Below are 61,391 nucleotides of genomic sequence, written 5' to 3'. Positions count from 1 at the left end.
TTTGAACAAAGTCAAAATAAAGTGAAATTGTTTTTTTAAGTTATTACTTCTGACACAAAGGACAAACAGTTAACAAAAACTCATTCATGGGTGAACTAGGCTTTCCATTTAATTTAATAAATATTTTATTAAATAGTGCTTTATATTAGTTAAGCTAGTGGTTTTTGCAGGGGTATCGAATTGAGAAATTGTGAAAATTCATAGGTATCTAAAAGTTTAGTGTCATGACAAAACATACAAAGTTGCACGGGTCACGGTAAAAATAAATTAATAAATGTGTTTACTCCAGTTTGAGGCCAGTGGATATTTTGTAAAGCAAATAAAAATGTGAACCACTGGGACAACTTTTATTTTTTTCTATAGTGTTAAACCTCAAATGTGAACAATACATTGGTTTGTTTTCTTCTTTAAATAAAAAAGTACAAATATACAAAAAGACATGGTATTATAATTTTATACTAAAACTAAAATTAAAACAATGGAAAAACCTTTAAGATAACCTGTAGAAAAAAAGAAAAAAACACATCTTAAGGATCGCAGATTTACATAAGTGGACTTTGAACGATTAATTGCGACTTTGAACGATTACAGAATTGTGGCATCTATAATTGTAATCGTGATTAGAAATTTTATTAATTGTGCAGCCGTACACAGAGCTATTGTTTGACTTCAAAATACCTGGAATATGGACTACTTTGACTGTGCTTTTTTCTAACTGGACAGGTAATATGGCGTGATTACGAAGGAAAGAATAAAAGATGGAAAATAATGCAGGTTTTGAAATGACTTTTTAAACTATCCCTTTAATATTTCCTTCTTTCAACATCTGAAGTTGTTGTGTAAATGTGCGTTTCGTGGGTTATATAAAAGGTCTCTACCAGCAGGACTAAGAGTCTGCCACCTTAAATTGTTTTTTTTTTATGTAAACATTGAAGAGGGAGATGAATATCAATACACGCTTCAATGTAGATTCAAGAATGTTAAGCAATAAACATTCCTCCATGTTCTTCTGTTTGAGGACTAAGTTGTCATTCGGTATGCGTGAGGAATGACTATGTGATGTGATCTGAGTGTGAGCATTTTAGAAGGACACTACAGGCTAGTTGTGAAGTGTTAGGGGACACCAGTGTGGTCTCGTGGCGTGCTCTTCATTTCAGCGGGGCTCGGATAAGCTCAATTGTTTTTTTCTACAAGGGTTTCTTGCGGTCAGAGTATTGCTCAATCTTGCCCAACTGGGTTTAGGAGAAAGGAAATCTGATACAGCCCTTGTGTGTTAGCCAGGCGCTGCGTGGGACACTGAAGGGAAGTTCTGCAGAAAACGTCAGCTAGCTTGCTTGAACAAAACTCGTCTGCTGTCTGCAAATATTGGGTTAGAGACTAGGACATGGAAGCTGTTTCGATATAATAACCTCTTCCTGTTTTTGGCCTTGTTTTTCTTCCAGATTTTTCTGTTTTGTACATACATTGTTTTGTATATACTGTATATGATGACCTCAGTGGGCGTCGAACGAGCCCAGGGCACTCGGGACAAAGCGCTGCCCACTACCACACAGACCACACAACCACAGAAACAGCTTCAGGTGAGTAAACAACATATGGAAACATATGCCATGTTAAGAATAACAACAGGCAACCAAATTATTTCTGCAGTGCACAGTATGACCATAATCTGCTGGGTACTGTATCCCAGAATATGCGTGATTTAGGGGGAGTTTACATAACAGAGCAGATTGCTGTTAAGCCTCACTTTTAAGTTGAGCTGTTTGTGGCATCTTTAAGGACTAGTCCACCCAACAATGAACATTTTCATCATTTATTTCCCCCTTATGCCATTCCAAACCTTTATGAATTTTGGAACAGAAAAGAATGTTGGTGACTAAACAGTTTTGTGCCCCATTGACTTCCATAGTTTTTTTTTTTTTGGTCCATACTGTGGAAGTGAGTGATATTCAAAATTTTCATTCAGGTTTGGAATAGCATGAGCGTGAGTAAATCATGACAGGATTAGATATTGGTCTGGCTATCCCTGTAATGCAATACTTGTGATCGGATGCTCGAAAACCGAGAGAGATGAACGTGTTTGGCTTTTAAGAAGAAGAATTGAACACCGCTTCTCCAGGAGAAAATGCTGCCAGTGCTCAAATTAAAACCACTAAAATAAAAACATAAAATGTACTGCAGGCATATATGAAAATCTAGATTGACTACTAAATTGTTATTATTAGATTAACACGTTTCACAAACTTATAACAAGTAATTTAATAAATGCATACTTTTGTTTAACAAAGTGGAAGGAATTATACAGTATATACTGTGAAGTAGGCTTGTAGCCAAACACACTCTGTGGACCATGTCTGCTTCCACTTGTGTGTGATATGTCTTGGCCATGAATCTGACAATTCAATTCTTTTTTTAAAATATTTTTTTATATTGATTCTTAGTCACTCATTCTGATGTTCATAACTTATATTCTTATGCTTCCAATTACAGGCTACAGCCGAACAGATCCGACTGGCTCAGATGATCTATGACAAGAACGATGCAGATTTTGAGGATAAAGTGAAACAGGTATGAGAATCTCTTTTGATTCAGAGTAAATTATGTTTTAACTCCTCTATTAATCCTAATGATGTCCATATTTGCTCACAGCTCATGGAGGTTACAGGGAAGAACCAAGACGATTGCATGGTTGCTCTTCATGACTGCAACGAGGATGTCAACAGAGCCATCAACTTCCTGCTCGAAGGAACTTCTGATGCGGTAAGAATCCCATCCAACAGCTGCACATTATGGGGTGTGCAATATAAATTTGTCTACAATAATATCGAATTGTTGTTTAAACAATATGCAATTTGACATTATAGAGTATGTAGAAAAAAATAATAATTCGAGCCAGCAAAAATATGAGTCAGCATCATGATTTCCCCCCTCCCCCCACATTCTGCTGCATCCAATATCGTGTTCGGAAAGAAAATGATGTGTACTACAGAACCCCTAAAGGGAATAAAAATAAGATGGGAGGAACTTTTACTCGCAGTTTTATCATTGGGTAATTATTATGGCTGGAAATTGTTAGACATTTTCTTGTTCCGGTTCCACCTAACAGTTCTGTTTCCGATTCTGGTTACATTAAAATCATTAAACAACTATTAAAAAATAGTGGTAAGGAAAAATGCACAATACTCAACTACTCAATGCTCAATACTGTTTATTACTTACTGTCAAATTAATTTAAAGGTTGGCAATGTCAAAATTTAACATATATTACAGTATACAATTTTCAGGTTCCGATTCTACTATTATGAACTATTATGTTATTTTTTTATTATTTTACCTTCATTGAATGTAGTGTTGCTGGAAGGTAGGAAGTAATGTTGAGTAATGCTAATCCATCAATCAGCATGTGCTTTAAATGTTTTTTACACTATCAATAATATTTAGCTTTTCAAGCAGGAATAAGCTGGTTGGCCAAAAAGTCCCTTGAGGTTTAAGACACTTGTTCATTTTAAACTTATTTTATACACACTCTCCATAAAACCCCTATTTTACAAATAAATATTTTCTATCACTTTATCACTCTTGAAATTACCTATACATGAAGAATTTGGTTCAAAAGACGATGCATACATTTATAGGTTAGAAAAACAAATTGGTCTTATAAAGGTAAAAATGCCCATAAAAGGTAAAAATCAATTTAAACTTAAAAGTTAATTTCTGTTACTCCTGCAAACTAGCCACCTCACAGAATATGAAGAATTCCAGAAAATATTGAGATATAATTTTCTTGTTATTATCGCACATCCTTAATGCACATGGCTAGACCACTTACTAGGCACTAAAACATATGATGAGATAAAAAAAAAAAAAGGGAAACTGGTTAAACTGAAAACTTTGCTATTGTCAGCTGTTTTGTGGCAGACCTGTAAAGGCAGAGCAATGATTTGTGTAGCTGAAATTATTTATAATTATTCTGCATGTTTTTTGTTTCTTTTCTTTTTTTAAAGCTTAATGATGAACATACTACATTCAGTTATTAATATCCAGGTTCTTGTGTGATTGATGCTAATGTACTTTACAGATCATCAGTGACTATTGTTGGGGTGAAATTTGAGAGGCCTCTGCTTATAGACTAGGATTTGTTTGAATAATTTCTGGGAATGAAACTCTAAAATAGAAAGTGGGTCACTTCTGTAGTGTTGATCAGAAAGTAATCCTGTGTCATAACAGACCTCTGCGTCATATAAAACAAGATCCTAAATGTCCTTCACCAGCAATAATCATTCTACAGTAATGATTAGCAAACTTCTAAATCAGTTATGTAAAATGACGCTGCATTAATACCTGACACCTCCTGTGCTATTATCTTCTTTTTGTTTTTTGGTACATTCTGACTGCTGCTAATTCATCTATCTCTCCATCATGTTACAGACCAGTTGGGAAACAGTTGGGAAAAAGAAAAGTATTGGAAAGGATTCCACCTCCACAGTGAGTAAGGAAAACAAGGAGAACAGAGAGAAGAAAGAGAGGGAAAGCAGTAAGGGTCGTGGAGGACCGAGCCGTCGCGGCAGAGGAACCAGTCGCAACAGGCCAGGTGAGTGTGTTGATGAGATTTCCTTCTGTTTACATAGCTGTTTGGTTTGGATTCAGTAGCAATATTTACACATTCATTTCTTTCCATGTGATTTTGTGTAAGTAGTGTTTACATTTTAAATGTTTATCTGTGATGTTTCGTTATTATCTATATAGCAAGGACTGAGGAGAATGGTGTGGACCCTGCTGCTGTTGAGAGAGGTGCTGACCGTGGCCGCAGGGGAAGAGGGAGAGGTGAGCTCGCACATACTACATCTACTCTGTCATATGCATCAGTTGTACTCCCTGCATGAGTTTTCAGTTTTAGGGAAATATTAAACTCATGTCTTCCATATTGCTCATAGCAATTGATTTAAAAGATTGTAAGCGGTGCTTTGATTTCTGTAACAGTGGTGCATTAAAGGGGATGAATTTCACAGAATTAAATTAACAGAAAGTACATTAAGTGCATTAAAATCTTTTGTGAGAAGCTGCATCTCCCTTTTTAAAGTGGAATCTAGCTGTTGGACATTTAGGATGTTTGACCATCCTGACTCCTCCCCTAGTGTTTATGAGTTGTTGTTTTTTCACAGTGTCTGGAGGAAGAGGCAGAGGTCGGGCTCCAGTTATCAGCAGGTTTACCGCACAGGGGATGGGGTGACTATCACCGCTGATGATATTTTAACCTAAAATAATACTCATTATCATACTGCAGCCACCCGAGACCCTGTCTCACTCTCCGTGTATCCTTCTGCAGGATCTTTAACCCTGCAGACTACACCACAGACAGTGGGAAGTCAAATTCACACGCTGATGTCTGGGAAACGGGGGCCAACGATACTACAGATGGGACAGGTAAGAGACCTCTATTGCACAGAACACATTTCTAAATCTTTAGCCCCACTCTCATCTCTCTTTCTCTCTGACATGTTCTGTTCAGTGGCATGGCAGAACACTTTGGACGAGTGGGCAGCTGAAGACTGGAGTGAAGATGTGAGTGTGAGTCAGGCTCTATAATTAACTTCCTGTGCACCATGGGATTTCCAGAGCTTGAAATTCATAAGCCTTAGTATTTTAAGTATACAAATTACAGCTATTACAATAGAAATGTTATAATATAATTTAAATTATTGTTATATATTGCTATTTCTATATAATATTAATGTATCGCTTATATCATTTTATAATATCTCTTTCATAACATCTCATCTTATATTTGTAGACTGTAGTCATATATAATATTAAAGTTTTTTTTGCTACAAAAATAAAAGTACTAACCATCCCTTTTTATTCTCCAAAGCTCTCTGAGACCAAAGTGTTCACTTCCTCTTGTGCACCTCCAACTGAGAACCACATCACACCTGGCCAAAGGTAATAAAGTCAAAACTGGGGTTTTTAACAGTTACAGCAATTGCAAATTGCTTATGTGTTTTGTGTAATTCATTGTAGTCTGGACCTATCGACTCTGCTGCAGAAGCCTGTGGATCGAGAGGAGGTGGGGGGTCTTAAGGCTGTGGGCTCCTCTCAGGGGCTTGGCCACAGTCTGGTTTTTACAAACTCCCACCACCAGCCTGCTCGCAACGGAGGCACTTCTGCCAGTTCCAACAGCTACACGCACGCCACCCTAGTGAGACAATCCATAGGCCTCATTTATTGCATTTAAAAAACTGTTTTCCTAGAGGATGAATGGCAGTAACTAGTGTACCTATGTTAAGGGTGCTTCAATCACATATTCTACAACTTTTATCTTTTTTTAACAGTTTTGCTTCTAGTTATTTTACGACTAGGTGTATTGTGGTATATTGTACAAAAGCACTAGAGCTGGCTAGGTGAAATCTGAATGGGCGTCCTCATGGCACTTGTCCTTCGTGTCTTTTTCCAGTCCTCTGTTTTGGGTTCTGGTTTTGGAGAGCTGGGTGGTCCAAAACTCGGGCAGACGGCCGGGCAGCAAATACTGGAACAGCTGAAGGGGCCTGGTCTTGGGCAGCTTACCTCTCAGCCCTCCAGCACAGGGACCAACTGCACCCCTGTAGGGGGGCTGGTGGGGACGGGGATGTCTGTCCCCTCCTCCTCCTGGGATATCAAACCTCCTGGAACACAGAGCTCCACTTCACTCCCCTCCCAATTCAGTCGTGAGTGTTACAGTTGCTTTACTGACCCGGAAAAACAAACACGTGGCTTTGCATGTTTCTACACAAATAACATATTCAAGCATCTTTTAAAACAATTGATAAAGTTAATTTCTTTGAACTTCTTCATACTGCATCCATTTATTAATTTAGTCAAACACGACTTGATGTCAATATGACTTTCCTTAATTTTCTGCACTGTAGGGGAGTTTCAGATGCAGCCAGAGCCATCTTTGGTGCTAAGCCAACTCGCCCAGCGACAGCAGGGCTCCCTGACTCACACGGGGCCCTTAGGCAGGCAACCCAGCCCTCCCTCCCTGAGCACCTCTTCACCCGCCCCGGGCACACTGGAAGCCTTTCCGAAAGCACCTGAATCTTCTCAGCATCGTGATGGGCCCTTGATGGCCCCCTCACAGGCAGCCGAATCTCAGGGCAGCAGCACTCAGCAGCAGCGGCAGATAAAAACTCAAAAGCGACGGATGCCTCCTACTTCCAAGGTGACTAGAGAATACAAAAATAACTGAGAAGGTCATGAACGCTCTATTACTAACTACAGTTTGTAGATAAACATAAATGAAATGGCCTTCGCAACCCAATTTTGAATAGTGAGGAGAGCATATTAAAAAAATGCATGAATGAATTGCTCTGGAGTCCATTTATGTTTTATTGTCATTATGTTTTCTGCTTGCATTAATGTTAATTAAAGTCAGGAGCACAAAATATTTAAATCATCTTATATGAAACTAACTGACTCCAACTTTAGAGTGATAGTGTGTAAACCCTGTAATTGTTACAGAAATACGCTTTTATTGTTTCCATTGATGTTTTGTCAGTATATGCTGCTGCCTTTTTAATGCGTGTATTTGTACACATCCAGATTCCCGCATCTGCTGTAGAGATGCCTGGCTCAGCGGATGTGTCCGGTCTAAATGTGCAGTTTGGAGCCCTGGACTTCGGTTCAGAATCTGCCCTGCCGGACTTTGGCCAGTCGGAGAACTGCAGCAGTGAACCTTTAAGGGAGGCTGTGGTGGTTCCTCAGTCACAGAGCAGCCTCTACTCTAAACCAATCAGGTTGAGGACAAAATGTCTAAATTGTATTTAAGTGCTTTTTCCTTGAGCAGCGTTCTTCATGTATTGATAATTTTTCTAAATCAAATGTTCTCTCTTCAGCTATAAAGTAATCTCCAGTCTGCATGCTAATACATTTCCCATGATCTCCCCTGCAGTGAATCTCTGACTAGTCCGGTCCCTTTGCTGCTGCCTCTGGCCTCTTCTGACAGCATCTACCCCTCTCCTTCAGTACCTCTCCCCAGTCTCGCCCCCTCCCACACCACTCCCAGCTTGGCCGTGGGCCCCTCGTCCTCTTCATCCTCCTCTTCCTCCTCTGCTGCATCATCAGCGGGTAACAGCTTTGACTGCGGTGTGGCTCCTCACTCAAGACTGACCTTCTCTCAGAGCAAGGAGCCTTCTGGGCCTGTGACTGTGAGTACTGGACAGAGAAACTGTAGATTTAGATGTTTTATAACTACAGAGCCATGAAAATGTAAAGTTGAATTCTCAGTTAAAGGGTTACATCAACCAAGAATTTCCTAATTTACACTGTTGAGGAAAGGTTTGGGGTTCTAAACGATTTTTTTAACTAAATTAATACATTCATTCAGAAAGGATGCATTCAATTATGATAGTAAAGACATTTATAATATTACAGAAGATTTCTGTTTCAAATAAATCCTGTTCTTTTCACATTTTCTACAAAAACATTATGCAAAAAAATAATCCGCACAACTGTTTTCAACATTGTTAATAAGAAATACATTTTTTGAGAACCAAGTCAGCATATCACAATGATTTTTGAAGGATCATGTGACACAGAAGACTGGAGTAATGACTTCTGAAAACTAGGGATGTCAAATTTCGATTATTTCCATGATCGATCGTCATTTAAATTAACGATCAATTAATCGATTAATCGTTAACCATAATACTGCAAAATGCGTCTATTGCAGGCACGCAGTCAGCGGTATGACAGGATGTGCAAAAGCCACACACACACACACACACACAAAACGCTTTCTCACTTGAATTAAAGAGGTTTTAGTCTGAATAAAATGCTAGTAGCAGGATTATAAAATGAATAGATGCGATTATGATCATTTGATAAAATGAAGAGAGCGCGCCATACTTTTGAGGTCATTTTACTTTGTTGACAGTTTCCAATCCCGCACGGAGAATGCTGAACGCGCCTCTTTAAATGGTTTTGTGGTGCTCGTTGTTGTATTTTAAATCACAATTGCAATGTTTTCAACTGACATTATTGTATAAAATTATCCGAAATGTGGAGCGCGTGTGACTGCGCTGCACATTAAGTGAACTACATCGGCGCTGCTGCACCAAAACACAGTTGCTCACATTAATTTGATCCTGCTGGATTCTGTCCTAGAAAATGTCAGATTTTTAAAAATCCGGCATACAGCGCATTAGATCGTGACAGTGCATGCGTGCAGACGAGGATGAGCGAGCGCGGCTTTGGCTAGATTTATTTGGAGGTTATTGCTCATGTCTCATTCGGCACAAATCGAAATGTTTCCATATTCGCAATGTATTTGAATGTTAAACTATTATTTATAATGTAAACTAGGCTTGTACTTAACACGCATTCGCATATAGACGGAAAAGATGATCCTCTGAGCAAAAACGTCCTTGGCATAACAGCAGAGTGGACCGGTATACCACGGTCTATTTAAACTGACCAATGTAACCTTTTAATGTTTAGTTGACTATTTTATTTTGATAATGAACAGACTGCGATGTAAGTTTGAATCGCTAGAATATACGTGTGCAGCAGGCTCCGGGGCGATCGAAACAGCTGAAAAAATATATATTTTCCGCAAAAGTGTTTACTTTCATTTGTGCACACTCACAATAAAAACAGAAGATTTGTGCTCTTGTAAAATAAAGCAAACAAACAGAATGCGTTGTCATCCTTTTTTTTTTTTGTGAACTTATGGAGCGCCCACACTTCTGTTTTAAATCCGTTAATCTTAATTAGCCTATTTAAGTCGGATATATTTCGCATAGCCTATTTAAAAAAAAAAAAAAAAAAAAAAAAAAAAAACATGAAAACAAATTGTTATTTTTATGTTGGGCCTATTACTTAGTAGGTTATAAATTTTCCTTAAAGCATCCCATTTTGTCCCAGGGCTTAGAACCTGTGCCCTAGTCAGGTCCATGCAGAAACTTGTGAACGATGCTCGGCGTCACCGTTTAGTGACAGCAGTGAATGCTCCAGGAATGTGTCGGTCACAGCGCCTATTAATCGCTGTTTTGAATCCAGCAATTATTTATTTAGAAATGATAAGATCTGATTATGACAAGTGTGGTATAAAAGCTTTGTTTATTAGAGGAATAATAGGTTAACTGAAAAATGTTAGATCGCGACCATGCTTTTGGACCCCATAGTCTTCATTTACGCGGCTTTGTTCTGGTTTGCCGGTTGGTCACGAATTTCCACAAATTCAGTATATTTAGGCATTGTTTCTTTTCCTAAATCTTCATAGTCTAACCCTCTAATTTCCCAGGTTTATTTTATTATCTTTCGCTTTTAATAACTGTTTTCGCATCTCTTACTGTGGTAAACATGGGAAGGGAAATTAAAGATTTCATGAATTAAGAATTCGTTCGATTTATTAATTTGTTCCCTTATTTCACTTAAATCATGGGTTATTTAGGGAACAAAATTAATGAAACATGGACAATTGCCACATTAATAATTCGTAGGAATGAATTAACAAGTTGTAGGAATGAATAGACTACCTGTCCTGTCACTGTGTCCCGCAGCCCTGCAAAGCGCACGATATAAAACAGTTATCTGATGAAATGATTAGTAACTACATTTCTATTGCATTTAATGTTGAAGAACTTTTATGTTGTTTCTATTTTAATGTACTTTAAAGTTTAAATCACATTAAAAGCTTAATTTGTACATTGTGAATGAATGATGATGCTTTTATATATCGTCACCGTCACTCACAGCCGCTCGCACGTGTTGAGTGCGCATGAGCCGCACACAGCCCAACATTGAATCGGTTAACCGACCATCGACAGCCTTAATCGATTGCATCTCTTATCGACAATTAATCGATCATCGATTAATCGTTGACATCCCTACTGAAAACTCAGATTTGTACATTCTAAAATATATTAAAATAGAAATCAGTTCTAAATTTGTCAAAATGTCACAATATTACTGTATATTTGATCAAGTAAATGCAGTCTTTGTGAGCTCAAGTCTTTTTTTATAAAACAATTTTTGAGCAGTTGTGTAGGTGCTCTCTAGTTGTTCCATGGATTGATTTCGTTAGTGCACAATAAAGGAGTTTATGCTGCCTATATTGATTCAGTAAACTTTGTTTCCATTTCTGACAGAACGGTTTCAATGGTGTAAGGACCTCTGCTGCTTTAGACAGTAAGTCAAACTCCTCAGTTCTACCTTTCTTTCTGTGAGGTATACTGTACATTTAAAGATGTATTTTTTGCTCTTTATTTTTGTAACCTATGACATTTATGCCTTCTTCATCAGCCACATCGAGTTCCTCCACTCCAAAACAGGAGTCTCCCTCTCTGGGCAGCAGCACAAATGTTGCCTCGTCTGCCCCATCCTCACTGTTGCCCCCTTCTGTTACATCACACAGCTCTGCGTTGCCCAGCCTGGCATCTGAGCTGTCCTCGGCCAGCTTACCTCCCCTCAGCAGGTGAGCGAGATGCTTATTTGTAACTTTTCTTTGAACAGTTCTTTCCTCAAAAACGTTATGTGGGCTACTTGTATCTGTGACTCTGCCTGTTTTTCCTGTAGTCATGTGAGCAGTGGCCATTCCTCTGTGTCAGCACTTTGTACCACATCTTCACTTACAGTGAGTTCTGTAGGATACACACACACACACGGACACAAACACATGCACACACTTGTATTCACCACTTCCATTTGTATTTGTCCTCAGTATACCAGTGTGGACAGCGTGAACTCTCTCGCCCCCTCATCAATGGCATTTTCCTCGCCGCCTGTGTCCGTTTTGCCCAGCAGCAGTGTTAACAGCTCTGCGAGTGGCAGCAACAGTCTTCACGGGTCTGGAGTTTTGGGTCACATCATCAACGGTAGCACACCTTCCGGTGTCCGGACTGCCCAGCTACTGTCTTCCTCCAGCGGTGAGAGAGGCCACGCATCAGTGTCGTCACATCATTTTAATCATAAACGAATATCAAGTTACCATGAAGTATTCTGAAACCCTTCATATCATTTAGATATGTTTCCTTATGGTTAGTACGGTTAGAGTGTGGGTGTTCGGCTATGATTTTAATTCCTAATTCATTCGTTTTTTTAAAGCTTGCGAAAATCAAATTTAAATAATGCTTTATGATTTATATATACATATGCTAGGGCTGTCACTTTTGAAAAAATCTAATTCGAACGGATATTGAATAGCATGCAGTATTTTTCAAATATATTCGAATATCTACGTGACCGTCGATGGATACTTAATGTTTGAAACAGCAGGTTATCAACTTCAAATATCAATTTATATGAAGAAGTGCCACTATGCATATCCCACAACAATAGGCTAAATGAAAAAAGAAAAGAAAAACGATTCAGAACAGGCACAAACAGTAATGTGACAATTTAAACAGCAGCAGGAGTAATTCATTTCTTAATATTGTTTGCAAGAAACACCAGTCTATCAACTTATCTGGATTAAGTGCAGGTCTCTTTTTTATTTACAATGTTCCTCGCAGTGGAGAACACATGTTCAGAGTGCACAGAAGTGCCTGGCTACTAGCTATTATTCGCTTGATTTGGTCAGGGGCGTACGCTACAATACGTCTAGAGTGCCCTCTACTGGATAAGATGGCAAAGAATAAAATAAAAAAAACTGTTTAATCATAGACTGTAAAAAATGCGCTACACATGGCATTTTAAAAACCGGATATTTTATTTATAGTTCGATTACGGATATTTCACGTCATGTTCGAATGCATATTCGAATATTGAATAAAAAGGGACAGCCCTAATATATACACAACTATTAAAATGTTAGGAGTCTTATGCTCAACAAGGCTGCATTTGTTTTTAAATCAAAAATGCTGTAAACAAGTTACATTGTGTAATTTTCTAATTTGAAAATGTAATTTATTTCTGTGCTGAGTGCTTATGAAACGTTTAATATTAATGTTGGAAATGGCTGCTTTTTTTTTGTAAACTGATATATTTTTTTTACTTTTTCTTTTTAGTAAATAGAGCAGCATTAAAAACATTACTGTGACTTTTGATCAATTTAATACATCTATAACGTAACGTAATGTAAAAATATTCATAGTCATGGCGAGGAGGAGGCGGGAACCGGCGAACATTTAAATCAAACTTTAATAATTAAATAAACACAAAACAGCGCGACAGCTCCTCACGGACGACTGCCTCGCACAAACAAAAACAAAAACACAAAATAAAACCCAGGCCTGGTCTTCTCTCGTCCTTCACTGTCATAACTCCTCCCTTTATCCTTCCGGAGCTCCTCCGTGGGACTCGAGAGCGGTGAGTGGCGCAGGTGTTGCTCATTTGCAATTACTCCTCCGGCCCTTGCCCAACACTTCAAAGTTTTTTGCATACATATGATTTGAAGTAAAGCTTTGATGTAATAGTGACTAGCTAAAGTACTTTTACATTACGTGTATTTTAATTTTGTGTAAAACCGTAGTATTAGTACAACAGTTTAAAAAATATTGTGGGTCACTAGTATTTTGAGGCTTGGTTACCAGGATGCTAAAATGGTACTGTGATTGTATTCCGCAAACATATAGACCTTTGCAAACAAATGTGCATAATTCTGTAATGATTCTGTCACAGTGACTTCATGGTGCAAGCATGTACTGTATTTAAAAAACAGTAGTTTTCATATTTGCTTCAATTCTAATCATCAGCTCCAGCATCCATTGGAGTTGGGTGATCTGCTATTCTTCATTCTCCAAAATCTCTTTGCTGTCTGTGTGCAGGTAAAGCTCCTCCTAATCTCTCTCAGGGGGTTCCTCCACTGCTGCCTAACCAGTACATCATGGGACCTGGAGGTCTGCTGCCTGCCTATCCGGTAAGAACCGTCCTCCTCTTAAATCAGTTTTCAGTCCTCTTCTGTAGTGGTGTGTTATTGTGTGTGTGTGTGTGTGTGAGAGAGACTTTCATTCTGTGACCCAGTACAAGCATTAAATCTGTGAATATTGAAATACTTCATTGATTTCCGTAAAATTTATAGTCTGTAAAATGCTGAAAGTTCTTGTTTGTGTCATACAGCAGATTTATGGCTATGAAGACCTCCACATGCTCCAATCCAGACTACCAATGGTGAGTCTGAGCCCATCGAATTCCCTCTAGTGCTGCTACTGAGCTTCATGTTTTCTTTTCAAACTGCTTTATTTTCTTTACTATTAGAATGGCAGATGTAGGTCTATGATAAAAGATATGAACATAACTGCTGATATTCACACATTTATAAGGCTGCTGATAGGAATCATTTTGAAAGAATTGGAGAGCTAACATCTGTTAATGGGCCACGCATGTGCCGTTATCAGCTCAAAAAGCCCAAAGACTAATCAGCCTGACCCAGGCTTGTTGTTGTCTTTACATAATCGCATGATTATGATTATTTTATGTAATCATGAGTATTTGAGATAATGTTATCATTGTACACTGTAGATTCCTGGCAAATTACATTTACATTTATTCATTTAGCAGACGCTTTTATCCAAAGCCACTTACAGATGAGGACAGTGGAAGCAATCAAAAACAACAGAAAGAGCAATGATATATGAGCTATAACAAGTTTCAGTTAGGTTAACACCATACACGTAGCATGGGATTTTAAATGATATAAAGAAAACAGATAGTATAGAAAAAAGAATAGAGCAAGCTAGTGTTAGAGGTCTTTACACATACACACAAATTAAAATTGGAAAGTGGACTTGTGACATTTAAAGTGGGCAAAAAATATTTAAAATATTCATTAAAATGACAGTATTTGTGCACATGATCTTAAAAGTTCAGTTCATCTCAAGTTCAGTGTCAATAAATGGTTTTGGATGCATAATAAATGTACTGTAAATAATTGACAGCCCTAGTCTGGCCAAATGTTCACTCTGTAGTCTTTGCTTTTTCTGATCCCTGTAGGATTACTATGGGATCACATTCCCAGGGCCCACTGCTATGCTGTCTGGCAGAGATGGGAGCCTCGCCAGTAACCCTTACTCAGGTACTACATTTGCTTTTTAATGGTCTGTAACATTTGATTCCTAATGATGCAACAAATTGCATTTTTCATCATTTAGGTGATGTCACAAAGTTCAGCAGAGGTGATTCCAACTCACCAGCTCCCTCTACCAGCCTGTCTGCTGCTCATGCCCCACAGACAGCGCAGCCTCCGCAGGCTCAGAGCCAAGGACAGAACCAGCCCCAGCCGCAGGGCCATCACAACACACAACAAACCTTCCTAAACCCAGCCCTGCCCCCTGGATACAGCTACACAGGCCTTCCCTACTACCCCGGTGTGCCTGGCGTGCCCAGCGCATTCCAGTACGGCCCCACTATGTTCATGCCCCCTGCTTCGGCCAAGCAGCATGGCATGGGATTGAGCAACCCAACAACGCCATTCCAGCAGCCCAGCGGCTACGGCCAACATGCCTTTAGCTCAGGTATGTGCAGATTAAATATATACACAAATTCTCATGCATGCCTTATGCTGTTGAGTATTAAAGCATTGTTGTTGTTTTTTATATATATTTTAAGGGTACGATGACTTGACGCAAGGCCCAGCAGGGACTGAGTACAGCAAAGGTTACAGTAACTCTTCCCAAACACAGGCCAAATCTGCTGCCTCCGGCCCAGGGAAAGGTACAAACATACTTGCACTTCACATGGTGGTTTTTTATTATTATGTATAGTCATGGCCAAAGGTTTTGGCAGTGACATACATTTTGTGTTTTGGAAAGTTTGCAGCTTAAGCTGTTGTGGTGTTCATTCGCATTGTTTCTAGATTAATAGATGCATTTTAAAGAATTGCTAAAAGCTTCATTGGCCAAAAAAAAAACTAAAAAAACAAATTTCAATGTTTTTGATCCTGACACAAAATTACCAGCTAACGTTATTTGACTAATCATATCAGCAACACATGTGAACGTGTGAATGAGTACTAGTCAGGTAAAATCAATATCATAATAAATAGATTATAAGAGCAGGCTGATGGAGGTAAGAAATGCTTCCAAACATTGTGTTCTCGTTAGCAATGGTTACCTCCAAAGCAACATGTGCAGCCATCATCGCTTTGCATCAAAATGGCCTCATGTTGCACACTGAAAATTGCTACAGAGTATATTGCATCTAAAAGAACCATTTGCCAGATCATCAAGAACTTCAAGGAGAGGTTCGACTGCAGTGAAAAAGTCTTCATGACGTCCCAGAGTGTCCAGCAAGCACCAGAACGGTCTCTTCCCGAGGAGTCGGCTACAGAATCGTGTCACCAGCAGTGTAGAGCTTGCTAGGAATTGGCAGTAGAATGGTGTGAAAGCCTCTTCTCTCCAAGAAAAATGTCAAGGACAGACTGAAATTCTGCAGGAAGAACAAGGATTGGACAGCAGAAGACTGGTGCAAATGAATTATCTCTGATGAAGCTCCCTTCCGACTGTTTGGGACATCTGCAGAATCGATTGTTCGGAGAAGAAAGGGTAAATGCTACCATTTTGAAAAAATTGAAGCATCCTAAGACCATCCATGTGTGGGATTCCTTTTTAAACCAAGGGAGTGCGCACTCTCATAAATCTGCCCAAAAACACAGCCATGAATAAAGAATGGTATCAAAACATCCTGCAAGAGCGACTTCCTCCAGTGATCCGAGAGCAATTTGGTGATGATCCGTGCATTTTCAAGCTTGATGGAGCAGCATGTCACAAAGCAAGAGTGATAAAGTGTATCCCAGATCATTATATTGAAATTTTGGATCTGTGGCCAGACAACTCCCCGGATCTCAATCCCTGGGAAAACCTTTGGTCAGACCTCAAAAGGCAGGTGGACAAGCAGCAGCCCACAAATTTTGAACTGACAACTCAAGAAAGACAAGAATGGATTGCCATCAGTCCGGAAATTGGCCCAGAAGCTAATATCCAGCATGCCAGAGTGAATTACAGAGGTTCTGAAGAACAAGTGTTAACACTGTAAATATTGACTCATTATTATATATATTTTTTGGAAATAAAAGCCTTTAAAATGTATGATATGCTTATTGTATTTCAGTATACCATAGAAACATGGAAAAATTATCTACAAATACTGAAGCAGCAAACTTTGCAAAACACAAAATTTATGCCATTGCCAAAACGTTTGCAATCGCATACAATAAATGATTCCTGATGAATCACTGTGTCCCAGGTGTCTCTGTGAACTCTAGCAATTCCGGGGTGCCAGACATCAGTGGAACTGTTTACAATAAAACGCAGGTACTTGCGTCTATTTATTTAATTGTTTTAAACATTTAATATTTTACATTTATGTTTGTATGCGTGTATTGCATAATATATAATATGTAATAATCATTTTGTTGATGTATCTAATGAAATAGTTTTTTCTTCCCTACAGCCGTTCGATAAGCAGGGTTTCCATGCTGGCACACCTCCTCCTTTCAACCTCCCCTCGGCTCTGGGCGGCACGGGACCTTTAACCCCTGGTGCTGCCACTGGATATGCTCCTCAATTCCTTCACATTCTGCCGGCCCACCAGCAGCCCCATTCACAGCTGCTCCATCATCACCTCACCCAGGATGGACAGGTCAGTCCCTGTCTATTTTAAATGCCTTTTCACACTGAATCTAAATGTTGAAATAAAAGAAAGCAGCTCAAACTATTCTTTGATACCATAGCTGAGATATTATTGAAATGTATGTGTGAACAAAAAAGCAACAAACTGTGAATACATGTTAAATATTTAATTCTTTTAATGTCATTTCAGTCACACTGAACATAACTACACTGTCTCTTAGTATTTTAATGCTATTGATATGAATGCAAATACAAAAGTTGCCTAAATGGCAAGATTCCAGTCTCTCTGGTGTGTTTTGTTCACTTAGGGTGGGCCAAGCCAGAGAAGCCAGTCCAGCACCATGCAGCAGAAGACCCAGGTCAACAAGTCCAACTATGGCAGCTCCCCTTACTGGGGCAACTGAGTGCACCAGTCCAGAGCGCAGGTGCCGTCCCGTACCCAATGACACGCCGATCAGATCAGAGGGACGCACGCCCGTACACACTACCATCATCCTCATCCTCCTCCCACATTCTCATCTTCCTTATTCAAAATTTTGGCTGTTGTATGTAAAGTATATTTATGTATGTATTTATACAGTATATATATGTATTGGTAGGATATGAAATGTGGTTTTTCTGCATTTTGATTTTGAAGGATGTTTGTTTTTTCATTGCTAACTGGCTAAGAGGAAATGATGTGATGAGAACATAACAGAAGGGTGAACATACTTGAAGCAGAGCAGTTATCATGATTCAACCATGGGAGTTTTTATTTGTATACATAACCCTGATAATGTACTGCTAAGCTTGATCACATGATGGTGAAGCCTTTTTTAACTTTTGTATTTTGCTCCTCTCCCACCCCCTTCACCTGTGAATTTTTTTTCTATTGAGGGGGATTTTAATTTCAGTGTTTAATTTTGTTCCCTCTGCCCTTCATTTGTGACCCCGTCTCCACCACCAAATTGGCTAAACAGTAGCATTTTAGATCAGATTTTATTTTAACATTGGTTTTACCCTTGTCAAAATAAAACTGTCCAGTTTACTGGGTTGAGTCTGGTTATTCACACACAAGCAGTTACACTGTCACTGTTCTTTTGAACTTTCTGTTTCTCTAAGAATCTTGAGAAGAAAAAAAAACTGTTTTCAATGTTGATGTTTTTCTTGAGCAGCAAGTCAGCATATTGGAAAGATTTCTGAAAGATCATGTCACATCGAAGACTGGAGCATTCACAGGAATAAATTACATTTTAAAATCTATTAAAATGGAAAACATATTTTAATTTGTAATTTCAAAATAACTGGCAGGTGCACAGATAAACCTCAATCATTGAGATTTTAATGTATTTAAATTTGGCCAATGTCGTCACATTTTCATTGTGCTCGATAACTTCTTTTAATTATGCATGACTAAAAGAGCCCCTCCCCCCCTTCGACATCGCTTGTCAATCACAGGCGCCACATGACGTAAATCCAACGGCATCCACGTATTGGCTTCATTGTTGACAGCCAGCAGGTAACAATAATGTTTCTAAGCTTCGACATTGTCACTACTGTGAAATTAAAACATCTTAAAAACATTGCAAGAAAACGTTCTTGAGATTGATTGTGTGCCAATCTGCAATGAGATCATTGGAGGGGATGAAAATGCATAGGAGAGAGCAGAGGTAGGAGAGTGTGAAGCCCGTGGCTGTTCTGTAGGAAAGCACCAATGTCTTGAACTTTGATGCGGGCCGCTACTGGAAGCCAGTACAGAGAGATGAGAAGCGGTGTGAATCGGGCTCTCAGAAAACAAGATTTGCTGCTGCATTCTGAATCATTTGCAGAGACCTGATTGCACATACTGTTAGTCCAGCTAGAAGAGCACTGCAATCCAGCATAGAAATGACAAGAGCTTGGATGAGGAGCTGTGTTGCAAGCTTTGTTAGGAAGGGTCGGATCATCCTGATGTTGTGTAGTGCAAACATGCTTGATCACGATGGGCAGTCATGGCCTAATGGTAAGAGGGTAGGTTTAGAAACTTAATCTTCTGTAAGAGGAGAGGAGCCACACTAATGCACAACAGTATTGTAACCTGTATAATAATTATTAGCTCTACATGTGTAAATAGTACATGCAGAATGGTTAGATTTCAAATGAAATGTTATAAACTGCAAATTAATTTAAAAGTTGAATATGGACTGACTGATCATGCAGAATATACTAATAGTAATAAGCATTAAGAGATCAAGTAGATTTTTATATATATAAAAAAAAAAAAAAAGCCTAATTGTTTATGCACTTTCTAGTATGAATTAGAATAGCTGGAAAACTTTGGAAAAACAGCTTGAAGTAGACACCACATGCATGATTTCATTTCACATTTACCATCATGGCAAGAGTTTAAGTACAGTCTTTACAAGTTAAAACATATGCATAACTCCAAACAGCTCAGACATTACTATGAATAACCAAACAAGCACTTATCAGGTGAAACAATTTAATCAATTAGAAGCATCTGAAGTGAATTTAGAAGACAAGCTTTAGTCTTTTTATTGATGCAACAAGGCCATCATTTTCTTAGAGTAAGGCACCTAAATAAACCATCCGTTTCAGAAAGGTGCATTGGGAATGTTGGGAAACAAATTGAGACTCAATGCATAGCTTTTTGGCTCAACATATTTAAACGCTAAACCATGAGTCCAACCCTTATTGAAACTAAATATAAAGCCGTACAATGCTGAAAAAGTTCATTGAAGGAATGAATTTATTCATCCTCTGCCTTTTTCTTCTCCGTCACATCAGCCTCCTGTCACCACTTTCTCTTGTTCTTCTTGGCAGGCACCTAATTTACACCGTTTGTCAAGACCTCCTCTACCTCTGGTTCCTTCTCAGCCACCTGCTTTTTCTTTCTTATGCCATCTCAGTTTTCCTGAAGGACAGAAAACATCAACATCATGTATGAAACAAAAAAAGAACCTGCTGTGAGACGAGCATGTCCTGCTCACTTCAGTGATCAAGCCCACTGAGTTGGGTCTGTCAATGGTCGGAGGAGCTTTGCTTTAGCATGCCAGATATGAGACAGGTCCACGAGAAGGTCCAGCCTCCAGTATAGTCATGCTACTTGTGCTAAACACCACGGATGTACTGTTATTCACACGTACCTCAGCCTCACCATTGGCATCTCGTCATCTCCGTCTGCTGTGGAAAGAGCTTCCAATTTCCTCTTCACGCTACTTTTCTCGAGCTTGCGCTTTATTTCAGCAGCCACCTCACTAGCCTGTGAGACAGAAATAGGTTAATGTATTTGCATTTGTACAAGCTCATTATAAAATGAGTTTTATAATGCTGTGTCAGGCTCATTAAATCAGTTTTCACCTCCATGTAGGAGTCAGGAGACAAGAGTCATCACTCACAGCACTTCCTTGAGTTACTCATTTAACAGGTCAAATTTGGAATATTATACCATTAGATTAATTTAACATCAGCTAACATGCTAACTTTGTGAGTTACTTTAACATTTCCTAGTCAAAGGTTTCATTTTAATTAACTAGCATGCTAGCTACTGATCACTTCTCACCTGTACAACAGCTTTCATGATGTCCAGGTTCTTATGTGGTGCCTCTCCGGTCTCATAGAACGGCAGATAATCTTCTACCAGGTCACCAAACACACAGGTGAGAACCTCTGTGTGAACAAAAAAAAAAAAAAAAAAAAAAAAAAAAAAAAAAAAAAAGTCAAGGACAAACAAGCACCACTCAACAACACCAAAGTGTTTGATCCAAAGTTCTACTCAGAAATGTCATCTCAACAACCACTGTGGTGGATTACTGTTGACGAAAAATAAAAGCATCATAGCAAGAACCAAACAGCAGTAACTAAAGAAATGAGGGGAAAAGGGATACTCACAAGAAAAGCAGTCAATGCATGATGCAACTGTAGTTTGTGAGGGACACAACACAACTGGAGAAAGTCTCAACGTTCACCAAGTCAATAGGAGATGTGTCCATACCTTCATTAAAAAAATAAATAAGTGCATAAATGTCTCCCTTAAATCACTGGAGCACTAAACCTAGTTGAGCTTAAACGACTTCGTGAGTTATGCTTGTTCAGTTAGGTATGCTGTCATCACATGGTTTCAGGGGATTGACAGATTATAATAACATCATAACGTCCAAGACAAACCCACATTAAGCATAATAATGGCAAAGATGAGCGCATCTTACCCATAGAGCTGCGGGACGCTTCTAGGATGGAATGAGCTTTGCCACTGGCCATTGTGATTTCCTCTATAGCTTCCAGCATCTCCTCGGTCAGCTCCTTCCCATTCCCAATCAGCTTGGCCCAGCTTACAATACGTACTATTATCATTCACTAGCTTTAGCAGTTCTGGAAAGTGGTAGCCGTAGCATTTACTGCACAGAAAAAAAAAAGAGCGAGTTCTAATTATGAAAAAAGTTCCAATAAGGGCCATTGACACAGAATGAGTCCACAGAATAACAGCCATGCATGTCCATCAAGCACGTTTACCAGTCCCTCCAGAAAAATTCACTTTTTTTATGATTATTGCGGGCAACAATCCTTGATTTTGCGGCACGTTTTCTTAAATGCGATGGAATATGCGGGATACAAAAACTGCGGTTTGATGAAAAAGAGAGAGAAAAAAAAAAAAAGGTGATTCCGCCAACACCTTTTTCTCACTAGGCTACTACCTTAAATGTAAAGAGTAGTTTCTTATTACTTCCTATGATAAGCGAGCATACTAAACCACAGAATATTTAAGTTGCAATCTCTTACTGCAACGTAAAATATTTTACATACTACTAATATAATTACAACTGTAAATTTGTGGTACTGTTCTGTAACAAAAAGTGCAATCTTACAACTGTAAAGTTGCATCAACTTCTGAATGAAACTACAACAGTGTTAGTAGCCTAGTGATAAGGGGGTGTTGGGGGAAATCACCTTTTTTTCTCTATTTCATCAAGCCGCAGTTTTCGCAAGTTCTCGCAATATAATTTGGCTCCACTGTCATGTAACAAATCGGGAAACTGCTTTGTGCGTTCTTTTGCGCTTATTTTTGTTGGCAAATAAGAATGATTTGCGCGCTTCAAGTTTCACCGCGGAGTTTGCAGATGATGTTCACGTCACGTAATTACGTCACTTCATAAGGCAATTTATGAGGCAAAAGAGCGGTGTATTTGAAAAAATGCGACCCCTCATAAATATGCGGCCTTTGGCTGATTATGCATTAAATCAGGCGATCTCATAATCGCGTTTTTCTGAAGGGACTGGTTTACATGGAAAAATGATTGAAAAGTAGTGCATTGGAATGGAAAAACCCTAAGGCTGCATTTATTTATTTTTTTGAATAATCATGCATCTCTAAGTCACGTTTACTAGGTGAAAAAGAACTTCCCACTCAAGGTCTGTCTCCTCCTCAGGTTGTGTTCACTCCAGTCTGATGGACCAAACACTCCTGAGGAAGGACGTTACTGTCCCTCCACTTTCTGTACAGCCAGAGCAATAGGGGTCTCTGTCTGTGGTAAGCATTAGGAGGTTGCTCTACATGTTTCCTGTAGTTTGATCAATCTTACCGTACACGCATGGAGAACGTGTCTTTGTCCAACTGATCATGGAGGGCGATGGACTGGATGATCATGTTGTTCGCCCTGTTGACATTAAACTTGACTTTGGCTCAGGAGAAGCTGTGACCCAAACCCAGCTGAGCTTTGGACGCAGCCTGAGCAGTCCCTTAACCAGGGAATGAAAGTGCAAACACACACCTGTCAATCACAAGCAGATGCATTAGAAAAAGTTAATGCATGACATAGAAACAGTTAAAAACACTTTTTTTGCCTGTCTGTTCAGATTTTCAGTATAAAGCATCAGAAATCAGGTCGTCTAGGTACATCATTACAGCAGGCTTTAGAAAATGTTTGGAAATGTGAATCTGCATATTAATCATTTAAATCGGGATTTCAAAACTTTTCTAGGGGTCCACAAGGGAGTGATAGTGCATTCAGGGAGATGGAGAATGGAATAAAAAAAATTAGCGTATCCAAATAATAAGTCCACACATTTATATTACAAATGTTCAACAGTAAAAATTGTCTTTCATACATCAAAATGTATAACTACCTTAGGGGTCCTTTATACAAGGACGATTATATTTGGGGTCCATGTCATCTAAAATATGGAAGGTTAGTCTCCAAGAACAACCTTAGACTCTCATGAACATCTCCTGTCAGAATCAGATTAGAAACTGGGTGAGTAAATGTAGGTCACAATATGCAAGTTTACATGACAACATCAGATGATCAGTTAATATGTCGTCATCACAGTCATTCAGGGGATTGACAGATTATAGGTACATCATTTCAATCAAGGAGCAGTTTAAAATTAGACCTTAATATCTCTAACCTTTTGAGACTGCATTGATATTTTCCAGTGAACATTAGGTGGATTTAAAGGGGAAGAACGCACTTAGTTTGAGCACACTACTGAATTTGCCAGGTTTAAGACACTGCTCCACCTATAGAAGATTAAAAAAAAAAAGTGTAATTTAGAAGACACTTGGATTTAAATTCAGATGAGTTTGAAGTAATACGTTGAAAGTAGCAATATATTTATTCATCTGAGCAGAATGCATTACTGAAGAAAAAGATATCCCTCTCTCTCTCTCTATCTATCTATCTACACACACGTGTGTGTGTGTGTGTGTGTGTGTATATAAATCAGAAATGAAAAAGCACCTGAGAGAAAGCTCATTGATTTGACCTAGACCCAATACCATAAATCACTAATTATACCAAAAAGGGACGGTCTCAAATGCTGCATTCTTACATTAATAATCAAGAACACATAAAAAATAAAGAATAATATGAATCTGATAGTATGGAGTTGCAGGTCAGGACCTTTCTTTTACGGTCTATGGTCAACACCAGCACTCATGTAAGTTAGCCCACATGGCGCTGGCACCTCAAAGTACAAAGCAAATGCTCAGTTTTACAAATTTAAAGTGTTTAAACAACATTGCGTAAGCAGAACAGTCAGATAACAACAGTCGCTAATAAACTAACGTTACCCGTTTAGATTTTTTTGCATTAGATATTAAGCTTTTTCTGCATTAGATCTTGAAGCTGGGGAGCTACATTAGCATGTAGCACAGAAACACCACGTGTTCCTCCAGCGGATCAAAGTCAAACACTCAGCGCGTGCAACTTTTAAAACTGATCAGCATCTCATAGCTCTCATTACCAAGACATCAATCCAAAACACTAACGAGAAAGGAGTTAAACTTGAAGAGCCAGGTAAGACGGAATTGAATGGCTGCTGTGGACTACTGTGAGTCCTTGTGTAACCAGGCTCATCTTTTATCCTCATACAGCTAACGTTACAGTGATTGATTAAATGCAGTTTGTAGTGTGCGATCGCATCATAATTGTGCACAACAGCCCAATCAAAGCAATTGTGATAGCAAATACAGCGCAATAAAACTTTCAAACGTAAGACAATACTGCAAGCACATAAGTTACACTGGCCATGCAATAATGGTATTTGAAATGTTTCAAAACACCGATCTACATCTCTAAAGACTGTATATTAAAAAAAAAAAAAAAACTATTTTTTACCATGTTTTCTGACCTCGTGCACCACACACCAAAGAGCGTGTCGTTCCCTCTGATCACTTGAACAGGAAAGAACTCCGCATGCGCTCAAGTACGCAAACCACACTATTAAGTCCCGCACCCTATCGCGAGAAATCAAAATTTGCATGTTTTGTGGGAATGTTTGCGCCACCTGTTGGAAAAGCTTGGCAACGCAAGATGCGTGACACAGTGGACATGCTGTAGCAGAAGAAAAATGCATTACACAGTGAAGTATTATTAGAGAATGAAGAATTGTTGGTGGAATATATATATATATATATATATATATATATATATATATATATATATATATATATATATATATATATATATATATATATATAAAAATAAGAATCCACGCTGAATAGTGTGTATCAAGGGTAATTCATACAAAACCAGAAGAAAGTTGGTGGTTTTCCAGGATTTATGGTGTTAGATTGTTGGCAGATTTATTTGGATTTAGTTGAAAATCATTATTGGTGTGAAATTTTGATAAAAAAAAAAAAAAAAAAAGTTAAAAAATAAATAAATAAACATTTTAAATTGTCATTTGTCCCAAGATTTAGGGTGTTTTGATTTAGGCAAATTTCTTTGGATGAAGTTCAAAATAAAATACAATAAATTAAAATTAAATAAAAAATTAAATACTGTTAATTATTACAAAGTATTTCAATGAAAATAATTGAATATTAGTTCAGTATTCAACTATGACATTGCTCTATGATTTTGACAATTATATTCATTTGAGAGAGTTGAGGCCTCTGAGCTGACTGGCCAAAATCCTGATTTTATGTTTTGGGATGGACAACGTATTTAAATAAAGATTGAGTTCACACTATGTTCATTTTATTTTAGATTAATAGTTTATCAAACATAACTTATCTATCTCAAAAAGCTTTATATGTGCCTCTTTGTAAGCCATATTTTACATGCTGAAATCATTTGCCAATAAAATGTGACTATGAGTGTTTAGAGGGGAACAAATATATTAGATGCAGGAAACATTTGAAGAGTTATGACAGAAAACAGTTCTGGTCCCACACTCATCCATCAACTAATTATCATACAAATGTGCCATAATGTACCACCCACAGCAGTAAATACCAGTGTTAAATTAATTTTAAAAGAGAGCATTGAATCTACGACCATATACCCACATCAGTAGGGAATGCAGAGTACTTTAATACAACAAAACACACACACTTAGGAATAAAAGCTCTAAGTATGCTCTTTATGTTTTAAAATGTTGTATTTTGGAACACTAAAACTCTTAAAAGTAATAGTATTGTGTTTTCAATGGATTTCATTATGGATTTGAGTTTCTGATTGGATTGTTTCCATCTGAAGGGCCAACCTGTGGAAATAGGGCTAAAGCTTACTGCTAATAAGGGCCACATTGGATCAGCTTTTGGGAAGATGCTGCAGAGCATCATAGAAGAGCCAGAGACCGGTAAGGAGCGTTTTCATCCATACAGTAAAGTCTCTTTTTGTATTTCATATATACTGTACATACAGACCGCTCTAATGTTTGTGCTCGGTTTTGACAGTGAAATAAAACCGGCATTTTTATCTGCATTCAATGACAAGTGCAGACTGATGATTCAACACTTGTGACAAGCCCAAATGTTTTTTCTGTGAATGTAAAAACCACAAACTCAATAAAATGAAAGTGCATGCCATTTCAGTTTCCCATCATATATAGGTAAGTCTGGTTTAAACTGTTTATCGACATGCTAAATTCATTTTTAGACTTGAATTTGCCTCTGAATTACTTTATTTCCTGTAAAACTAGATTAATAAATATCATTTAATATGGTTATGGTAAAATCATGCTTTATATTTTATTCCACTAATGCCTTTAAGATCTTGCAATGTACACTGCAAAAGTCTCTTATGCTCACCCAGACCGCATTTATTTGCTTAAAAATACAATAATCTTATAAAATAAGAGCCCTCATTCTTTTCTTATTGATAAGTTTGAGAAAAGAACTACTACATCTCAGAAGGCAATATCAAAAACAGAACTCTATGTAAAAGAGCAATAATGAAAAGAATGGGTTTGTTCTTCATTCGAAGAGGTTTTGAACAGTATTTTCTGCTCTAAAAAAACAGCGTAAGAACAACCAGTTACTGATGGAGCTTATGAAACAATTAGTAATGGCCAAAATTGTATCTAAGTCGGCGTCACATAAATCTTCAAAAGACTTGGAATGCAGCGGTCATATGGACAGCTTTTATGCAAGTTTGGTCTGTTTTTAGAGCTGCAAAGATTTAAATCACAAGTTTGGGACGAGGGTGAATAAATCAAGAATTGAACTGTCTCTTTAAGGTTTGGCAGTCAGCCTCTCACAAAACTCATATTCCTTCTCCCCAAGAGCAGGATCTCTGGCAGAAGGTGCTGGTAAGACCAGGGAACAGTCACGGTCAAAGTATTTTCCTGTTATTCCTTCTGCTTCTTCAGACACTGCACAGTATATTGTACTGAAAGCCCCTTCTTCAGCAGTCTGTGGTGAAACAAAATACATAAACACACATCAAGTCAACTTCCAATTAACAATTTCTGTTGAATATTTGCTATAGGCCTATATTATATAAAACAAGTATCATGTCATAAATCGGATTGGCTGATGTTAAATTAGATTACCACATTTACTTTCACTCCTTTCAGGAAACCAAGCCATTTCTGCTTCTCAGGGAAGCAACGCTATAGTTACTCTCGTTCTGGTTTTTGTTCACTTTCTTCCGTTCTTTTGTAACGATCGATATTATGGTGCCTTTAAGGCAACAAAACATCCATGTTATGCATAGAGATGCGGAGTAACTCCCTTGCACAGCTGCACTTAAGGGTGGTTTGTGGCATTTTTCCAGAGTCACAGTAAAAATGAATAGCCCCAACACATTATTTCCACCTACTCTGGAAGCTAGTGCACTAGTGCAGCCAGATGTGTTGTGGTGTTTTTTATAGTGATTGGATCGAAAGTCAACTCACTTTGAAGAAGAAAAAGCCAACCAAGTTAAAGAGGAATCGGATAATGAAGTTGTAATTTCTCATTACGTCGGTCAGAACTACACCTGGATGCAGAGAGTTTGCAGTCACACCTGAAACACACACAAAACCATGGTTTAAATTGGGAAAAAAAATTAAAGCACTTTCTTCTCTTTCCAGCATGAAATATCGCTCACCTTTTCAACCTCATATCCAGACAGAAAATGCATTTTTTGTTTGTGAAGACATTCAAAACAGAAGTGCTTTTCTGAAGTTTTTTTTTTTAATTGCTTAGACATAAAAAGTGGTACTCTAGTCCCACTCAGTGAAACCACTCATATACTGTACATACGGAGTGTGTATGTGCATATGCATGTATGTGCATTCCACTTTGAACACAAGAGTAGTGTTTTACATTTTTGTGCAGTTTGGGGTGTATGTGGCTAATTATTTTATGCTCGTGTGTACGATTACCACGCAAAAATATCATTTTAGAGGAGTTAAAATAGTTTTGAATGAAGTGTTTGCTTTTGCAAGATATGTGTGGCATTTTGCATGTTGTGTGTGTGTTTTCTGGTTTTGTGTGTAGAGTTTTGAGAAATGGAGTCATAGTTTAAAATACGAACCATTTAAAAAAAAAAAAAAAAAAAAAAAAAAAAAAAAAAAATAATAATAATAATAATAATAATAATAATAATAATAATGAATACAAAAAAATAAAATAAAAAATAACGGACATACAAATTTGATTGAATTATCAACTAAAACAAAACAGAAAAACTGGATTTTTTTTTTTCTGTCATGGATAGAAATTTTACATTTATCATTATTGAGGTCTCAACTTTAATTGATTCGGTATCTTGCCAAATCTGAGCACAGCTTGAGACATTTTAACGCTCTACAGGAGCTTAATTACATTTCATAATGTTAAGGAGACATAATTGAGATTTGTTTTCACTTGAGATTTTCCATGCAAATATTTTTTCTTTCCTTTATGATCATTGACACAAATTAATTTATAAATAGAATTTACAGTGTACATTATGTAAAATACTGAATCTTTAAGTAATGTCAGATCATAATCAAGATCTAATTTGGACTTTCTGCTCATTTTCTCATGGCAGCAGCAGTCGGTCAGTTTACGGAGTTGTGGTTTGGACATGTACCTGTGCCCTGAAGCCTGCGTGCTGACTCGTTGGTCCAGATGACGTTGTGCAGCTTGGTGTGGTTATATGCAGCATCCATCACATGCTTTAGATTGTGACCGCGGAAATGATCAAAGTTTACCTCACCTTTCCAGTGATTCATAGACGATACATTTACTATACGAGCTGGAGCGGATTTCTTCAAAAGGTCTGTGTGACAAAAAAAAAGAAAGAAAAAAGTTACACCCAGAATCCTGAGGTGTTTTTTCAAATGAATATTTGCCAAAAATGTTCTCACCCTCAGTCCATCCAAGAAGTAGATGAGTTTGTTAAAATATGAATCTTAGATCCATGATATTGCTTTCTCCAGTAAAAAAGTAATCTAATCTGAACCAGGAGATAAATGTGCTGAAAACAAGCACCATTTCAAAAACAGTTGCTGGATTTTGATACGAGGACAACAGGTGAGGAATTTTCACTACAGATTAATAAATATTATAGATTAAGAACTCTTACTTTGGCTAGAAGCCATGGTTTAAAACAGGGGTGTCAAACTCGATTCCTGAATGCCCTGAGCCCTGCAGTGTTTTTTTCTAATGCTCGAACACACATGCCATGTAGTTTTTAAATAAGCTTGAAGGACTTGATTAATTGGATCAGGTGTGTTTAATTAGGGTTGAATCTAAATTCTCCGGACCTCCAGGAATTGAGTTTGACACAAGTGGTTTAAAGTTAAATTCCTTAATGCACTTACGAAAGAAAAATATATTTACCAATATATTTCTTAAAATATATTGTGATATATTGTAATATATTATTTTCCCTTGTTATTTTCTAATATTTGATATTTTTGAATACATTTAATAATATATTGATGATACATATATTATATAATATATTGCAAAATACACAAATGATTGCCGTTTCAATATATTGCAATATATTGGAAAAAAATAAATATATATAAGAATATATGCTAATATATTACATGATATTTTCCAATATACTGCAATATATTTTTGTTTCAAGGGTGATTAATTTGTTTCTGAGAAACTCAAAGCTTTTCACTTCACAAGATCAACTGATGTACTGTTTTTTATAGTGCTTTTATGTTTGGACTCTAATTCTGATGGCACCCATTCACTGCAGAGGATCCACTGGTGATCGAGTGATGCTAAATTTCTCCAAATCTGTTCTGATGTAGCAACATCTTGAGGGTGAGTTCATTTTCACCAAATATTCATTTTGGGTGAACTATTTTTTTAATATCTGAAAAAAGGCATTAGCAATTGGAATGTTCTCTGACCTAAAAGCAAACTGGTGAGCAGAAACGGCCCAACATGGTTGGTTGCAAAAGTGATTTCCAGCCTATCTGCAGTGATCTTACCTGGTAGGCCTGTAGGTATGAAAAAACCTTGGTTTGTGTTGGCATACAAATTGATATATGAGAGAGAGAGAGAGAGAGAGAGAGAGAGAGAGAGGGGCATTCCACCTGACGCCCCTGCGTTATTGACCAGGATATGTAATGCCTTCTCTTCCTCCAAGATCTCTGCTGCAAACTTCCGCACAGAGTCGAGTGACGAGGTGTCAAGCAGACGCAGATGTACGTTCTGGTTTCCAGTACTTTCTCTGATTTCTTGCAGCGCTGCAGTCCCACGAGCCTCACTCCGGCACGCCAGGATCACCCGTGCCCCACGACGGGCAAAGTCCAGGGCGATGAACTTCCCAATACCTAAGATATAACAACAAAAGATGATACAGTACAACCTTAGGGGTTAGGAGTCAAACTCTCTATCCATTAGGCCACTAAATTTGATCATATCAATTATCAATATATCAGTTAAACTCCTACAACAGTCCACAGGAAAGAAAAATCACAATAACAAAAGAGATGTCAATATAACCTTCATTGAATTTCTCCAAGACTGTAAGTAATTGAACAATTCTACAGAATCATTTTATAATAATTGTATGCTCATTTATATTTGTTATATTTATATATTCTCTATTCTGTTCCTCTATTTTAATTTTTAAAATACGAGCCTGCAGCTAGAATAGCACGTTTTAGCACTACAGAGCTGTTCCACGAATCTGTGTTAATATGAAAACTAACAAGTTTAGGTTTTATATACACGAAACATGTCTTTTTTTGTCACAATATTTGTAGTTTCATGGACTATGCGTCATTCGTCTTCTGTGTAAAAGGGTTCTCCGCAATTCTACTCAGCAAGGGGTTTGTGTGCTCACCACCATGCATTAAAAAATACCATTCATTTAAATTTTGAATGGTAAAAGTTTGATTCTCACCCGTGTTGGCTCCAGTCACAATCGCAGTTTTGCCTTCTAACTTAACAGGACAAGCGCGCGGGTTCCACGATGCTTTCCGCTGCGCGCGTACAATTATGGCCAGAATCGCCGCTGAAACCATCCATATCGGATGGGAATATATGTCACTCCACTGCCAGTTCATTATCAAGTCTGCGTGGCTCTGTGAAAATCCTCGGTTTACTTAAAAGAGACAATGTGCCGAGCTTAATCCGAGTGACTCTGGAACGACTGCGCCCTCTGTAAATGCACAACTCAAGACTGTTTTCAAGTCACAAGTGCAGTCTTTCTACATAGCTACAGTTTGTCAGGAAAATCAGGAGGTCAAGTTGCCTAGGGTGATTTGTTGAATCTCAGAATTCCTTAGCTGCTGTGTTCAGCATTCTTCTGAACAACCAGAATAGCAATTCCTAGGAACCCCGAAGTGAGAAGTAACTGTAAGTGTTTTTTCCCCTCATGCTATGGAAGTCTATAGGAGTACTATGGAATTTTATGTTCAACAGAAGAAAGAAACTCATAGTAGCGAAACATGTAAGATGACAGAATTGTAATTTTTGGGTGAGCTATTAAGGACAGTGTATTGTGACATTATTGACTTAATAACTTCATGTTCTGTTTTCACATGCCTTATATACTATTATCTTTGTTGAGGAAATTACTTAACAGATTCCTTTCACTGTTTGTAGTTCTCAAGTCATATCAATTAACAAATAATGTAATCTTAAAAATACAGTGGAATTATCCTCCACAGTATAGCTCTATGATGCATGACAATTACATTTCTCAGAAAAATGTAAATAAATAAAATTAATAATAACATTAATTTGAATAATAATATTTAGAAAAAGTCTAAATATTAATAAAAAGTAAGAGTAGTTCACCCAAAAATGATAATTTGCTAAAAAGAGTCAATTTACTCTAATGCCATCTAAGATGTAGATGTGTTTGATTCTTCATTGGAAGGAACACTTGCTCACCAATCGATCCTCTGCAGTGAATGGGTGCCCTCAGAATGAGTCCAAACAGTTGCTAAAAACATCACAATAATAATAATAATAATAATAATCAGACCAAATCTGTGACAGAATTTTTTTATATATATATATATATATATATATTTATATATATATATATATGTATATGTATATATAATTTTTTTTTACTTTATATTTTTAGTATGCTTGAACTTGTTGCATGATTTCCTATCACTATAATGAACAAATACATTTACTGATAATATAAAAATAATTTAAATGAACTAAAAATAGTAAACATTATAATCTATTGTTTTTACATCACTATGTAATAAAAAGAAAAATATAATAAATAAATATAACAATATAATTGATTATTTTTGTTTATATTATTACTTATTTAAATCTAATTTAAATCTTAATGTTAATTATAGTAACATAATTGTAAAAATATATAATTAAAGTGTTGTCTCAATTTATATTCCAGGCAGGCAGTGGCTGGTGGTGGGTACCTTTGGTGGTACGTGTTCCTCTGGAAAAGTGCATGAATGGCAGTACTGTTTACAGTCCTAATATGGATGCTAGCCGAAATGCCTATGGGGTGCATTTCTCAAGCCAGCTTTCTCAGTTTAGTGTGTACTACTACCTTTTGAGTTATAGAGGAATAAGCTACTGATGAATCTCAGGACTCAGGATTGTCCATCTTTGATCTTTATTAAATGTGTACATACACAGACTCATGGCATGATTGGATGAAATTAAGCTGCTTAAGTGAGGGTAAATACCCAGCATGAGTAAAGTACAGTCACCATGCCTGTATGAGAACATTCCATGGGCATTCGTTGGGGTTATCGTTTAGTCCCACTGTGTCTCCCTGAGACCCCCTGTGCTTTGGCTGTGCTCCCGCCGCTCACTGGGGCCTGTGCTGCCTGCTTCTTCTTGGGAGTGGGTGGCTTGGCCTTGCCACGGAATGCCTCGGCTGGGTCCAGTTTGTTCAAAAAAGGTTCACAGGCTGCATCAGGATGGGAGTCGTCATGGAACGTCAGAGGTTGGTAAAGGGCGGCCCATTGCTGTATCCAGAAATCAAAGGAGAATTTAAAATTGGTTTGTACACACCATTGGGGTCACTAAGATTTTGTTGCAATTAAACTTTTTTCAGCAAAGACACATTAAAATGGATAAAAACTGATAGCAAAGACATTTGCATGGTTGCAAAATATTTGTATTTCAAATAAATGTTATTTTCAATGTTTCCACAATGCTATTACACAAATTATTAAACAGCACAACTGTGATAATCCTAATACATTTCAGAATATTACAATAATTTCTGAAAGATCACATGACACTGAAGCCTGGAGTAATGTCTGCTGAAAATTTAGCTGGACTTCACAGGAATAAATTACATTTCTAAATATATTTAAAAAAAGAAAACACTTATTTTAAGTGGTGTAAAAAATTTATTGTATTACAAAATGGTAATATATTACAAAAAGGCCTTCAAATGTGTTTTTCAACAGACCAAAGAAGCCAATGAATGATTGTTACTTTGTAATTTTTTTTACATATATATTAAATAAAATAAACATAATAAAATATGTCAAAAGTATTTTAACAGAAAAAATACAGTCACTTGTTCTATTTATAATAAAAAAAGTACCTATTTATATTATGTGATAATATAAATGTTTTAAATAGAAATATAATAAAAAATATATAAATGCTTTTAAAACATTTTGTAGACTTGAGCAAAAATAAAACAAAATCTAATAATAATAAAAATAATTCAAATATTCTGATTAGATAGATCTGAATAGATAATACTGACTTTAGCTTGTGGGCTGGGGCCATATGGGGTGAAATTATACTGCCACTCCGGCAGCCCCAGATGAGTGATCATAAGCCGGTAGTAGGCAGTGAAGGAGGGAGTGAGATAATGCCAGAAAAGTGATCGGTCCAAGAACCACACCTCACACTGCTGGGCCACAACACCTGCACAAAACGGGCCAGCAGATACAGGGCCAGATGATAGATTAAAATGATATGGAACCTTTTTGTATGCTATCCATTTATAACTTTCTGGATTAAGTGTGGGATGCATAATCACCTGAAGTGCAATTCTTGTAAACAAGACATACTTTGCCATTACCATTGCAGGGGTCCAGCTCAAAGATGCGACTACGAAAATCAAAATGAGGTTTTTCAGGGCCATCAGATTCTAAAAACAGAAAAGGCAGAAAAAAAGGATATATAATTCAGGCTGATTTTACTGAACCAAAATGCATGCAATGAAATTATGGTATACCCAGAAAATGCCTAAAGACGTAAGAAAATCTCACCCTCTAAGTCATCATCAAAGTCCAGATCATCTAAAGTAGGTGCATTGGGGAGCGAATATACATTAGACTGAATCAGGGGGCGTAACAGAGCAACATTGTTGATCATCATGCAACCCACTGGAACCACTTCATCTGTAAGGCACAGAGCATATATATTCACCCAAAAAATTTAGTTTTTAACAAATAAAGCTTAACCACAACATTGAATCAACACTGATCAGATTTGAAAAAGAAGCATAATGGGTACATTGAAAGCATTGTTCCAGTTGATCCAAACTATCATAGGTTTAAGAGATCGTGCATGTTTCAGGGTGCTCACTTTCCAGCTTGGTGTTCCAGGCAAGCATAAAGCCATCTGTTGTAAGATAGAAATCTCTTAGATCTTCTGGCAAAATACAGTTGTTTTTCTGGAAAACACACGAAAAGCATACCTGATGTAAACATACCCACATTAAAGCTTTGAGAACATTCTCTGTTCAACTGAAATTCCTCCATACTTGCTCCCAAGACAGAAGGCATCGCTTTTCTGCAGGAGGTTTCTCTACAAACCGTACATCTAGCACACCTGGGAGGTTCTCTGTCAAACACATGAATGCAATGCACATATATTTATAAGCACTTGATCAACCATTAAATAAGAAATGTATCTCTACCCTACTTGAGCATTGATAATTGACCTGGTTGGCATTGGTGCTAAGACAGAAAACCTAATGAATAAAAACAAACATATTAATCCATCCTAAGCTGATTTTTTTTTTTTTTTTATCTTAGATTCTCTCCCAGTCTGGCCAAGCTGGCCATCAGCTGGCCTTTCATTCTGACCACCAAAAACGCAAAACTCACCCAAAACCCGAGTAATACCGAGGGTGAGTCTTTCTACAAAACCCTTGTATGTGTTGTCATCTTTCACCTCCTCCATTTCAAAATAACACAAAAAGCACCTATATACTTCAATGTCATTGATTCGCTTGCTGCATAAACACGTCGATTGATGCTGAGGTTACCAAGCACGCAGAAGCAAAACACCGTGGAGCTTCGCTCCTATTGGCTAAGAAAATTACAGACGAATGACTTGACCAATAGTATCTTAGATAGGCGGTTGTAGCAAGTGGGTGTTATCCAATCACACTAGCCAGAGATGAAAAAGAGGAGGAGCTCTTGCGCGTAATCTGCAAGTGGCGGTTGTTTCATGCAGTCTGTTGCTGAGGGCGTAAATGGTAGTGGATTTTACTGGATTCATGACAGTATCCTTATTTTTTTTCTCTCTAATTTATGTTCGATGAGTCTGTTTTAATTAGTTATTTTATTCTAATTTAGCAAGCATAAAGGTCAACCGTGGTACGTGGACAGTGTTTATGAGAAAGTTTATTAGCGGATTTGCATTGTCAGCTTAGTCGTAATTTGCATAAAGCTGCAGTTGACGTGACTTTACATTTACTGTACTGAATTTCATTTATATTATTAGAAATGAACATAAACCGCATTGAATTGTAACCCCTTCGCAATGTACAAGTGTACACATCTGAAATGTAGTACAGTATACCTTCAGTACTAGAGTAAAATGCATACAACTACATTACAATACATTATAGCAGCATCACATAACTGCCCTTTACCACGTTAAACGATTGGAGTAGCGTTACTACTGTATAAACGCTGCAGTCTTATTCTCTGTAATATATTTAACGTTAGACCTTTATCTGATAGGCATGTTGTTTCTGCTGTTTTCTTTGACTTGCATATAATCAGATGAAGAGCATCCCATGGTTTTTGTTACAGGTGAAACTTGGATTTATGTCAGTTTTAATGTTTTGGACTGATACTTTCAGATACTTATAATATCATTACTTGTTCATCATTCATTCTGACAACTCACGTTTGACATTTGAAAACTGTCACTCCCATGATCATCACTTAGGGAAGAGAGAGAATGCCAGTCTGAAGGTTGGGTCTGCAAGTAATTGAGAGGGAAATATAAAAAATGAGAGCTAGCGATATAAATTGGAAAAAAACAGTAATGCATTTGGCAATGCAATGTGCTGAGATGGTGGTCGGTAAAGCTTCAGATCAGAAGCTGTCTTCTGTTGTAGCCAAATTCAAGATCAGTGATGTTACACCTGCACCAGAACCAGACCTGGTTCCCTCTCTTCAGCTCAAGTGAGCATTGAAAAATATTTACAGTGTATGTGAGGTAAAGTGACTCAGTTGTTTGCAGGGATGCAAACTTGCCACAATTTGCTGATTGTCTACACTTTGAATCTTCATGATCCACCAACAAAGGTTTCCAAATTTGTAATGAAAATTGCTTATAAATCTGATTTTCCATGTTTTTGTTTTTTCTATTTAAACTCTCTATACATTTTCTTTTTATTACTATTATTATTAAATTATTTCAATTTTCATCAATATTCTATGTTCATATTAAATGGGTTCCATAAAAAAAAAAAAAAAACGGTGTCATTGTGGCCTGACAGCTGAAGTAGAGAAATATTTTTAAATCCTCATACTAAATGGAATGAAAATTCACATTTTTTTAAAGCTGACATTTAAAAACAAATCTTCCTCTCTACGGTGGTTGCATCTTTGTCACCTTTTTTTTTATACTCCTGATTAATTTGCATGCTTGTGTCTGTAATTAAATAAACCCTAATCATTTCATACACTACAGTAAAAAGTTAATTCTTTATGATTGCTAATTTCCACATGTTAAATAATAAATTTATCAACATTATGAAACTATGATGTCAAATGGAAGTATAAAAATTAGTGATTTTTTGTGTTTTGTGCCTTGAGTATTGCATTTCTGTATAAAGACATGTTAGGTTAAAAGTTGAAACTCATGTTTTCGTGAACATCCCATTTAAGTGAAGTGACATTCAGCCAAGTATGGTGACCCATACTCAGAATTTGTGCTCTGCATTTAACCCATCTGTAGTGCACGCACACACACACACACACGCGCACGCACATGCACACATAGCAGTTGGGGGTTCAGTGCCTTGCTCAAGGGCACCTCAGTCGTGGTATTAAGGGTGGAGAGAGCACTGTACATGCACTCCCCCCACCCACAATTCCTGCCGGCCCGAGACTCGAACTCACAACCCTCTGATTGGGAGTCCGACTCTCTAACCATTAGGCTACAACTTCCACTTAGAAATGCATCCAATCAGCAAGTCAGTAAAACAGATTAGTCAACTAATTAATTTCCGCAATGTGTTGTTTTACATATACTCTACAAATCTTAATTTTTGCCTAATTAATTTTGTCTTTATCAAACATCACCTCCATGAGCTAATATTTCCTTCAGCGAATGCAAATGTATTTCATAAATTCACAAGGTTATTTTTTAGCATGTACTAATAATCCATTGTTTGTTTATTTGATTTGTACATAACATGTTAAGAAATTTGTTTTCTATAGATGTGTGGAAATAAAATGTAAAAGTGTCTTATTTGGACTGTAGCCTCTCTTCAGCACTGCTCAAGCCAGAAGTAAGCCATCACTGAAGGATCTCTGCCCAGAGGGCAAGCTTCGGATTGAAAATCTCATCTAGGAGCTGGCCAGGTAAAGTCCTCTCATCATAGTGATCTGATACTTTTTCGACTGAATGAATGATTACCGTAGCCTTCAAGCCAATGTGATTTTCTGTGCATAGTGATCCAGCTGTGTGTCTGATCTGTTTCTTGTTTTTGTTTTCTTTTTCAGAGTCAGCGAAGAAAAAGTGGAATCTGTACAGAAACTCAGGGATGAACAGGAGACGTTTCAAAAAGAAATCCAACATCCAGAGCAAACAAACCAAATCATACAAGAGAGAGAAGGTATCCTTTTAAGACAAGCAAGGAAGCAGTAAGAATGATCTGGTTGAGTTTAAATGATGCCATCATTTGCACCAAATTAACATTGAATACATTTTAATGGCAAACACTTTGTGAAAGTCAGTTGGAGCCCTGTTTTTTCTGTTAATGGAAGCCATTATTTATATATTAAACATATATTAGCTGTTATGCTGTGTTCACACCAAACGCGAATAGAGCGTCTAGCGCGAATGATTTCAATGTTAAGTCAATGCAAAGGCGCGTTTACGCGCGTCTGGAGGTCTCGCGGCGCGAATGGGGCGTTAAGCGCGGCGCGGAAGACGCGAATTCGCCTCATTCGCGCGTCTAGTTCGCGCGAATGACGCGAATTGACGCGCGAATAGGGCGTTCCGCGCGAAACGCGCGTTAAGCGCGAAGGTGCTTTTTGTGCATTTAGCGTTTGACGCGAATTCGCGTCTGCCGCCCGAGTTGAAAAATTTCAACTTTGGCGTCAATTCGCGCCGCGTTAACCAATCAGGAGCCTGCTAGGAGTCACTCATTCAACAGTATGTTCCTGCAGCCTCCGGTTGTGCAGGGATACCCTTCGCCACTCATTCAACAAGGAGGAACGACAGATGTTGTCAGTGAGCAGTCAACCGGAGCTATATGACAAAAGTTCATATTTCTATAGAGACAGGAATAAAAAGGACATATATGTATATATAAAAAAACATATTAATAGATAAATTGAATAAAGGCCAATTGATAAGAAACGTTTCATTTTACCCCAAACGAATTATATTTTATCTTGAACCACTAAAGAGACATCAGAGCCAGCGGCAAATGTCAGAAGGTCTAGCCGAGCCAAGGCTGCTCTCGGCGGATACATGATGACGGAGCTCCCGCTGGTCGCATGGAGCTCATCTCCGAGATCGGCGAAACACATTTTTTTAAATAGACGCTGTCATTATAAATAAACCGCATATCTGAGTTTAAAACAACTACATTCTCGCCTGAAATACTTTTAAAACTACATTTCATGACACAGTAACAGTAATATTTCGAAAATTATCCGAATAAAAATGGCGGTTGAAAATGCTGCGTGAACTCAGCTGGCAGAAGCCCCCCCATGACGCGAATTCGCGTCTGTTGTGAAGTTAATTCCACGCGCGAATGAAGCGAATTACTCGCGCGAATGAAGCGAATGATCTCAAAATGGTCAAGCGGCAAACTAGACGCGGTAGACGCGAATTTGACGCTCTATTCGCGTTTGGTGTGAACACAGCATTATGGTCCCACTTTATATTAGGTGGCATTAACTACTATGTACTTACATAAAAAATAAGTACAATGTACTTATGTGTTCATATTGTATTGTAAAACACTTTTGCTGCTATTGAGGTGGGATAGGGGTAAGGTTAGGGAGAGGGTTGGAGGTTTGGGTAAGTTTAAGGGTGGGTTAAGGTGTAAAGTATGGGTCAACAGTGCAATTATAAATGTAATTACAGAAATTAAATACAGATGTAATAACATGTCGTTTTTTTTTTTCAATACAAGTACAATGTAAAAACATGTATGTACACAATAAGTACATTGTACTAAATTATTAATTAAAATGTAAGTACATAGTAGTTAAGGCCACTTAATATAAAGTGGGTCCGCTGTTATTCTTCTTGGAAATATCAGAATCATACATAACATATTCATTGCTATGTGAATTTTTCAAATTATTTGAATTAATGCATTACTGTTCAAATGTTTGGTATCTACAGTATTTTCTCCGTTTTTTTTTTTTTTTTTTTAAAGAAAGAAGCCTCTTATGCTCACCAAGGCTGCATTTATTTGATTAAAAATACAGTAAAACAGTCATATTGTGAAACATTATTAGAATAAAAAATAACCATTTTCTATTTTAATATTTTTTAAAATGTAATTTATTCATTTGTGAGCTAAGCTAAATTTTCAGCTGCCATTACTCCAATCACACGATCTTTCAAAAAACGTACTTACATAATTATACTGATTTGTTGCTTGAGAAACATCTCATATTATTTTCAGTGTTGAAAACATTTGTGCTGCTTAATATTTTTGAGAAAACCGTGATAAATTTTTTTTTCAGGTTGTTTTGATGAATAGAAAGCATTTATTTGAAATTGAAATCTGTTATAAATGTCTTTGCGGTCACTTTTGATCAATTTAATCCATCCTTGCTGGGTAAAAGTTTTTAATTTTTTAAATAAAAATTGCTGATGCCAAACTTTTGAATGGTAGTGTAATTCACAATGGGTTGACTCAGATTGTTGTGTATATTAGACTGACGGGGGCAGTGTTGTCTAACCAGTGGCTCTGTGTTCAGCCTAGTCCTGATATAACCACAGGATGTCATTGAGATGCATTTCTGAATTACACTTGCACTTGAAGAGGTGAGGATTCACTTTTCTTGGCATAATGTGTTATATTGGATGACACTAATATTGAATCTTTTCATTGAAGATGAATAGGCATGTGAAACAGACATATGACAAAGAGTATTCACACTGTGTTACATTTAATATTTACTCTTTTAGATGCCAGTTTTTGAGCTCAGGGTTCAGTCCCGTTCTTGGTTTGAGTTGAACTGCTTTTAATTTTCATTTGAAATTAAAAGAGCTGGCACCAATCACATGACCACTGAGATCGGCGTGGGTTTGCTTCTCTTGCCAACCTGTCATCTGGTTGGCACATCACAAACTTCACACCATTTGGATGCTCCCTTTTTTCCTTGCAGTTTTGCCAGCTTTGGTGATCTTGCTCTGGTTAAAAGACATGGCGAACCATCAGTTTTGCCCAACACTGTGAAATACAGTACGAAGAGCAATCGCAGGCTGCTACATTGCAGAATTGGCAGGAGAGATCAGAAATTAGGGGGGTTCAACTCAATTAAATGCACTTTGACTCCACGGCATGGCATTTAAAATCCAAAACTCCATTAAAAAGAAATTGTAGTGCAAGACAAACTCTACGAAAGCCCCCTGCGGAGACAGGACAGTCTCTAAAGCTATCAGACAGATGCTGGCCTCAAGGACCTGTTCTTAAAGGTTAAGGTTGACAGAAAAAGACAAACTGAGTTTTGAGGGTCTTTCTAGAATAATTGCATGCATCGTCTCCATCACATCTGCCAGGATTGCGAATATCAAGAAGAAATATCTCCATAGGAGGGGGGGAAATTATAAGTTACATTCTGTGCATATGAAGAATTTGAAGCTCGTGTACGGAATGAAATTAGGCATTCTACACCACATCTCTAAGCGGTAGATTCTATTACAGAGAAACTCACAATCTTTGTTCTTCACAAGGAATTTACGTCAGGATGCATGGAAGACACAAAGGAGAAGTTGAATGCATTCATCAATATCATTACTGTTATTGAAGTTTGCATGGTTGCTTTTCTGAATGTTGTGGATGGATCATAGGAGCACCATTCCCTTGTAATATTTAGTTTGACTAGTTCTGAATCCATGCATCCCGGTGGGATGAGATTAGGTGAGGTTTAAAGCTGCGGTAGGTAACTTTTGACGCTCTAGCGGTTAATAAACAGAACTGCTTGCGTCTTGCGGAAGAACATCGTAGCCGGAACTACTTCTCTCTGTTTATGTCTATGAAGAATCACAAAGGTACTGGGTTACTCCGCCGCGGTACCCCCGAAGCAATCTAAAATAGTCCGAATATAAACACTTATTATAGGTGCAACCTAGTGATTCAGGACAAGTTAAAAACACGGTTTTGAAAATGGATTCATGGTGTACTCGGTTATTATATACATTTTTCTACATTTTGAACACAAACAAAGTTACGGACCGCAGCTCTGATTGGTTGTTTCTTACCGGGAGCGATGCATTTCTGCAAATGGCAATAGGACCACTGGGAGGAGCCAGAGGAGCTTGATTTTTTCACAGATTATCTGTCTCATATTCTACTGTCAGGACATAATGATATAATGACAGGTTTAACAAATATGAAAAAAATATATTTACACAAAAGTTAGCTACTGCAGCTTTAAACTCTCACAGAAATGCCACTTAATTGCAAACACATTGCTTGCATATTGTTTATGACCAATTAGTTTTGTAGACACACTAATAATTGGAAGTAATAAACCACATGCTTGCAGCAAATGAAGTCTCATGATATATAAATAATCAAATCATTAGTGGCTTGGTGAGTTATTTAAATTGAAGCATGCGGTTGTGTGAACTGTCCTATCGATTTACATCTCAACCTACAAACGCAAACCAACCGGCCGAGAAGCCCCGTAAAATATTCTTCTCGCCACAATTTTGTTCTACCTTGAGGTGGATTTCATTATTTTATTTCTGCGGCAGCTGACAGGGGAGTGAATCATGTTGACAGCGGCTGTCTGAAATATCGAATGCAAACTCTGATTTTGTGTATTTTTGGACAGGGGGTGGAGACACACCGTGCCTGCAGCTTTCTTTTCTCCTGATGTAGGCCCTCGGAATGAGCTCTGATTGGCCGGCAGCCAGCAGAGGTGCCTGCGCTGCGGGAAGCGGGAGAGAATCTTATCAGTCCCGCTCCAGTCGCTCCAGATTACCAGGCGTTGAGCGTTCCCACACTCCCTTCTGTTAATGTATTAATATGTGTGTTTCCGCCTAACCTGTCTATCAGAGTATCAGAAGCAGGGTAGATGCCTATGTGCGATGCGCTCTATCTACGAGACGGGCTCTCTGTTCTCTTTACAAATGAGAGGCCTATTTATGAGTTCTTGTTGAACAGTTACTCATTTCATACCTGCTATTACACAGTGGTTTGACATCCAGCTGTTCATGAAGGACAGTGTTTGTTGGCACTTCAGGATTTGATATCCCTTTCAATCATTTAATTTTAGACAGTCAATTATCTTGAATGAGCTACAATAATAAACTGTGAATTTAGGTTAGATATTTCCACCTGCATCCTTAACAAAGACGTAAAGGGTTAGTTCTCCCAAAAATTAAAATTAGGCTGCGTTTTACTCTCCCCTGAGGCATTCTAGGTGTAAATGACTTCTTTCTTTCAGACGGATCCAGCTGGAGTTATATAAAATATTGTCTTTGATCTTTCAAGCTGTTTCATGGCACTCAGTGGGTGTTGCATTTCTTCTGTCCAAAAGAGGTGAAATGAAAAGCGCCCTTCGCAAAAAGAAAGAGTCTCACACAGTTCTGGAGGATGAACAAAGGCTTCCTATAGCGAATTGATACGTTTTTGTAAGAAAAATATCCACACAGAGGCTACGCATTTTGAACTCAAAGTACGCTGGTACGATTTGTCACTCTAAACTACTCAAAAAAAGATGTAGCGACACCTCTGTCCACTCCAAGCGGCAACCTCCCGCTTTCTTTCATGAAGCCAACAATGAAGTGTTTTAAACTGTAAACTGTAACTGTAAAAGTAATTTATTCCTGTGATGGAAAAGCTGCATTTTCAGCATTATTACTCCCATCTTCAGTGTCACATGATCCTTCAGAAATCATTCTAATATGCTGCTTTGCCGCTAAAGCATTTTTTATTATTTATGCTGAAAACAGTTGTGCTGCTAAGTATTTTTTGGTGAAACCATGATATATAGTACAGACCAAAAGTTTGGACACACCTTCTCATTCAAAGAGTTTTCTTTATTTTGATGACTATGAAAATTGTAGAGTCACACTGAAGGCGTCAAGGGCTATTTGAGCAAGAAGGAGAGTGATGGGGAGCTGCGCCAGATGACCTGGCCTCCACAGTCACCGGACCTGAACCCAATCGAGATGGTTTAGGGGTGAGCTGGACCGCAGACAGAAGGCAAAAGGGCCAACAAGTGCTAAGCATCTCTCGGGGAACTCCTTCAAGACTGTTGGAAGACCATTTCAGGTGACTACCTCTTGAAGCTCATCAAGAGAATGCCAAGAGTGTGCAAAGCAGTAATCAAAGCAAAAGGTGGCTACTTTGAACAACCTACAATATGACATATTTTCAGTTGTTTCACACTTTTTTGTTATGTATATAATTCCATATATAATTCCACATGTGTTAATTCATAGTTTTGATGCCTTCAGTGTGAATCTACAATTTTCATAGACATGAAAAAAAGAAAACTCTTTGAATGAGAAGGTGTGTCCAAACTTTTGGTCTGTACTATATATCATGGTTTCACCAAAAAATACTTAGCAGCACAACTGTTTTCAGCATAAATAATAAAAAATGCTTTAGCATGTATATATCTTTAGCATGTATATATCTTTACTTTTGATCAAATTAATGCATCCTTGTTGAATAAAGGTATAAAGTTCTTTCAGATAAAACAAACAAATAAACAAAATCTTACTGAACCCAATAATTTTAATGTTAGAGTGTTAGTAATGTTTTGAGTACAGAATCAACTTTATTCTGCTTTAGTTACTAATATTGGGTTAAAACAAAAGCAGATGGAATTTGCTAATTTGAATCATTTTTATTGCATTTCTAATTAGCATATGAAACCGGTAATTGGGGGAAATTAGAACCAATCACTCTCTTGGCTCTTAACTTACTTTTTATAGTCTGGTATATTTAATACTTCAATAATCGGAAATGGAACATTTACACAGAGTTAGTAATTAGTAGTAATTGTATAGCTAATTTTAATTACAGACTTGCTTCTCATTCAAACTGACAGCACTGAATCACTGGTGTCAGTCAATCAAATTTATTATAATACAAATACACATATATGTTGGAATACAGAAAGTAGTATATCATTTAGCAAAATGTTCCCAAATTTAAGATGCAAAGCAAAAGCATGCAACAAAACAAACTGAAGAGCTTCTATGACCCATATGACTTTCTTCTTTTAGAACCCAAAAGAAGATATTTCAAGACAACACTGGACCCCATTAACTTTCATTGTATGGACAAAAAAAGGTGTTCTAAAAAGAACATGTAGGTCTGAAATATCATGGGTGAGTATATGATGAAAGTAAATCATTCAAGTAAACTGTTCCATTAATGTACCATATTGCTTGGCAACTGTGAAGAGATTATTATAAATACTATACATACAAATACTATATTACTTAAATAATTTATTGGACATTAGTGTCCTGGTTCTTTCTTTAACCAATAATCCACTGTAATTATACAGCTTCACATTGACACCCCCCTTTTACCATAGTAAGACTCGCTAGTGCATGGCCTCTTGTGGGTTAATTTGGTTCCATTTTCTTTTTGCATTGTGCAGTCTTCTGGAGATTTTAATACTAGCCTTTGTTTTAAGTTAAGATTTACCACTCTTATCTTATGGGTATTGGATTGAGAGGCTCCTGAGCAGAGGCTGGATTTAGTGCGTATTGACATTGTAATAACAGAGATATGAGGACTATAAATAATCTCTGTAACGCTTAACTTTCATTCGGTTTGGTCTGTGTTGCCCCTCTCGAGTTCCTGGGCCTTGAGGTATTCTGATGATTGCTGAGCGGTTGTGCTCTACAGCCAGGCTGATTATTAAAAAGAAAGACCAAAAAATAGTCACTTTCCATCATTGCTTTCCACTTTGGAAAATTAGATCTACCGAATGGATTTCTGCAGAGCCTGTGAGAGTAAGCAAGCGTACATCACGCTTTCATTAGTCGGCACAGTCACCGTGGCTGTGGTTCTGCTCCAGATCAGTTGAGTTCTGCTCAATGCTGCATGTGTGCCAGCTCTCTCTGTCTCATAGCCTGGCATCCTGCCCACCCCTGCCCAGCCAGACACAGATGGAGAAGTGTGTGAAGCCCTCGCCTGAAGAAACGCTTTTGTCTTTTCTCAGTGGTGCTGCTGTTTCTTCTCACTTTCTTCTCTGTCTGTGCACTTTTTCAGAAAGTCACAAACATGACTCCAGGTATTGGCGGCTGGGACCCAGCCAGAGAGACTGAAATGTCAGCAGCCAGAGAAGAAGTCAAACCGGTCTCCTCTTTAAGGACACTGGACAACCGAGCTCTCTGTGGGGGAAGTTTTTAATGCTTTGTAGCTTTTCCTGTTATACCCCATGTTATTCAGTTAAAAATTGTAGTTTAGGATGTTTAGATTGTACCCTTCCAGTTGTATTATAAGGGTTTTTCTTTTATTTTCTCTTTTATTTCACCGAAACCTTGTGAATTTGTTTTTCTGCATTTTCTGAAAAAATAAATGAATTGCATACAAACAAATTTGCATGGTAATCTGTTAAAAACAAAACAAAACAAAAACAACAACAATCAGCCACCAGCATTTAACCAGCATTTTTAAGAACTACATTAATTACTGTGGTTTTATACCATATTCAAGGTTGGTACTTTTTGCCAACTATTTATAAAAAAAAAAAAAGAAATTATATATATATATATATATATATATATATTTTTTTTTTTTCAGAGCATGCGGTTTTAACTCTAAAATTACCTTTTATATTTTTTATTTAATTTATGTTTTTTTTTTTGTCACTCAGTTTGTTTAATCACTAAGTTGACTCACGGACCACTTGGAAATCTTTTGAGTTATTTATTTTATTTATATTTTTTAAGCACCCAGTCAACTCACAGAGCAGTCTCCTGCCTACTCAGCATTAGGTTGGCTACACTACAGTGGGTGAAATGGATTACAATGTCTGGTTTGGAGAGGCAGAGAGTTTTAGTCTTAAGTGGGAAAAGCGGCAGAGTTATTTAGTGCATGTTGACCCTTGACCCGCTGCACAGGCCTGCAGCAGCAGTACCGAGAGTGTCAGGAGCTGCTGGGACTCTATCAGCAGTACCTCTCCCAACAGAAAGAGAAACTCAACAAGTCTATCACCCTGCTCAATCAGTCCTGCTTCTAAAGAGAATGTGCCTGTGTGTGGTAGAGAGCGATAGAGAGAGGCCAGAAATGGCCTAAACTGAACATTAAACATTAGTTTTACATATATTTCTTTTTTTACCAGTAGTAATATACCATGATATATATACATACACATATAAACTGTTATATACACTTATAAACTGTAGATATGTATGTGTGTTATATTGACCTTGAACTATAATAGTGACTCACTGCAGGTTGTTCACTGCAGTAGAATTTTACCAGTAATTCCCTAAATTAGATCACGCTTATGTCCTTTTCCCAGCTACAGGTTATTATTATAATTATTATTTTATTTGTATTTGTCCCTCTGTCTTGGTGAGACTGCCAAGGTTGCACGAAACATGAAATGTCATTCATAACTCATTTTACGTCTGTAATATGACATTTAGAAGTGAAAAAGGAATTATATGAAAAAGATAAATGAAGGCCGCAGTTTAATTTTATCTATCTGAGGTTGTTAGGACAACAGCTGAATTTATTGCGCTGACAATTAAAAAAAAAAAAAAAAACGTATCCACCTTTTCTTGAATGCAGTTTCAACCGACTCCTTACATTTCTGGTCTCTGGAGTTTCTAGTGAAATTAAGGTATTTACGGAGTCGATGATATAACGTTAAATCTATGAAAATGGTTTTAAAAAGCACATGCAGAGTTTGTCCATGAAATGATGAGCACATACAAGCCATGCTCATTTTCTCTTGTATATATAGTATAAATTTCTTAAGTTTATTGCTGTTGCTGTGGCAGCCAACAGCAGCACAGCTTAACCATGCACACATTTTTATCTTTAGTTAAATTAAAAAAGTTTCAGTTTAATTATTTCAGTTGATATTTTTAACCCATTTTAACTTGGAGGCTGGAACACAACAGCATCCAAACAGAAATTAGAATAGATAATTACAGCATTCATCATTACTCAGGAAAAAGGTGGATATCTTTACACGTGTAAACTGAACTGTTAAAACCAATTTAAATTGGTTTAGATATAAAATAAAATCAATTTCTTAAATATATATATATATATATATATATATATATATATATATATATATATATATATATATATATATAAAACAAACTCTCCAAATCTGTGGGAACCTCCAGTTGTCTATTTTGTCTGCTTTCTGTTTATTAATCAACCAATCAACCTGCAGACTCATGACCACTCACAGATTTGTGATGCAAATCTTTCATGCTAACCAGTCACCCGTCCTGTCTGAACAGAGTAACGATCAGATATTTAACAAATATAAAGCCTAAATATCTGTCTTCCTTAATTGCTCAAAACTATCAGATATCTGGATTTTTTTTTTATAATAATGGTTCGTTGCTCACCGCAAGTGATTTGAAGTCAAAAAGTATTTGCCTTAAAATGTGTTGAAGGTGAATTTGTTACAGAAGCGCTGTTTTGATGGCTCTAGTGGTGATGCTTTTAATGGGGATGGATTTAGAGAAGCAGCCTCTCAGAAAGGGGTTTTGACATGCTGACACTTTAGCATCTTTAGCTGTTAACCTGTCAGCACACTAAAACGCTCTCAGAGAAGTTCCATCTGTAAATGCATCCCTTTCAAAGCACTGTCATTAAAAATATTAAAGCTAAAACAAAACAAGAAAACTCACAAACCAACACTAAAAAAAACATTGTTTGAGTTTAGATTGTGCCCCCTGCGCCCCCTCCATCTTAAGCTTGTATAAGGGAAATGAGCTTGTCCTCTCTGAAACCTTGGCTGTGAGTAATGTATGTTTACATGCTCCATGACCTCCTCTTGAATTAGTCAGCTGCCCATGTCTATACCCTTAGAGGCGGACAATTCTCCTTTGTTCTGAGTGTTTATCTCATTGGGGATTGACCTTGGGTTGTTCTGTCCTCTTGGGATGAGCCCACTCCTCCGACTCCCTTGAGTAAAACCTGCCTTTGTGGCCACATTATTAAATGGTCAGAGGTGATGTGTATTCTTTCTGTGCCTCTGCGCTGTCCCACAGGTTCCTAGCAGTGAGGGGGCCCCTGGGAGGTCTTGGGGTGAAACAGGAAACTGCTTTAGATGGATCTTACTTGTACCTCCCTTCATCAGGAAACAAAACTAAGAGAGGCGGGTCAGTGAAGGGTGCTCATTCTTCGTCACACCAGTCACAATTCTGAAGGTTGGCGTAGTAAACCCAGCTTCTCCAACAGGGAGCCCTCAGTTTGTGATGGCCTGAGGCTGCTTGGCATTTCTGAACCCAAGTGCTCTCATCAGTGCCACAGAGTGGATAATGACAGCATGTGTGCTGCTAATCGAATTGGTCTAGCGCCACCACCTGGTTTGGAGAACTGGGAGGAGAAACAAAGGGGTCTGCTCCTGCAGAAGAAACAGCTGGAGATGGAGAGGGAGAGAATTCAAGCTTTTCATTGTCTCTCTCTTTTTTATTCAGTGATGAATTAAAAGGAGTCACATGCTTTACAGGGAAATGTTCAACAACCATTAAGTAACATACAGTCACAGCAATACACATTGAGTATTGAGAAGCCTGTACCCAAACTTTCACAAGGTATGTCCACAAGAAATTATGTTGAAAATGTTATACCTTTCTGCTTTTTACGTTACCTCCTTAATTGGAAATTTGCCTTACCTCATTTCAATATCTCTAATTTTCTCCCTTCAGAGATCTCCATTACCAAGAAGGATATGGTCAACTCTCCTGTGCCTCCACAAAGCTTTCAGACATCTGATCTTCCTCCCTTTGGCCTTCCCAGCACCCCACAGTCTTCCAGGTGAGTTAAGGTGTCCCTCAGGGTGCTGTCTGCGGTCCACTCTTTTTGTCCTCTGCCATGGCTGGGTTTCTTCATACACTCATATAAGTCATTCCAGCCTGTCTAGTTCCGGCCCAGCTGCCTAACAAAAACAATGTGTTTTTACCCACCCTTTCTGTATTTTTAGATGAGCAAAACATTAAATTTTGGCACTTGACATTTCAGTCACTCAACTACCACTTTTTGTAGAGAGGCTGCTGTTGCAATTTAAAGATTGCTGGGTGCTTGAGGGAAGCCACTCTCAGGAAACTCAATGAAAAGACTTATACAAGTAAATACAATTGAACAAGTTAAATTCAAGGAGGAGTGAAAAGAGGGAAATGACAGTAATTTTGTCTCAACAGCGCAATAGGGGCCAAGCCTTTGTATTAATTGTGTTCTTGGAGTCCCTGCCTCTGTGATAGTGCTTTCTTAATTCACAAAGGTTAAAAAGGAAAAGCGGTGAGATCAGTGATGTAAGGGGGAATCTGAATAAACAGGGAAAAGAGAAGAAGTGAAGGAAGAGAGATAAAGAGGAAGCTGGTCTGGGCTGAACACTGTATGAGGCCTGTTTGATGAGTTAAATGAAGATTTTTGCCGGCCAGTGCTGAGGCTGACAGGAGCCAAGCTGAGTCCCATTAGCTGGTGTAGCAGGGCCCAGCAGCAGGTGTAATTGAACCGATTCTTCCAGCCCGAGCCGAGTACACGCCTCCCTCAGCTTAATGAGGAAGAGTGAGTCAGTGAATGAATTACTGACCGCTAGCTCGAGACACACTCTGGGATAGGGAAGGAAATTCATTAGCGTTTTCTTTTAAATTAAAATGGTAATTAATGTGACTGCATGTCTTTTTTCCCTTTTTACCCCACAGCGAGAGCATGAGCATGTCTCGTTTAACGTATCTCTGAAAAATTCTGATTATTTGTAAGTCATTTGTAAGCCATATTTTCTTTTCTTTTTTTTCTTGGAGAAAATGTATTGACTTCAGAAGTAATTGGCTTTTTTCCCCCTCTGTTATATGTTATAGTGAATATTTTGCATTAATATGCTCCTTTCTGTCTCAGACGTTTCATTACCGAGACAGAAATTTAACAGGGGCTGGAAAATTAGCCTGCTTTGTGTGCAGCTATGAAATTTGTGGGTGGCATACCAAGAGAATGTCAGAACTGACAGGGAGTTGAATATTCGCATATGCATAATATGTACCAGGGAAGTTGAGATGGGCCAAATGTGAACTAAGACCAGGGCAGAGATGTTTCTCTTAATGAACAGGCAAACTGTTGAATTTCAAGTGGCCATTCCGGATTCAGCTTACATTGTGAAATCAAGCTGCTTTGATATCAAAGATACGTGATAAAGGCAATGGAATGATTTTAAGTTACATATTTTACTGAGTTACACATATTTACTTAGAAAAGTCTCTAAACTAGGTTAAATTGCTCAGATGCTAGGAAAATTATATATATATATATATATATATATATATATATATATATATATATATATATATATATATATATATACATAAAACATGCAGTTATAATTAATTATATGCAAGTCATAATTTGATTTAAAAGGACACATTTGGCTTGGTTGGTAAAGCATTATAGGAAACCTCCCTCCCACACTGATACCAAACATGAACTCTAACCAGATGACCATGTTTACGTCAACCAGCTCTATGGAAAGTTTATATATGGAAGATGAATATTTTATTGTTGCCCACCATCCGGAAGGTACTTTTGCATTATTCAAAACCAAACCTGATTTGAAGAAATCAATGAAGTTTGTCATTTTACAGTTTTATTCAATAATTTATTTATTTATTTAAGAAGCCAGAGGTTGAACAACTTCTGGTCTCAAGGTCTGGCCCGGGTCTGATGTTGCAGGGACATGCCCTCAAGGAACAAGTCAATACCCACAAGCCCACAATAAATCTATAGACGAGTGCTTTGTTACTATGATTTTGCTTAAAAGAAAAAAGATGCCCAGGGAAAAAGAACTCAGGTTAATGAAAATGATTATGGATATCTGCTGTCTGCAAGAGATCATAACATTTCACTCAGTCTGAGATGGGTAGTTTTCTTTGATTGGCAGTATCCTTGGGGTGTGTGAACTCGAGCGCCGTTTGTGGAGTTGAATGATTGAGGAGAGGTCTGTGTTATTACTTTTCTTAGCAACTTTTGAATTTAAGGTTTCTACATGGTGGGTGATAAATCTCTGTTCAGTATCCTTCTAGAGCAGTGGTCCCCAACCCCCGGTACCGGTCTGTGCGTCATTTGGTACAGGGCCGCACAAGAAAGAATAAATAACTTACATTAAAGCTGCAGTCGGTAACTTTTGGCGCTCGCGTCTGGCGGAAGAACATTGTAACCATTGTAACACTTATTATAATGGTACCGTAGTGATTCAGGAAAAGACAAAAACACGGTTTGGGAAAATAGATTCAAATATGCTAATAAAGTTGCATAAGAATACAGAGTGTATTCATGTTTATTACTATATTTACAATATACCACAGTTTTTATGCCAGTCGTATCATTTTATTTTGTTGTATTTATCCATCACACCTTAAAGCCCGGTCCGTGAAAATATTGTCTGACATTAAACCGGTCCTTGACGCTAAAAAGGTTGGGGGCCGCTGTTCTAGAGCACCTTAGAAACCAGATATCAGTGCTTTTGCAACTAACAATGTGCTAAAATGTTTTAATTTTTTTGTTTATTTATAATAACATTTAAATGAATAAATAAAAATTTCTACAGTGGGGATCGAAAGTTTGGGCACCCCTTGCAGAATCTGTGAAAATATGAGTAATTTTCAAAAAATAAGAGAGATCATACTAAATGCATGTTATTTTTTATTTAGTACTGTCCTGAGTAAGATATTGTACATAAAAGATATTAACATTTAGTCCACAAGACAAAAAAATTGCTGAAATTATTAAAATAACCCCACTCAAAAGTTTGGGAACCCTTGGTTTATATATTATATAAAAAAAAGTCATACCATCATGTTGGTTTTTAGCATGGGAAGCTCCTCACATTTCCTTTGGAAATATAAAAAGGAGAGTTGACTGTAAGTGTCACAGAAGGAGAAGTAGATGAATTATGCAGTCAGACAGATAAAACTCCACAACCTCTGCGAGAGTCGTCAAAACAGTACACTTATCAAACCACGTCCTCCTTTCAAATTACTTTCTTTTTAAATTAACCTCTTCAGTCTTGGGCCATCTTTTGTAAACTGCTCTTTCTTCTTTTTTATTGTGTATCTTATTCAAATATTTAGGGCCGGTTTGATAGAGGCGAAGTGAGAAATGTCAGTGCTCCTGTTTATTGCTTGTGCCTGTCTTCAGCTTACTATTGAATTGGAAGAAAATTTGCATGCAGTTTTGTCGGTATTTGCCGTTTTAGGACTCGTATATTACTGTTTGGGCTACAAATTTGTTTGGGCTCTCAGGCGTGACAGACATTTTTAATGAGAACAGTAAAATAACTGGAGTCTGGAAACTGATAAACTGTCTTTTGTTTGGAATTATTGAAGTAGAACCTGATTCTTTCTTCTACTCTTTTTCTGTATTTTACTTCTCCTCGCTCTCATTGATGTCAGTTGGAGTTTTGTATGCCCATGTTTGCAAAATGAGTTAACCTGTAGAGATTCTAGTATATTCTTTACTTTTGTATGGTTAAAAAAAAATCACCACCAAGCAAAAATTTCAGCCTGCTCTTAAAAAATATATATATCACAATTGGTTACTTCCAAGACAGCTTCACTGATTAGAAGTCACTTTTAAATTTTAATAACTAAATATGTTCTATTTTTATATGTATCATATATGTAATATTAGTATATGTTAATGGAATATTTTCTTTATTAAAATGGATATATATTTTATTAGTTCTCTTCAATGTTCTTAAATGACTGCAGTTGTACCGCTCACCTCTACTTTTCTATTTCAGTCATCTTGAACTCTGTTCCCAACCCCTACTGATCCATTGCATGAACAGATAACATTTGGGATTAGCAAACCTCCTCTTAAGTGATATTAATGTCTCATGGTCATTCACCAGTGGACCTTGTGAAAAGCAATGAAAGCATTTGGGTAAATATGACTGCCAAACACATTAGCATTCTCTCCAGCAATTTCCTCCCAACGACGCCTTAACATACCCCTCCCCCGCCCAAACAACACATACCCCTTCCCTTGTTATAGATGGTGACCGGCGGTAAAAAATGCATTATTCATATCGGCAGTGTCGTCCGTTGATGGATGGCTGTTTGAGAGGCCTGTCCGTTAAATAAATCAACAAATAAAAATGCTAATTCTCGCATTTCAAGAGGGAGCCTTGCCAAAGTCCCACCCCATCAGCCATCCACTTTCAGTGTAAGCTCTGGTTCTCTTTCTCTTTCCCTCTGATGCAAATGTGTAAAAGTATTGTCGGATGACAATCGATTGTCATTCACCAAAATGACAAAATGATACTCCCGGATTGGAGATTACTATCATTGCTATAGGACTGGATACGAATTAAGCCTCGATTTAAGTTTCAGGTTTAAAAGCAAAAGAACATTAAGCAGCTTGATCTGTTATGATGTCATGAAATATTTGTTTTTTAAAAAAATAATTTTGTATGGAGTTGCACACTGACATTCATTGAGCAGGTCTCTTTCAGTTTTGTAACTGACTCTGTAATCTCTGGCAAATGAAACATACCTGACAAATATAGTGCAAAAGTTGTTTGTGTCTGTTAGTTTTAATCATCATTTTTGTAACATATTTATGTAGTAATTTCATTAAGGAAACTCCATTTATATAAAATAACTGCAACATCAAAAGTGTGTCCTCAGAAACATTCAGTGTAAAATTGCAGGAGTGAAATGAGACATATCTGATTATGTATCTATTACTGGAATATGGGTTGACAAGTTAACAGGGCAAAAACAGTATAAGAGAGGAAGTCTACATGAACTGTTTTATGCTATCGCTGAAATGAAGTTGGGTTTCAGGAATCGGTAATCTACAATGTTGTTACTTCTCACTAGGGCTGCATCTGGAAGTATCATGAGGGTGGCAACAAAGAAGAGGAGAAATACTTGAACTAAAATAATATGTTGACACTAAATTACCTAAAGCTGAAATAAAAATAAAACTAAATTGTGAGTTGAGTTTCCTGTGCACTTGATATAGTAATCTGAGTTGCTGCCTATGTTGGTTGTTTCAGATCAGTCCCTTGTGAAGAACCTTTCATATACATTAGGCAGTAGGCTGCAATACAGCTCTCTAGGGTTTGGACCAGGGGTCTCATTTATAAACGTTGCATACGCACAAAATAGGCATAGAAATTGTGTACGAAAATATTTTAGTGAGAACAATGATCAATGATGCGCACTTACTTCGATATTATAGCAGACACTGCTGGATTCAGTGGGCGAACAGTCCATCGTCCGGTTTGAATAGGTCCAATGATAATAGTTAACTGTACAACCGCAGCTGCACGGAGGTAGGCATCTCCACAACATTATGAAAATAACACTATATTTGAAGGATACAACTTGAAGGAAATGGTAATTTGCATGTTTTCTTTTTAAAATAGGCTACTTTGTCAGTGACGTGCCGAGTCAGACAAATCGATTTAAACTGGAATAAATATAGGCTAAAAATTGCTAAAATATATTCACCTTATCAGCAAAACTGCATGAATTTGAATTGTTTAAACAGTTGAAATGCTATTTGGCCATTGGAAAATAATTAGACCAGCTCTATTCTAAAAAAAAATTCTGAGAACTATTATATACGGTTTTGTTTTTATGGATTTTTATTATTATATACTTATGCTAAATCATATAATAAAGATTGTGCATGGCACAAATGGCATTTATTGTCCGTACCTCATATTTTTTTAATGTCTTGAACCTTTAACAGTTTTAAATATGGTGTTACATGGATGGGAATATGCAGGGAAATGATATGCAGATGATGTTGTGCATAGAAAAACTAGGCGTTGTAAGCTCCATATATGCTGATTATGGGGAGGAGTCAGGGTGGTGATGCACGTACGCACAATCTTCCACTGACTGGGATTTATAAAGGGATTTTCGCACAGGTTCTTTAAACTTTTGTCCATATGCAAAATCTAGCTTTTGTGCATATGTACACTTTTAGGATGAAATCTATGGAGAGTTTTGTAAATGAGACCCAAGAGCTTTTGTTTTTGCCTGATGGCAGTAGGCAGAGCAGCCAGTATAGTACAGCATATGTTGGTTTGTTAATGGTGAATGGTTGCTGCCTCCAGAGTTCAGGGTCAGAACTGTAACAGTGGTTAACAAACTGTCCTGGGTCCAGGTGGTCTAAGGACCAGCTTCTCAGAGGTCCTCGCAATGTGTGAAGTGAGATCAACTGGTCTGTGGTCCTCAGGGAACCGGGGGTTTCCGATCTTTGGCAGTGGAACAATGCAGGATGTCGTCCAGAGCTAGGGCACCTTCATCAGTCCCAGCATGAGAGAGAACAGGTGCTCAGGAACCCCACTGAGCTGGCTGTGTGAACATGTGTTCAACACTCTGGGGATCAATCCGTCAGCTTCAGAACTCATCTTTACCTTTGCAGAGATTCACCAGTTTGCTGTTCAGTTCACTCAGTCCTCACCTGGTCAACAGAAATAGACAGTGGAAAGGTGGGAGAAGTTGGCATCATTTTAGATTTTAAAGGGATAATTCACCTGAAAGTGAAGAGTTTATCATCATTTGTTCTTCCTCATGTTGTTTCAAAGATTGTTCGAAGATTGTTCTGGCTGCCTTTTTTTTTTTTTTTTGCAATGAAAAGTGTTTGGGTTGCAAACCTCAAAAATGACTACATTTACTGTTGTAAATTTCATTGGCAAAATCCAGTTATTTCAGTAGGTGATCAGTAATTTTGCACGAGGGTAAAATATTTTACCACGCTGATTTCGCAATGGGTTCAAGTTGGTCACGTGGATACATTTACCTTGAACAGTCTTCATTGCTTTATTTCTAAATTATTGACTACTGACTCTTTTGCCTGTGAAATTTATTAGAAATGACTGCAGCTTCAAAGTAATGTCTATACTTACTATATTCTTTTGAAAAGAGTCCTTTAGTTTACTTTTTTTTTTTTACCTGTCAAATGTCCTTTTTAGGTTTTATCATATTTAGTCAAACTATTATAATTTTTTTTGCTTAGTCAAGTTTTAATTGCCAAAGTCTGACAATTTTTGTCTAGTTTTGAAAATAGTCAATGAAAACATGGCATAATTTAGTCATTCTGCATAATTACAATTATTTTGCTCAGTTTTAATTGCGATTTAATGTTCATAATTGCTGTAATTTAAGATGTTTCAAAAGAATTATTGAACTTTCACCTATAGGCACAAATTAAGAGAATATCAACTCATGGTTTATTTTCCCTTACCTAGTTTCCTGATTTATTTTTTATTTTCATTTTTTTAAACTACATTTTAGTCTCGTCTTTTTTCATCAGCAATATTGCGTTGATGATACACAGTGTTGGTTTGATGTCAATAATGGTCAGTTATGAGACACCCAAGAACCAATGACATGATGTCATAAATGTCACTTGGGCATGACACATCTTGATGTACCATATTTGAATGCAAGAATACTGTTATTGAGTGACTGGTCTAATACCTCTGTTCCAAAATCTAGTGTGATGCTTATATCCAAAGAGCATTTTAAAGCATTATAGATATTCTTTTCAACATAAGGTTAGACAAAAATGTAGGCAACATTCATATCTTAATAGTTCTTATTAAATTCATTAATAAAGTTCAGTAAAAAAAAAAAAAAAGGAGTTGCTGTCTCTATGTTCCAAATCAATCTCAGGTAGAAGGCAGCTAGGTTTTAGAACAAAGCTAAAATGTGTTTCCTGAGAAGTATGGAAGTTTTACATTGACAGTCTTTAATTTCTATTTACTTTTCTGTGGAAACATTTTGATGTGTAGCCGATGCTTTGATGAATTCAGACCCGAAAAGTGTCAGACATGAAGGAAGTAGTTGATGGCATGTGTCTCAGCATTCTGGGTAATCACCACTATCATGACTGTGAAGCAAATACTGCTTTCATATGTCAGAGGCACTCAGTGGATGACACCGTTTTCTGCCTCTCATAGCAGCCGAGATCCCTCAGAAACACACACACACACACACAGTCTTGTATGAATCTCTGTATGAATACCCACTCATCCCCTCTGCTGCATGGATGCAAATCAATGCTGTTTAGAATGAGCGGTGAATTATGTTAGCAGCATCAGTGGAGCGTGCTTTTAGAATTCATGTTTCATATCTGAAATGCGCGCGTCTGTATTTGATGAATAATTTATTAAGCACCTCGACTGAGGGATTGAATCTTTATTAACTTAATCTTTGTTTATTTATTCTTTTATTTATTTAGCTCCCTGCCCAGCACTAAGTTTTCCTTCCAAACTAGGACTCTTCATATGCACCCTAAGGCCACATGTTTCAAAGCCTGTGAACTCTGTTGTCTATTCAGATGCAACAATGTTGTTTTTATGTAGGGGAATCTGAGGATGCACAGCATTCTGAGTGATATGTAAATTGTCATGCTTTTTTTACACCCATTTGTCCACTTCTGTTTTGGTGTATAAAACAGCTAAATGACATTTCTGCTTAGTCCTGTTTTTTCTTTTCATTGCTGGGTTGAATGACTCTTTGAATTAGCAGTTAGACATTTTCAGCCCTGCATCCAACCCAGAAAAGTACAGAATCAATCAGTCACCGCACAGAGGAGTTACGTTGCCCCTCAATCCTCTCAGGAGACCCTTGTCTCTCCTTTTTGCCCCAGTCGGTCCTCTTTGCAAGACCTGGAGGAGAGTAAGATCTTTTTCATCTGTTGAAGTGTTAGAAAGGCGATTCAGGTTGATTGTTGGAATAATTGAATTTGAATGATCATTAATTATTAATGCACTCTTAATTCTGCCTTTGAAATGCGTTTAGTGTCTTGAAATAATTATGGTCTTAATTTTAAGATAATAAATAAATGGTTGTTTATTCAGTCACAGATGGTTGGACAGCAGCTCCATTAAAGTCCACAGGCCTTCCAAGGAACTAACTTGGCAACGTATACGTTTAAGAGCTTCTCAAGAACAGTTGCTGTGATCTGTAACGTGTAATTCTACTGTCATCTTGAGGAAATGAGAAATTCTCGTAAGAGTGACTTGTCATTAAGATATATTTCTAGGAAGTGCTGTTTTCCACAATAATCATGAGTCACAGGATTTTCTGCATATATTAACAATTTATTTGTATTTTTTTTTTAAAGCCTCGCCTCACTTTTCCTATTCCCCTGTTTTTCCAATATACACAGCATATATGCTTTTGATACTTCAAACTCGATCTGGGAGCATCAGTAGATGCAATGGGATTCAGCCGAACATCGCTCCAGGGCTATTGGTCTAATTTGATCTGAAGTGTTGTAAAGAAAGTTTCAGCGAAGCGCCCGTGGTGTGTGTGTTTGTGTGTAAACCCTCCACCTTTGAAGTGGTTTCAGAGTACATCAGTCGTGCCACAAATCCATAAAAGAGAGAAGAGATAAAAACAACTCATAAAAAGTCTTGCATAGAAATACAGCAGAAATGGGACAAGCATAATGCTGCTTTATTCTACACTGTGCTTTATTACTGGGCTTAAGCGGAAACGCGTCATTCAGTAAAATTACAAAAGAGAGTCTAGGACCAGAGAAAGGTGAAGTTGAGAACAGGGCAGGAGCTGCAGCAGTACTCCGACTGCTAATACAACTCAATCTCATTGTGATAGGCTTGGCATAAATCCACATATACTACCCAGCACACTCAAATGTGCTCAAAATGTCTGATTTTTTTCTTTCCTTTTTTTTTTAAACCCCATTTTAATGCAATGTTTCTTGTAAGTTCAAACACTTTCTGATGAGTTGAAGACAGTGCTAATGAAGAACGGCTATAAAACCAGAGTTGCTGAGAGTTTGATGGATTAGTGCAGTTTTTCTTCCTTTTTTTTCAGTGTTTGAAAAGCAGTGAAGCAAATCGGAGTTCTGACAGACCCATGGAATCGCAGAACAGAAGAAAAGCAGACAGTTCTAACAGGTGCAACGAAAACTTTTGACACCAGTCCTTCATGAGTTCTACATTCTCCATAAAGGGTTACCCTGATTCTGCCAGTTGCATTGTTCCATTGTGTCTCACGATACAAAGACATGTAAAAAATATATATTTTAAAAAGAATCATTTAAATGACAAAATCATATTCGGTGGGTTACAAACATAAAAATGTAAACCATTTAAATGATAAAGTACTTATATTTATTATTTTAAAATGAAGAAAATATTTAACAAAATAACATTTGAAAATATAATAATAATAATATACATAAATAGGCAATTAAGCATGTTTGCAGCATACCTGAAAGTGACATTAATGTTCGGATGATCTGAATGGGCTCTTACGTTCCACAATAGCTTACAACCATACTGCATCTCTAAGGACTAGAGTACACTGCTTTGATTCAGTGTTTCATTTTTTCTCTAAATTTTCCTAGTCATCCAGTCTTTCTAGATACAAGTAAAAACTATAAAATATGCAAACCTATATACAGAGGAACAGGCAAAAAAGAGAAAAATTTACAGTATATTCAGTAGTTCATGTATATACTATATATACTTATAATAAAATTTCTGTTATGTCTTGTCGGTTTTGTCATCTCTAATTGCCAGATTTGCTATGTAAACAGTTGCAGCTGAAACGGTTACAATGGCGAAGATGATGAGCGCGAGACAGACGTTGAACCGAAAGGGGATAAAGACAGGTGACATTTAAATCCAACAGACGGAATGCATATCCTGCAAAAGATCCTGGAATACCTGAATGATCATGGTCGGAAAGATCTAGAAGGCAAAATACGACACTCTCGGAACCCGTCTGAAGACGCGTCGATTCAGAACTGGATTCGCCTTCGAAATGAGGTGAATAGACTACTGCTTTTTACCCTCTATACAGACGCTTTACTCTTCGGTAAAGCGAATTAACCAGCTCTGAAATGA

The 61,391-nt window shown here is 37.4% G+C and overlaps 3 protein-coding genes, 1 non-coding gene and 2 pseudogenes across 7 annotated transcripts; 2 read left to right on the top strand and 4 right to left on the bottom strand.

Annotated features, from left to right (window-relative positions):
- The first annotated feature begins 1,412 nt into the window (after nucleotides 1-1,412).
- On the top strand, nucleotides 1,413-18,567 carry LOC113089593 (ubiquitin-associated protein 2-like). Of its 4 annotated transcripts, none has more exons than XM_026256068.1 (26): nucleotides 1,413-1,580; nucleotides 2,491-2,568; nucleotides 2,650-2,760; nucleotides 4,429-4,591; nucleotides 4,747-4,824; nucleotides 5,163-5,205; nucleotides 5,327-5,424; nucleotides 5,510-5,562; nucleotides 5,870-5,940; nucleotides 6,019-6,196; nucleotides 6,452-6,701; nucleotides 6,903-7,195; nucleotides 7,576-7,769; nucleotides 7,925-8,180; nucleotides 11,124-11,163; nucleotides 11,278-11,449; nucleotides 11,551-11,608; nucleotides 11,696-11,900; nucleotides 13,740-13,831; nucleotides 14,032-14,082; nucleotides 14,905-14,986; nucleotides 15,063-15,425; nucleotides 15,520-15,624; nucleotides 17,155-17,222; nucleotides 17,362-17,550; nucleotides 17,849-18,567. In XM_026256068.1, exons 1-26 carry the CDS (start codon nucleotides 1,485-1,487, stop codon nucleotides 17,942-17,944), a joined length of 3,483 nt encoding a protein of 1,160 aa, XP_026111853.1. In that variant the 5' UTR covers nucleotides 1,413-1,484; the 3' UTR covers nucleotides 17,945-18,567. The 4 variants fall into 4 exon arrangements, with proteins under 4 accessions (XP_026111853.1, XP_026111851.1, XP_026111850.1 ...); XM_026256066.1 differs by having other exon boundaries at nucleotides 5,510-5,568; XM_026256065.1 differs by having other exon boundaries at nucleotides 1,414-1,580; nucleotides 5,163-5,226.
- A 1,300-nt stretch (nucleotides 18,568-19,867) lies between these two features.
- Nucleotides 19,868-25,350, bottom strand: LOC113089590 (nucleolar protein 56-like; annotated as a pseudogene).
- Nucleotides 20,852-20,918, bottom strand: LOC113089595 (small nucleolar RNA SNORD57). The gene has a single exon (XR_003286576.1). It is a non-coding gene; the product is annotated as a small nucleolar RNA SNORD57 (small nucleolar RNA).
- A 1,208-nt stretch (nucleotides 25,351-26,558) lies between the features above and the next one.
- LOC113089594 (retinol dehydrogenase 12-like) lies at nucleotides 26,559-31,845 on the bottom strand. The gene is made up of 6 exons (XM_026256069.1): nucleotides 31,592-31,845; nucleotides 30,777-31,016; nucleotides 30,591-30,680; nucleotides 29,306-29,494; nucleotides 28,143-28,252; nucleotides 26,559-27,657 (listed from the first exon to the last, which is right to left on the bottom strand). Exons 1-6 carry the CDS (start codon nucleotides 31,752-31,754, stop codon nucleotides 27,478-27,480), a joined length of 972 nt encoding a protein of 323 aa, XP_026111854.1. The 5' UTR covers nucleotides 31,755-31,845; the 3' UTR covers nucleotides 26,559-27,477.
- A 1,433-nt stretch (nucleotides 31,846-33,278) lies between these two features.
- Nucleotides 33,279-35,927, bottom strand: LOC113089591 (tubulin polyglutamylase complex subunit 2-like). Its single transcript, XM_026256063.1, has 7 exons — nucleotides 35,766-35,927; nucleotides 35,420-35,499; nucleotides 35,242-35,329; nucleotides 34,923-35,054; nucleotides 34,691-34,801; nucleotides 34,412-34,575; nucleotides 33,279-33,653 (listed from the first exon to the last, which is right to left on the bottom strand). The coding sequence occupies exons 1-7, from the start codon at nucleotides 35,839-35,841 to the stop codon at nucleotides 33,432-33,434; spliced, it is 873 nt and encodes a 290-aa protein (XP_026111848.1). The 5' UTR covers nucleotides 35,842-35,927; the 3' UTR covers nucleotides 33,279-33,431.
- A 164-nt stretch (nucleotides 35,928-36,091) lies between these two features.
- On the top strand, nucleotides 36,092-59,398 carry LOC113089592 (protein hinderin-like; annotated as a pseudogene).
- Nucleotides 59,399-61,391: the final 1,993 nt, after the last annotated feature.

This window comes from Carassius auratus, unplaced genomic scaffold, assembly GCF_003368295.1.
Source record: "Carassius auratus strain Wakin unplaced genomic scaffold, ASM336829v1 scaf_tig00050434, whole genome shotgun sequence".
In the NCBI taxonomy this organism is placed as follows: domain Eukaryota; kingdom Metazoa; phylum Chordata; class Actinopteri; order Cypriniformes; family Cyprinidae; genus Carassius; species Carassius auratus.
This window is presented reverse-complemented; position numbering and strand designations above follow the sequence as displayed.

What these genes read in the sequence shown, in the direction of transcription:
- LOC113089594 (XM_026256069.1), bottom strand. Translation starts at nt 31,754, where the DNA reads ATGAACTGGCAGTGGAGTGACATATATTCCCATCCGATATGGATGGTT. An exon ending in GCTCACCAGTTTGCTTTTAG is followed by an intron (nt 29,495 to 30,590) that starts GTCAGAGAACAT and finishes TTTGTCACACAG; the next exon opens with ACCTTTTGAAGAAATCCGCT. An exon ending in TTGGCTTTTTCTTCTTCAAA is followed by an intron (nt 27,658 to 28,142) that starts GTGAGTTGACTT and finishes GTTTCACCACAG; the next exon opens with ACTGCTGAAGAAGGGGCTTT.
- LOC113089591 (XM_026256063.1), bottom strand. Translation starts at nt 35,841, where the DNA reads ATGGAGGAGGTGAAAGATGACAACACATACAAGGGTTTTGTAGAAAGA. An exon ending in CTGGAACACCAAGCTGGAAA is followed by an intron (nt 35,055 to 35,241) that starts GTGAGCACCCTG and finishes TGTGCCTTACAG; the next exon opens with ATGAAGTGGTTCCAGTGGGT. An exon ending in GCCCCAGCCCACAAGCTAAA is followed by an intron (nt 33,654 to 34,411) that starts GTCAGTATTATC and finishes TTCTGGATACAG; the next exon opens with CAATGGGCCGCCCTTTACCA.
- LOC113089593 (XM_026256064.1), top strand. Translation starts at nt 1,485, where the DNA reads ATGATGACCTCAGTGGGCGTCGAACGAGCCCAGGGCACTCGGGACAAA. An exon ending in AACCACAGAAACAGCTTCAG is followed by an intron (nt 1,581 to 2,490) that starts GTGAGTAAACAA and finishes TTCCAATTACAG; the next exon opens with GCTACAGCCGAACAGATCCG. An exon ending in GTCTGCTGCCTGCCTATCCG is followed by an intron (nt 13,832 to 14,031) that starts GTAAGAACCGTC and finishes TGTGTCATACAG; the next exon opens with CAGATTTATGGCTATGAAGA.